Below are 64,346 nucleotides of genomic sequence, written 5' to 3' on the forward strand. Positions count from 1 at the left end.
ATTAATGAAAGCAAAACTTAAGCATTATATATATATATATATATAAGAGCAATAACATGATCTTGTTCTAAAAACCAAGATGCCTAAATGTACGACAAATACCTCCTTTTATGGGTCAAAATTGAAAACTATTGATTTGATGACTAATTTTGAGTGGGTGGCCACATGTTAACATGGTGACAATCATTATCTTCTTATCTGAACAAAACATCATTGCTACCATCAGAATTTGGACAAACTTGAATCATGAAAGTTCTAAAAAATTATCTCAATTTTCCAACAAAAAAATTAAGGTTATTTAAACTTCTAGAAGTCAAGATACGGGCTGAACACTAAATAATGTCTGGACTACAGGACAAATTCTGACTTCTCTGTTATTGCTAAGATTTGGACTTGAAAACTACTTTTTTGAATCTTGGACTCAATAAAAATTTTAAATCTATATCTTAGCTTTCCATCCATATATAGTAGACCTAAATCCAAGTTCTATAGATCCAGTTATAACCCAATGATTGAACAGTGTTTCAGTTTGGATTGAATCAACATCTCTTTTCTAAACTTAGCCCTTTTGTTGTCTTCTCAATTTTAGTAGTTAAACTCATCAATCAATCCTTTTATTTATGTGATAAGCCTGTATTTAAGATGAACATTTACCATAAATTAAAGATATCTTATAGTATTAAACATGGTATTATAAAACATATTTTAGTTAAGGAGTTATTAATACTTCAAGTGCAAAATGATGATATAAAACCTTGATAAAAATTCACTTTTAAGTATTAATCAATATACATACTAATCATATGTCCATATGCAATGTATTGTGGTGAAGAGTTAAACAACAAAGACCCTTTTTCGGGTATGTATGCCACTAGTTGACCCACCAAAAATTAGGGAGATGATGGATTTTTGGATCTATTTTAAATCTTTTTTTTCCACTAGGTATGTCAATCTATATATTTTAAATTAATTTTTTTTTAGAACCTACAATGAGGTGACAATAACCTATAATGAAATAAAATAAAGACTTCAAGTCTCAGACACTTAACAAGGGCAACCTATTATAAAAGCACTATCTATAAAGAAAATATATGAGCCTCAATAGAGAAGATGATCACAGGAATTAAAGTGCAATTAATAAAGAAAGAAATAAAGAGAAAGTAAATAAAAAATATATTTTGAATAACACCCTCTAGGGGAAAAATGAAGTTAAATAAATTGTTGAAAGTGAATATGCGGGGTTGACCATCAATTACAGTAGTATCTAACAATGTTTATATTTTTTATAAAGTTTGAATCTTAATTACTTAGGTAATTTTAATTTTATACATATATTGGTATCAAATAAAGATGTTTATTTGATAATAATGCAAGCTAAATTCTCCTTTTATTGATATGCACATAAATCTAGGTCTAATATCTAACTTCTAATTAATTGTTATGTTGAGGTCTCTCATTTTGAATTGAGTTATATCTCTTTGGTTATATGTGCATTCAAATTTGTAGATCAATCTTTTTTTTTTGTCGATAGTGACTTCTAATCATTTGGATGATTGATCATTTCTTTAACACTTGTTGGTCAAAATCACAAGTGCACGAATTGTAACAAGTAATAAAGTGATGCTTAGAGTGTTGTTACATGAGAATTTACAAAAATTACTAAGAACTACCAAAATCTCTTAAATTATGATCTATTTGAAAAATCGAATAAGATAGTTTACTACACAAAAAATAATAATTAAAAACAAAAAACCAATTAATTAAATGGTATTGAATTCAATTTTAATGGATCCTAGTATTTTTGACTCATCGTAACTATTTCTATGTGAATTTTTTAAATTGAATTATTTATTTTTATTGTTGATAATCAGGTTTAACTAATTTAATTATTAATTCTCTCGAGTATCAATGAAATATTTTAACAAGCAAACTTTATACATCTCTATGAAAATTCTGAACTTGTCAAGATTAATTAAATACCATAAAACTCTTAAAGATTACACATGTTCCATATATATCTCTATCTTATAGATGCCTTAGGGTATTTCAAACAATGGATGAAACAATTATCACTTCTCAATCCCAAATCGAATCCCAAATCATGCAAACGTTAAACAATTATCACTTCTCAATCCCAAATCATGCAAACGTTGGCCAAACATACACAAGTATTGAGCATAGAATAAAACACTTAACAACTATTGGATTAATTCAATTAAAGAAATTGTTCATATATTCACAACTAGGTTACATAAAAAATCTCAAAATAAAAGACTACTCCATAGCTAAATTAAAGAAAAACAAACAATACAATGAACATCACTTAAGGATGACAAGAGAAAAGTTGGATGTCTTGAAGTTTCTTGCTGCCTTTTTTTTTTCTATTCAGTTATATTCTTATCTCTTTTGATGTTGCCTCCTATGTTTTGTGGTGTGTTTAGAGTGTCAAAAATCATCCTTATCTACTTTCTAAAGAGAAATGTATAGTCTAACTTTATCCTTTAAAGGGAAGGAAGTCGATTTCCTTTTTTTATCCCCGATTCTTTCCCTTTTTGATATTGCAGGGCAAATTTGAAGCCGAAAATATGCAAATAAAGACTTCTTTATTTCTGGAACAATTGTATAAAATCAAATTTTCTTTCCAATAAAACTAATCTTGAAATTATTAGTCATCTGGAACTCGAGATATAGGCTAAAATCCAAGACAATATCTTGGTCACAGGAATTTCAGGTCTAATTCGGACTTTGTCTTTCAACTCATTTTCTAGGTTTTATAGTAGAAAAATTAAATTTTATGTTCTTCATATGAATTGTAGGCCTATGTCTTATAGTTTTATAATGGTAAAGAACGTATGAAACGGAGTTGTGTAACTCCCATTACAAGCCAAAAATCAATTAATACATAGCTTTAATTACATATTTGACCTACTCCAATAATTTAGTATTTGAAAAACACATTGAATCTCTAAGAAGTGAATAGTTCTCAAAGACATCTAAAATCCTTATCAACTTGTACGACACACATGAAATACTTTAAAATAAAGCAAGAATAATTGAAAATATACATATAATAAACTTTCTTATTAACATTATTTGTAGATTAAGAACTCTTCTAACTTTGTGTATTCTTATAATTCACTATCAATTTTACCTCTCCTCTTGTTTTACAGTGAATAATAATAAGTGTTCTTTACATTTGATACTTGTATTTTATTTTAGGTGTAAATAAATTAATTGGTAATTTATGTTAATATGTAGAGTTGAGTTTTTTCCAACAATTAAGCAATTGGTGGGTGTACTTGACAATTAGGTAAAGTACTTGGGAACCCAGGGGCCAAGCAATACAATTCTTGCTTTCGTCTATATTTTGAATCATTATAATTATACCCAGGTTGGAGACTAGTCTCTCGAGTTTCTTCCTTGTCCTTTTTTTTTAATTAATTGAAATAAATAGTACATAAAAGGCCTGCTCTTGTATGTCGTATGCTTGTTTAAGGCTTAGCTATTAGTAGGGGTAGGCTAAACCTTTACGGGTCACCGAAATTCCTAGATCAAGTTGAAAAAACCTTTCAGTGTTTTGAATCTAGGCCATTTACCTACTATTTTAATACAAATAATAATATTATTAATAATAATAAACTTACTCAAATTTAAATAGATGTGTTAGCTCCAAGAGCTTTGAACCTTCTTGAAAACTATATTAAAAGTCTTGAATCTAATTATAACCCAAACCCATTAGAGTTTAGTAAGGACACCTAACCCAAGTATTTTGGGTTTGTTCTCCTGCTACTCTCAAGCTAATTCGGTCAAACATCTCTTTATAAACTTTAAACAAATGAAAAAAAAAATGTGTAATTTTAAAAATTAAATAAATAGATTTTTAATTCATTTTAAGAGAGAGATTATAAGATTTTTAATTTTGAATCCTAATAAAAGCTTAACTCATCAGGTTTTTAATTTTTTAAAGGTTATTAAAAACTTATATGATTATTAATTTTAAAACTTATAAAATTAATTAAGATATATCTAAACTAGTACAAATATTTATATTAATAAAAAAAAACTAAATTTTGAGTTTAAACTTTAAGATCAGCATTAAGAAGAATTCTTTGAATACACTCACTCTATCGATGGAGAGGAGCGTGTTCTTCAAAATCATTGCTGTTGAAGAAAAAGACTGGTAGTTGAGAATTCTTGAAAGATTGAGGACCCAATCATGATAAATATTTATTTGAGGGCTTGATCAAAACTACCTATATAGTTGGAGAGCTTATTTGCACTTATTCCTTTGTCCGGACACGCGGGCGGTTGAGGACGATAGCTTTCTCATGAATGACCATCGATAGAGCTCATCCATGACGCTAGCCGATGTGCGCGTTGCAGCACAGTCAACGAGAAAATTGCCTGACGTTTTAAGTGTGACGCATTATTGGTCGCCTGCTGGATCTCCGTTATAATAAGCTCCGGATTTTCAATTTACGAAGCTTCGTACAGCTGCAAATCCTTTTAGAAGTTGTGCCAAAAATCCCGTAAAAAAGTTAAGAAGCTTCGTGTAGCTTCACTGGCAGTAAAGTTCCTCCTCCTCCTCCTCCTCCTCTTCTTTTTTTCAACTCAACTCCTTTTTAAACAGTTCCTTTGTATATTTCAACTTTTTTTTATTACTTTAATTGTCTCCTACCTGAGTTATTAAGTACAGCAATTCATATATAATATAATTTTAAACTTGAATTAAATAAAAAATTAAATCAATTTTTTTTTTTAATTTTATTATCAAGTTTTTTTTCTTTCTTGACCAACTAGATTAATTAAATTGACTATATTATATCAAAATAACATCCACATAATTAAATCTTAAATCTAAGTGCAGTAAAAAGTTGGGTTAAAATTTTTTTTATCAATTTTTTTAATTTTATTCTTATTTTTTTTATTATTATCTATAGTTCTCAATGTATTTAATTAAATATATGCATGAATTTTTTTATAATTAGAATTAGAAAAAAATTTTAAAAACTTACATATTTATCTTTTTGTCGAAAAAATTATCCGACTCTAATGATAATAATATTATTAATAATAATAAACTTATACAAATTTAAATAGATGTATTAGGTCCAAGAACTTTGAACCTTCTTAAAAACTATATTCAAAAGTCTTGAATCTAATTGTAACCCAAACACATTAGAGTTTAGTAAGGACGCCTAACCCAAGTATTTTGGGTTTTTTCTCCTACCACTCCCAAGCTAATTCGGTTTATAAACTTTAAACAAATAAAAAAAAAAGTGTAATTTTAAAAATTAAATAAATAGATTTTTAATTCATTTTAAAAGAGAGATTATAAGATTTTTAATTTTGAATCCTAATAAAAGCTTAACTGATCAGGTTTTTAATTTTAAAACTTATAAAATTAATTAAGATATATCTAAACTAGTACAAATATTTATATTAATAAAAAAAAACTAAATTTTGAGTTTAAACTTTAAGATCAGCATTAAGAAGAATTCTTTGAATACACTCACTCTATCGATGGAGAGGAGCGTGTTCTTCAAAATCATTGCTGTTGAAGAAAAAGACTGGTAGTTGAGAATTCTTGAAAGATTGAGGACCCAATCATGATAAATATTTATTTGAGGGCTTGATCAAAACTACCTATATAGTTGGAGAGCTTATTTGCACTTATTCCTTTGTCCGGACACGCGGGCGGTTGAGGACGATAGCTTTCTCATGAATGACCATCGATAGAGCTCATCCATGACGCTAGCCGATGTGCGCGTTGCAGCACAGTCAACGAGAAAATTGCCTGACGTTTTAAGTGTGACGCATTATTGGTCGCCTGCTGGATCTCCGTTATAATAAGCTCCGGATTTTCAATTTACGAAGCTTCGTACAGCTGCAAATCCTTTTAGAAGCTGTGCCAAATATCCCGTAAAAAAATTAAGAAACTTCGTGTAGCTTCAATGGCAGTAAAGTTGCTCTTCCTCCTCCTCCTCTTCTTCTTCTTCTTTTCAACTCAACTACTTTTTAAACCGTTCCTTTTTATATTTCAACTTTTTTTTATTAATTTCATCTTCTTACTCTTGTAATAGTCACCTACCTGAGTTACAGCAATTCATATATAATATAATTTTAAACTTGAATTAAATTAAAAATTAAATTAAAAGATTTTTTTAATCTTATTATCAAGTTTTTTTTTTCTTCATGATGAACCAAATTATTTTTAAATTAACTAAATTGACTATACCATATCAAAATAACATCCACTTAATTTAATCTTAAATCTAAATGTAGTATGAAGTTGGGTTAAAAAAATTATTAATTTTTTATTTTTTTGTTAAATTTTTTATTATTATCGATGGTTCATGCATGAATTTTTTATAATTAGAATTAGAAAAACATTTAAAAAGCTTATATATTTATTTTTTTATCGAAAAAATTATCCAACCCTGATAAAACAAGTAGTTTATTCTATTTAATACACCAAAAATGATGTAGAGTGTATATATATACCTTTAAAATGTTACCAGAGGAGAGGAGAGGAGTGAATGGCTAAAAGGCTGCCTAGGATGTCAAGTAAATTTTGTATTCTTTGGAAGAAATTACTGGAATTGGGAATGAAATTGGAGATAAAATTAAGGAAATAACTTGGAGGGTGCATGGCTTCTGGATGATGTGATCTTCCCGTGGCTTATATATATATATACCTAATTAATAGCTAGAGTATTGCTTACTTTTGTGGACTTATTAGATATCGTGGAAAACTCTACCACGTACCACCTAGCTGGGAAGGTATTTCAGAATGTGACTTTTCTGTGTGGACCTCATACAAGCCACTTTGACCATACAACAAGTACACAACAAAAGGGATTCAAGCTTTTCTGCTTCCTTCTATTCTTTTCTTTCTTTTATGCTTGGAGACTTCCTTTGCTTCTTCTTCTTCTTTATTTTTTTTTTATTTTTTTGTCTTAAATCATTTTAATATCGTTTTTATATATTATATTTTCAATGGTGTCCCTGACACCATTGAAAAATGACATACATCATGGTTCCACAACATGAAATTCCCTTTAACATACATTTTAGTCCCTAAGTTTCTCTTGAAATGTATCGTGGTTCTATATCTTATTTTTTCTACCAATAAGGTCTTTAATTGAAAATTTTATGGGCATCTTATTTCACAGCAAATATAATTTAGACCCATACATATATGTTTTTTTTTCAATTAAGTCCCTATATGTCAAATTGTAAATTTGTTAAAATTAGTCAAACAATTTAAATGTATTGATGAATAAGGAAAGAGTTAAAGTGAATTTAAACATAAGTACACATTAAAAAAAAACAAAACTATTGTTTCATAAAATATCAGTTCATATTATGATTTTTTTTTTCGAAAGGTGCTTAAATGCCCCCAACGATAACCAACTCTCTACTCAAGATAAACACTTGCTTTTATCTATAATTTTTAGTTTTTTCATCTTAAATCTCTTTGCTAAATTAATTTAAGTATCGGAAAGTTAGAGTTTCATAATTGATTTTTTAAAAATAATAATATTTTAAATTTCAGCTTTCTGAAGGTAGATAATCACAAGGATATATTTTCAGAATAAAGCAAAATAACCACCATTTTATAATTTAACATAGAAAAAATTACTATACCAACCAGAACTATTATCTAAAATCATGGGCCAGTCAAGAAAATTATTATAAATTATTAAATTTATTTAAATTTTTTTTTTTTAATTTACTAACATTATTAAATGATTTGCTAATATTTAGTGTAATAATTTTTCAAATAGATTTTCACTTCAAGGAGGGGAAAACGCTTTGGGACCCCAGGCGCACACCGAAGACTAAAGTGATATGGTTATAAAGCTTGTCGTATAGTATCACTTTCTAATTTCTTTTAAGTATTTTATTTTCATGCTAGATAATACTAGATAAATGAAGGTAAAGAAATTACACCAAAAAAAAAAGATTTAATAGGAAAAAAAATTCAAGAAGTACAAAATTATAAGAAAAAAATAATTTTAGAAACCTTTAAAAAAAAACAAATAGGAATAAGAGAATAAGAACAAAATATTTTAATTTCATAAATTATTCTAAATAAAAAAATTATAATAAAGAGAATAATAATGAAATTTTAAGGATAATAAACCTCAGTGGTTAATTTGATTTTTTTATACTAACACAAAAATTAAGTAAGAGAAAAAGAAAAAAAAATCACTCATGCTAAACTAGTAATAATTATGCCACACACACTTGTTATATGTGGGGTGGATGCCGAGACGCTTCAATTGACATCTTGAAAGTAAGGTTTTGATCATCATACAACACTCATATAGCATTGTATATATTGTCTAAACCTGATGGACATTGTTCACATACTTTCAGCTTTTATTTTTTTGGTTTATTTATAAAATTATTATATTGCCTTTGATAACAACTAATAACTATTGAATAAAAAAATTAAAAAATAAAAAAAACTCATAAATCAAATGCAAAGCTTTTTAAATTTAAAAGGCAATGAAGTAATTTAATTGTTTTAAAATAAAATAAATGATTTTGCCCATGAAAAATAAAATAATAAATAATAATTAATAGGTACCATAAAAAAAACCCTCTACCCCTGAAACAAAACTAAATGATTTTGCCCATGAAAAATAAGATAATAAAATAATAATTCAGTATGGAAATTCACTTTTGAAATGTGAGTATAAGCACCATAAAACGAGCAATTTAAGGTTTCGTTGTAAAACACCACGAGGGATAAAAGACACACGTGCTTTCAACATTCCATTTGAAGCCCCGCGTCCCAACATAACAAAAGCTCATTCGGTCCCCAGGTGTCAACTTCGCTACCCTTTGGTCATTGCGGCTTAAATTTTGAACGCGGCGTTGCTGACCTCTTACAGTCAGAGGCTCCACTTCCCATCGTGACATTCATGTACATATAAAACCCAATAGCCGCAGATTCTCTTCGTCAACAAACTTCCCCGAAAAAAAAATCCTCTCTTAAGCCGAACAAAGAGAGAGCACAATCATTACAATATATAGTTGAGAGTAACAAAAAATCAACAAATGGTGAAGTTCAATACAGAGAAGCCAGTTGCAGAGAGAAGTGACTCAAAATACAAGGGTGTTAGAAAAAGAAAATGGGGCCGGTGGGTGTCTGAAATCAGGCTACCGAATAGCCGGGAAAGAATTTGGTTAGGATCATATGATTCTGCTGAAAAAGCAGCACACGCTTTCGACGCAGCCCTTTTCTGCTTGCGCGGCAACACAATGAAGTTTAATTTTTCGGAGAACCCTCCAAACATAGCGGGTGGCGGCTCACTTTCTCCCTCTGAGATTCAAGAAGCTGCCGCGAGGTTTGCCAATTCGGAGCCTCAAAGAGGCCAATCCGGTAAGCTCGAGGCGGATCAATCCACATCTGTGTCCGAGTCTCGACCGGAATCACCATGTCTTTCGGCAGCATCAGATGGTACAGTCCGATCGGATGGTGGTGAATTGATACGGGACATGCCATTTTTTGATATGGTAATGAGTACAGGTTCGAGTAATCACCCCAAAGAGTATGGGATATTTCCGGGTTTTGACGATCTTCACAGTGGCTTTTTTGCGCCATCACTTTTACCCAATCTTGATCATGGAGAGGGGGTCAATCTCGATGGCGTTTTAGAAGAAGATTCGTTTCTCTGGAATTTCTAAAGAGACTTTTCTTTTGGTCAGAAATCATGGATAGTCCGAGTCCCCAGAATTACTGGCTAATTCTTTTTGACCCAGTTGGGTGTGATTGCTGGACCATCTTGAAACGGCCATCCTACATCGCCTTTATTGCTCTGAATGCAAGTCAGAGTTTCACGATAATGGTGTTCCGTTTGTAGATTTTGTAAGTTATTGTCTTGACAGTGAATATAAATAAAAGAAGAATTTTTTATTAAATCATTATTTGAATTAAATTATTTTTATTATTAAAAAAAATAATAAAAATTATGGATTATTGAACATATTAAATCTCTATGTTCAAAATATTCATATTTATGTTATGGGTATCAAATAGTAAAAAACTATATACTATAAATTTAAATGTTTTATAAACTTATGTGAACATCCGGCTGATCCCTTAGCCGGATTTTAAGGTTAAAATCTCAAAGGATGCCTTTTCAAATTTCAATTCTTTTAAGATTTAGTTTTTAATTTTTTTAAAAAATTTGTCTTTAACTATTAACCTTTTTCTAACATTTTTTTTTAAGATTATAATCGAATTCTTAAATTCAACCGTTTATATTTCAATACCTTAAATAAAACATGTGCCACAGCGACCAATCGACGAAAATATAAGCTTGCAAAGATGTTGTACATAGATAATCACTGATCAGTAAATTGATTAGCACTGGGCACAGATATGATTTTGTTTTTATATAGAAAAACACATTTTTGGGAGTTTATAAGAAACATGAATGTAGTTAAATTATATATATATAACTAAAAGATGCGGCTAAATTATTATTTTTTTACATCCAATTATAATTATATTGTGAATTATAATAGTAATTCATAACGATTTTTTTTCAACTTTCCTCCTAAGTATTTTTTTTTTCAACTTTCTTTTGTTTTTTTTTAATTTTTTAATTATTTTTTTTAATTTTAATTTTAAAATATTATATTGGTTAAAAATTTCACTTTGTAATTTTTTTTAAAAATACTATGGATTTTTATGGTATTTTCCCATATAGTTTTTCTATTTTATTTTTTTATTTTTCAAAATTATATTTGTTAGTTTTTTTATATCGAGCTAATTAAAATTTAGTTTTATAATTTTTTTCATACATATAATTGAAGGATGTGGGAAAATCATTGTTTCCCCGCACCCAATTATGCTGTGGATTACAATAATAATCCATGGTGAATTTCTTTTCTTTTTTTTCCTAATTTTTCTCTTTTTTTGTTGTTTTTTTTAAAATTACTTTTTTTCTGACTTTTCTCTGTTTTTTTATTATTTTTTCTCTTTTTTAAAAAAGTTAATTTTGTTGATTTTATTTTTTAAATATTGAACTGGTTAAAAATTTTACTTTGTACTTTTTTTCTTTAAAATACTGTGGATTTCTACGGTATTTTCCCATATATTTTTTCTATTTTATTTTTTATTTTTGAAAATTATATTTGTCATTTTTTTAAATTGAGTTGATTGAAAATTTAGTTTTGTAATTTTTTTTAAAATATTGTTGATTGCTACAATGTTTCTCTGTATGGCTTTTTTTTTTGTTTTTTATGATTTTCTTCAAAATTATCTTTTTTATTTTATTTTTTAATATTGAGCTCGTTAAAAATTATAGTTACAATATATGAGGAAACCATTGTAACTTTCCTTGCAAATTATTGTGGATTGTTATAGTGTTTTTTCCCACATGATTTTTTTTCTGTTTTGTTATGTTTTTTTCTAAAATTATCTTTGTCAATTTTATTTTTTAAATATTAAGCTAGTTAAGAATTGAAATTACAAGTTTTTCCTCACAAAACACCGTGGATTGATGCAATTTTTTCTCACATGGTTTTTTCTCAATTTCTTTTCTGTTTTTATTTTTTGTAATATTTTTTTTAAATTATCTTCATTGATTTTTTTTTTAATATTGAGTTTGTTAGAATTTAACTTTGTAATAAAACTTAATCATGTGGGAAAAGCACTATAGCTTTCTTCATAAAATATTATGAATTGTTACAATATCTTTCCATAAGGTTTTTTCTTATAATTTTTTTAAAATTATCTTTGTTAATTTTATTTTTATAATATTTAATTATTTGAGAATTACAATTACAAGTCATTACAACTAAAGCTAAATCGTGTGGGGAAGTACTGTAGCTTTCATTACAAAACACTATGAATTATTATAGTGTTTCCAACATGATTTTTTTGTGTTTTTTATTTTTTCTAAAATTATCTCTGTCGAATTTTTTTAATATTGAGTTGATTAACAATTTAGATTTATAATTTTTTTCTTTAAAACACCGTGAATTGTTGTAGTATTTTTCCATATGATTTTTTTTATATAATTTTTTTCAAAATTATCTTTGTCGATTTTTTTTAATATTGAGTTGATTACTATATGGGAAAAGTAATGTAGTTTTTCTTACAAAACACTGTGAATTACTATAGTATTTCTCTAAATTATTTATTTTATTTTATTTTATTGAGAAAAGTACTATATTTTTCTTCATAAAACATTGTCAATTGCTACAACGTTTTTCCTTATGGGTTTTTTCCCTTCTAAAATTATCTTTGTTAGTTTTTTTTTAATATTAAGTTGCTAGAGAATTTAATTTTGTAATTATATTTGCTTTTTATTAATAGAATAGCTAAATTTTTTTTTCTATTATGAAATATTTGCTCCATTATATCTTTAGTTTCTATTACTTATCTAGTGTTAATTTACAATTATAATACTATTAAATGTATTTATTTTATAAGCCCGCAGCAGTGTGCGAACATGTCATCTCGTAATAATAATAAAAAATCATTATATAGCATGTCATTTTTTATATTTGACTCTGTATCATATATTTAATCTTCTTAATTAGTTATATATTTAAATTAATACCATCTACATGGATAAAAGTTAAAAATGATCTTAGATATTATATGGAAATTTTAAAATAACTTTAAAGGTTATTTTTGATAACTTTTCCATTTGTATTTACCAAATAAACTAGTGCAATTATTATTATTATTATTAGTATTATTATTATTATATATTAAAAGAGTTTGATTTTTCAATGCGATAATGTACAATGGTAAACCACAAATGTTATCGGTAAAATATTTGTAGAAGTGACATAATATATTTCAATCGTTAATGTTATTGGTAATATTTGGTAATATTTGACTAATTATTTCAATCACTATTGTTATAGACACTATCCATAAAAAAATATTTCATCATTAATTTTGTTGTTATTAGATAATTTTATGGAAGTGATTATTGTAATTTATATTTAAATTATTTTTTCAAATAAATTTAATATAAATAAATTGCATTTACATTATGCATTTATAAGACTGATAATCATGTATGCTTAGCTACTAGATTAAATATCCAAGACAAATATAAAAAAGTGTATAAAAAACAGTTGAGATAAGATAAGATATTTATATTTTTCCAAGACAAATATAAAAAAGTGTATAAATGAGATAAGATAAGATATTTTTATTTTATTTCTTTTTACTTTTTTTACATGGAAAATAAACTCCCTGTTTAAGTTTTTAACTAGTTTTCAATATTTGTTTTTAATTTATCAATCAATATATTTTTTTAATCAATTGTGTTCAGGATATACATACATCAACTTTACATTCTTCAACTAACAATTTTATGATAAAAAAGAAGAAGCACCTATAACACTAACACCTCTTAATTTCTTTTGTATTAAAAACTAATTTGTTAGCAGGTAATTAAATCATAAAAGCATTGCTAGACTATTCACTTGACAATCAATAGTCTAGCCTGATTCCAAATTGATGGGCCCTTTTGTTTTTTTATCTTATTGTCAACGGCATAGCTATACTACTAGCTGGCTAGTTGGATGGGAATTTGAAAGGTTATAATAATCCCTGAGCGTCGAGTTATTACAGCTCCCAAGAGCATTTCTAAGTAGCATCATGGTTTGACCCTCAAAGAGCTCATCCATGACGCATTGCGCGAGCTGGGCATGCGCGTTAGACTTGGCTTACGCATTGCTTGGCGTTATAGCCATGACGCATGGATTTCTTGCCATATTACGTTCTCCGTGACTTGATCATTGCTCGACTAAAGAAGCAACAATGGAGCTTCCATCTTTGAATTTTGGCGTCCTGACAAGTCTCATTTCAGTAGTTTGGGACTTGAAAGCATGTGTATAGTAATAATTCCTCTAAAAAATTGAGGCTTCAACCACGAATATAAATCTATGCATTAACAATTTGATGAAACTACAAAGGAATTAAATTTATGTCACATTAACTTCATTTAATGGAATGTAGCAAATAATTTTTTTAATAATGTAAGTATTTAAGCCAACCTATATATATATATATATCTTAATTAATTTTATAAAGTTTAAAATTACCGACTATATAATCTGTGTAACGACTGTATAATCTTTGTGTAACTGAAGGTAGTAAGGATTTTTTATTTCTTGAAAAGAGTAATAATGTCCTCGATTGTAAAAACAATTGCGAAATCAATTAATAGATCGAAGAAGGGGGACGAGTTTCCACGTCACAAGGGACAAACAGTGGCCTGACCCCAAGCATAGAGCTGATAAGTACAGAAGAGGCGATGGATGTAAAGCTTTGTCCTTTAGTAACACCCTCTCTGGATTTTGAGTATTTTATTTTTATTTTAGATAATTTGAACCACGAGAAATAAAAGCCACACGTGCTTTCAAAGCCCCGCGTTAAGACGCTAACTTACTCATCCTCCACGTGTCAGACTCACTAATTTTTTCTGCTTTTGTTTTCAACGCGCCTCATCCTTTTTGACCCTTTACTGTCATACCTTACTGCCATCGGCCCTCAGCCATCAGCCATCAGGCGCACATATATAAACCAGAGAGCCGCAGATTCCCTCCACAACAAACACAACCACAAAAGCAGAGAGCACATCCTCTTCTAAGATCAACAAAGAGGAAAACAAATCACTACATGCATACAAACTAAAACCATAAATGGTGAAGCACAGCGTCGAGAAGTCAGTTGCAGAGAGAAGCGACTCAAAATTCAAGGGTGTTAGGAAAAGAAAATGGGGTAAGTGGGTGTCAGAAATCAGGCTACCGAATAGCCGGGATAGAATTTGGTTAGGGTCGTATGATTCTGCAGAAAAGGCCGCACGAGCCTTCGATGCGGCCCTCTTTTGCTTACGGGGTCGAGTTGCGAAATTTAATTTTCCAGAGAACCCTCCAAACATAGCGGGTGGCAGGTCACTTTCTCCAGCTGAGATTCAAGAAGCTGCAGCAAGGTTTGCCAATTCGGAGCCTCAGAGAAGCCGACCGGACCGGTTTGAAACAGATCAATCCGTATCTGTATCCGAATCCCGAGCAGAATCTCCCTGTCCTTCTGTTGCATCTGATGGGACTGTCCAGATGGAAGGTGGTGAATTGATGTGGGATGGGCCGTTTTTGGATATGTTAATGAATACGGGTTCGTGTAGTCACTCCACGGAATACGGGATATTTCAGGGCTTTGATGATCTTTACAATGATTTTTTCCCACCATCATTAATTCCTAATCTTGATTATGGAGAGGAGACCAATCTTGATGTCCTAGAACAAGATTCGTTTCTATGGAATTTCTAAAGAAACTTATTTTTTGGTCGGTAATTCTGGATTGTTTTAGTTCCTAGAAACACTGACAAAATTCTTTTTACTAGGTAAGGTTTACTTGAGGGAACATCTTTGAAAGGCATTCTTTTTTCCCTTTAGACTTAAACATCACAATTACGGTGTTAAGTTTGTAGATTTTGTATGTTATTTTCTTGAAATTTAATATCAATAAAAGAACTTTTTCTTGTTAAATTATCATTAATATCTTAAGATAGGCGGGTTCTAGGGCATGATGTTCATGTGGGAATTAAGTATTGAATGGGGCATGTCCTCTGGCCTTTCAGTGGATGTGGACCAAACAGAACAGATATTCCACGGCGAAGCGTTATCTTTTTATTCTTTCAACCACTTTCTCAAGAGAATGTGCATGAACATCTGAAGACACTAATTAGGCTATAGCTTGGTTTACAGTGCGATTATAGTTTTTTTTTAAATATTTTTTTTATTAAAATATATATTAATTTTTTTTTAAAATTATTTTTAATATAACATATTAAAATGATTTGAAAATACTAAAAATATATTAATTTAAAATAAATAAAAAATAAAAAAATTTAAATTTTTTTAAAATATTTTTAAAACATAAAAAAAATAAATTAGTGATATGTACTTAACCCACCACAAAAACAGAGCAAATTAAAGCTCCGCCACCTTAATATACCACAGACGAGGAGGGAGTAGGAGACCGAGTTCCTAAAGCTTAAAATCAGTCAGTAGATAAAGATACATATGCTCCCGTATCATGAAAGTATACACATACATACATAAATATATATTCTATGATTAAAACTCTTGAATCTTTCGAAGAATTGTATAGAAAAAGAAACACGAAACTAATACCACGCATTGGTGAAACCCTATTCACTTAAAGTCCAATATCTAGCATTTTCTATCAACCCCAAATGCAATATTCTCTTGTTTCCATACTCCTAGTCAAATTCCACAAGCAGTTGCAGTTAATAGCCACCTTACTGCACTTGCCACTTGAGAATAGCAGAACGTTTTCCCACTATTCCCGTACTTAAAGCACTCATTTTCAAGGAAGGAGGCTGTTGTGCCTTCATCGCTGCAAAGGAGAGTGAGTAAATTAAAGTCTACCATGATTTTCCTCTTTCTCCCCCTCAAACAACAGACATCATGCGAACCTCCAAGGGAATGGTCTGCTTTTATGTTTCCAACGGTGTGGTCAGCTAGCTTCAAAGCATTTAATAATCTTTGTTTGCTTGCTTCTCTCAGTGTTTCAGATACGGCATTCTTGTCCGTTGAAGATTCAAGATATTCAAGCCTACTGTATTCTATATATATTTCTTCCTAGTTGTTGTAATTTAGAATCAACTAGTATTGGTATGTTAGAAGTCATCCGTAATAATAAGAATCCATCTGTAAGGTTAATGGATAGATTAATTAATAAAATTCTTATGTAAATAAACTGATTTGCTATATATGTAGAGGCAAGCATTGTAACAGAAACAAGATTGAATCTAGTGAATTAAGAAAACACTGAATTTATCACGATATCTGACACGACTAAAAGATTGATGTCTTCTCCCAAGTGCAGGAGTATCGAAGTAATAAATAACCCGGCAAGACCGGGGTCGAACCACAGGGAGGTTAATTGTATAAATTATAAACAACAACAATAGCAATAATAATAATAATAATAAAAAAAGAAGGAGAAGAAGAAGAAGAAGATGAGAACTTTGAGATGAAATATTAATGTAACAATTAAACAATGATAATAACAAATGTCAAGGTTAGAGGATCCACTAATGGTAGGGCAAATAAGTATAGTATAAACTCTTATTATTCAATTTAAAACCACACACAAAGGAGATTCCAATAAGATTATAGATTGTTAACATGATTACATTAGTCATCTTATTCGATTAATGCTAATACTTATAAATCTCGTCAAGTATTCATTTCGATTAATGCTAATACTTGTAAATCTCGTCAAGCATTCATGATTATAACTTATGTTAACAACAAATCAAGTTCCTTTCATAGCTCAGGTGTCGGTTATACCATACAGTATGGGCTATGAAAGTGCCAAGCATTTGTTGTACCAAGTGTTATACAACATAAATCAAGATTAATCATTTAACAAACAAAGTATTAAAGAATAAACAAGATAACAAATACAAAACATGTTAGTATCAAACATTAAAGTCCATATTAAGTTTATACTATACTTATTTTTACACCATTGGTGTAACCTTTTTCACCTTGACATAATAAACTTAGCTACACATAATGAAAGAAAGAAAAATAAATAAACAAAATAAGAATATAAATAAGATAAAAGTTAACTAAGTAAATGAAAGGAAATGAAAGGCATAAACTTGATATTAATGAAAGCAAAGCATAAACATTACAAAAAATACAAAGAGAGAAAGCAAGAGCATGATCTTGATATGAAAACCAAGATGCCTAAATGCATGGCAAATGCCTCCTTTTATAGGCCAAAATTGGGAACTATTGATTTGATGACTAATTGATGAGTGGGTGACCAACTCTTGACTTGGTGACAATCCTTATCTTCTCTTGTTTGCCCAAAACGTCATTGATAACGTCCAAATTGAAGTCATTTAAAAACATGAAAGTTGTAGGAAATTATCTCAACTTTCTTGTGTAAACAATTCAGCTCATTTTGACTTCTAGAACTTTAGATATGACCAAAATACTAAACAATGCTCGGGCTGGAGGACAGATTCGGGCTTCTTTGTTGTTGCAACAATTTGGACTTGAAAATAACCTTTTTAGATCTTGAGCTCCTATGAAAGTTGTAGGCCTATGTCTTACCTTTCCATCCATATAAAGTAGACCTAAATCTGAGATCTATAGCTCTAGATATGATCCAATTACCGAACAGTGTTCCGGTTTGGACTGCACCGGCATCTCTTTTCGGAGTTTAGCCATCTCTTTGTCCTTTCAATTTTAGTTCTTAAATTCATTAATCAATCCTTACATTTATGTGATAGGCCTGCATTTAAAATAAACATTTACCATAAATTAAAGGTATCTTATATTATTAGATATGTTACTATAAAACATGCTTTAGTTAAGGAGTTATTGATACTTCAAGTGCAAAATGATGATATAAAACCTTAATAAAAATGCACTTTTAAGTACTAATCAGTATCAGAGATTAGTATCCCTTAAACACTACTGAATTCTTTCTTTCTCATCAATAACGGAATCTTCCTTTTTCATCTTCTTCATTTGTCTCTTAAAACCTTTGTATTCTTCATCCGCTATCAAACTTCTGTCCTTCTTGATCCCCTCCCATCCTTCTTGACCCCTTCCCATCCTTCTTGATACCATATTCTTGATATTGAATTCTATAATCTTTATGTGTTTCATACCTTCCTCTATTTCATAGTCTTTCTCCCTTCTTAAACAAAATTCATTTTCCTGGAGATGATTTCAGGTACCGCAAGATACGAGTATAACAACCTTTATATGTTCTTCGCTTGGAGAATGCATGAACTGGTTGATCACATTTAGAATGTAAGCCAAGTTAGGTCTGGTATGTGCAAGATACATTAACCTCCCCAACAGTCTCTAATATCTCTCTTTATTAGTATGGATTTGTTGTGAATGTATACTCAGTTTTAGATTTTCTTCTATAGGAGTACTAACTGGGCTATATGCTGTCATACCTGTTTCTTTCAATAAATCTAAAGCATACTTTCATTGAGATAGAAATATTTCTTCTTTCGATCTTAATACTTCAATACCAAGGAAGTATTTTAAATGGCCAAGAGACTTCATTTCAAATTCCTGAGCAAGATGATTCTCTAATGCTTCCTTTTTCTCAGGATTATTTTTAGTATATTATCAACATATATAATGAGAGTTGTGATTGCCCTTTTATTGCCTTTTATCAACATACTTTCGAATTGCTTTGCTTGTATCCAATAGATTTCATAAATTTGATGAACCTTCCAAACCATGCTCTAGGAGATTGCTTCAACACATATAGGGATTTTCTTAATCTGCATACCTGTGTGCTTTCTTGGGTTTGCAAAATACATCCAGGAGGTAATTCCATATATATATATATTTCTTCATCACAGAAATAGTCTTTCTCTCATTCTTGAAATCTTTTATCATGATGAATAACAAAACATAAGCCACACCTATTATTCACATGCAAACTGAAAACCCTGGATTCACACCCAATGTTATTTTTACTAAAGTTAACTACAATGTATGGTCGCAGATTATGGAGATACAAATTACAAGAAGAGAGAAACTTGAATATATTATGGGAAAAACACAAGCCCTCTCAAGATATAGATGCCTTTTATGCAAAATGGTATGCCAAAAATCAAAAGGTTAAGGGATGACTGTTAAGGTCTATGTCACCAGACATAATGAAGCAATACATCCGATTATGCATTGCATATGAAATCTGGAATGCTTTATCCAAAGCTTTTTATAATGGATAAGATGAATCACAACTTGACTCATTAAATCAGAAAGCCCTCTCCTTGAAATAGATGGAGTGCCCATTATCAATATACTATGGTGATCTTGTGGAAATCTTTCAAGAACTTGATCATCGTGATAAAATTGTAATGAAAGATCCTGATGATGTCATTACCTATAGAAACTTTGTTGAAAGATTACAGGTACATATTTTATTGAATGGATTGGATGCTGAATTTGAACAAATCCAAAGAGAGATTCTCAGAAAAGATCCAATATTAGATCTTGAAGAAGCTTATGCATACATATGTCATGATGTTGTTTGCAGAATCACTCTAAACAATGAAACTAATTATGTTGAATCATCTACGATGATAGCACGATGAGCCAAGCCTGAAACATATCGATGAATCAATACAAGACCTATTATTTAGACATCAGGACCTCAGAATAATAGTTATGAGATTGAAAAGGCCAAATCAAAATACATTTTCACTTATTATGGTGAAACTGGGCACACAAAGCTTAAATGCTATAAATTGATTATATACATTGTTCGGGCTTCCTTATTTAAAGCTTATATGCTAATTAGATACTGGGGTGAAGCCATTATAGCAGCAACATATCTCATCAACCGACTACCCTTAAGTACCTTATAGTTTCAGACTCCATTAAGCGTTCTTAATGAAGCCATAGAGTCACCTATTGTGCAGAATCTACCACCAAAACTCTTTCATTGTACAACATTTATTCATCTTCACAAACCATTAAGGAACAAGTTTGAACCTCGGGCACTCAAATGTGTCTTTTTTGGTTATGCTCAACATCAAAAAGGTTTTCGTTGTTATCATCCTCCAACCCATAAACTAAATGTCATTATTGATGTCATATTTCATGAAGATAAAATGTATTACTCTACTTTTGAAATGACGAGTAAAAAGGATACCAAACTAACTCACAAGCTTCTAAAGACAATTTGTATCACTTGGATGTTATGAGTGGAAAGTATTACATTGATATATAGTCACATGCTTCACGAGATATAAACAGTCAAGAGATATTACAACTAGAATCGCAATAAACTACTAAAGACCAGATAAAAGTAAGGCAATCAGAACCTCAGTCATCAACTTCCCCCATTCATAATATACCAACGGATCAATTGATCTCTGAGTTTGAATTTATACCTTAATCTCAGGTAAGTTCTAAAACTCAACTTAAAATTCTGCCTCATAAAACTACAAGAGAAAAACCTAGAATTGACTATTAACCGCTCCTTATTTCTAAACCACATTACCCTGTGAGTAATTTTGTGTCCTATTATAGGTTGTCAAAGGAAAATAAAGCTTTTGTAAATCAATTATCTGCTATATCTATTCTTAATAATGTGTAAGAAGCTCTAAAAGATTTTAAGTGGAAAGAAGCTATGAATGAAGAAATAAGGTCCCTGCAAAAGAATTCAACATGGGAAGTGGTTGGCTTACCCATAGAAAAGATACTAGTTAGATGCAAGTGGATGTTTAACATTAAACATAAAATAGTTAGTACCATTGAAAGATTTAAAGCAAGGCTGGTTGCCAAATGATATACTCAAACTTACGAGATTGATTATATAGAGACTTTTGCACCAGTGGCTAAGATCACTACTATACGAATCCTAATATCTCTAGCTGTGAATCTTGACTGGCCCCTATACCAATTTGATGTAAAAAATACGTTATTACATGGGGACCTCAAAGAAAAAGTATATATGGAATTACCTCTTGAATGTATTTTGCAAACCTAATGACGCACACATGTATGCAGATTAAAGAAATCCCTATGTGGGTTAAAGCAATCTCCTAGAGCATGGTTTGAAAGGTTTACTAAATTTATGAAATCTATTAGATATAAGCAAAGCAACTCAAATCATTCCTTTTTCTTAAAAGGTGATAAAGGGGCAATCACAACTCACATTGTATACGTTGATAATATGATAGTAACTGGAAATAATCCTGAGAAAAAAGAAGCATTACATAATCATTTTTCTCAGGAATTTGAAATGAAGTATCTTGGCCATTTAAAATACTTTCTTGGCATTGAAGTATCAAGATAAAAAAAGGAAATATTTCTATCTTAATGAAAGTATGCCTTGGATTTATTGAAAGAAATATGTATGACAACATGTAGCCCAGTCAGTACTCCTATAGTAGAAAATCTAAAACTGAGTATACATCCACAACAAATTCATACTAATAAAGAGATATATCACAGACTGGTGGGGAGTTAATGTATCTTGCATATACTAGACCTGACTTGGCTTACGTTCTAAGTATGATTAGTCAGTTCATGCACTCCTCAAGCGAAAAACATATGAAGGTTATTACTCATATATTGCGGTACCTGAAATCATCTTTGGGAAATGGAATTTTGTTTAAGAAAGGAGAACTTAAATATTGAAGGATACACTGATGCTGATTGGGCTGGATCAATAGAGGATCAACAATCTACATCCGGATATTTTACATTTGTGGGGGGGGGGATTCAGTCACTTGGCAAAGTAAGAAATGAGATGTGGTGGCTAGATCATCAGCTAAAGCCGAATAAAGGGGTATAGCCAAAGCAATTTGTGTTATTATGGATCGGGAATCTGATGTAGGAATTACTTGTTAAGCAGACAAATCCTATAAAATAATATTGTGATAGTAAGACAGTATATGATATCATCCATAACACCATCTAATATGATGGAACTAAACATGTTGAGGTGGATACATATTTTATCAAAGAAAAGTTAGAAGAAAAATTTATCAAAGTGCTTCATGTTCGATCTCAAGATCAACTTGCTGATGTGTTAACCAGGGTAATGCCTAACCAAAGTTTTAATAGTTGTCTCAATAAGTTGGGCATATGTGATATATGCATTAACTTGAGGGGGAGTGTTGAAGATTCAAGATATTCAAGCCTACTGTATTCTATATATATTTCTTCCCTATTGTTGTAATTTAGAATCAACTAGTATTAGTCTGTTAGAATTCATCTATAATAATAGGAATCTATCCATAACGTTAAATGGTAGATTAGTTAATAAAATTCTTATGTAAATATACTACTTCTGCTATCTATATAGAGGCAAGCATTGTAACAGAAACAAGATTGAATATAGTGAATAAAGAAAACACTTAATTTATCATTGTCAACCTCATTGTTTTGCTAACAAATAAAAAAAATCACAGTTGTTCAGAAAGAAAATAGAACATGCATTTCAGAAATCTAAGTTACTTCACACGTTAATCTAGACATCCACAATCATAACAGCAAAATGAGGCTATCAAACAATATAGAATCGATTAATCATCAATTGCATTTACTCCTAGCTGTTTAAAATCAGGGAAAAAATAAATGTCATTAATTTACTAAAATAGGCCTGTTTATTAAAGTTTTTATTTTGTAATAATTTTCTTCTGTATGCTTTAACAAGTCATTTGATTTTCTTGATAATATTGATCAAGGTGGGCTCTTTATAACTTTACTACCAGTATAGAAACTCGACAAATGAGATGATTAAAAAAAATTGAGAATTTGAAATACAACGCCCAACAAAAACATTGGAAAATGCTATACTATTATGGAAACAGAGTTGTTAGAGACATAAATTACCACATCTTACAATTGTACATGTTATGTAGCTCAAATCTATAATTGGCTTATTCACACTAGGATTAAAAAGAACTCATGGTATTAAATAATCATCATAATTCAAAAATTTAGGTTATGCACACTAGGGTTAATAAGAGCTCACAGTAATTATAACAATCTAAAAATTTAAGCTATTATTAAGTGATGTTTAAATATATAATTGATATTATTTTTAAATATATTATTTCAAGTAAAAGTTATTTTGACTTAAAACTTGCACAAAACTATTATCATTTTGTGCTTAATTTTATTAATTTAATTAATAAAAATGAAGAAGGTGAGCTTCAAGCTTGTAATCGTTTAATCATCAATGCTCTGACATTAAGTCATCCACCTTCTCATTCCTCTATGCTTTCTTCCAATTTCTCATTATCGTCATTACCATCTTGTATACTCACTCGTAATCCTCTCTCATTGTCATCCTTCTGTTACACCTATGATCATAATTTAATAGCTAACCCTAATTTCTCTTCACCATCTTCTCCACCCAACGTATACTTTTACCAGCCCTATCCCAATTATTTAAATGATTAAAATTACTAAAAAATAAAAAAAATAGAAAATAGAAAAAATAAAAAATACCATAAAATATAGCTAAATTGACCCAATTTTAACCCTATCTACATTTTCCATTTTATTCAAAAAATTCTCAAACATATATTTATACTTGAATTATTCTACACTAGTATAAATATATTTTTTTCTACATCATTCTTGAATTACAAATCTAGCCAAATTAAATCAAACCAAACCCTTTATCTCAATTTACTTATCTATTCAAACATCAATTAAGACCAAAAAATTCTCAAACTTCATTTTCATTTGTGATGGATATAAATATTTATACTAGTTTAGGATAATTCAAAAGACTTAAAATATAAACACATATTTAATAGTTACATGCATATACTTAGAAGATACATAGGATAACTAAAAAACACTTTGAATAAAAACTTCAAAATTAATTCCACTAGCACAATCTTCATATTAGGGGTGAGCAAAAAAACCAAGAAACCGAATAAACCAAGAAAACTAAGAAAACAATAACCAAAAAAACTGAACCGAAAAAAAACCGATTAATTTTTTCGTAAAAATTTCCGGTTTGGTTCGATTTTGGTTTTAGAAACCTGAAACCGAAAAAACCCCAACCGAACCGAACCGGTTTGATTTAAGGGGTACTACAAATACAAAAAAATCATATTATTTTTCTTAACCCTAACATCTATACTCCTACTCCAACCATCCTTCTCCTTGCTCTTGAGCCGCTCCCTCAACTCACAATTCACAATTCACAATTTCACATCTGTAATGAAATCAATCCATCTTCATCTACTTGACCACAACCAGCCACATCCTTCTCCTAGCATCTTCATTTTCAAACGCCAGTCAGCCATATCCCTCTCCCACCATCTTCATCTACTAGACCACACCAGCCACATCCCTCGCCCAACATCTTCATCTTCAAATCCTAGTCAGCCACATCCCTCTTTCACAACGGTCACACTCGATCTTGAATCGTAGGACACACACCATATTGGCTCACCGAAACTCCTGAGTCCAACTCCAGATCCAGTCAGGCAGTCACCTTCCTCTCTCACACCCGACCTTGAATCGTGTCACACCAAGTATGGTTTTTTTTTTCCTATCAATCTTTGTTTTTTTTTTGAAACATATGCTCTATGATTCTATTTATTTTTTAACAAATTTCTTTATAAGAAATTTATGACAGAGACAATGTGTTTTTTCTTTGCTGAGAAAGACAATATGTTAATGAATTCGTGTTTTATTAAGGTCATGACTAGCAATGAAAAAATAATGGAATCTAGATTAATATCAGAATGAGCGTTAATTTAATATATAAACTCTTGCATGTTAATTTAATATACAAAACGTAGATTGATTGTTTCAAATGCTAAAGCTAACAGCACATCACTGAAAGAAATGGGAATAAGTGGCACTAGTAGTGGTAAAACTTGATCATTACTAAAGAAACCTCTTTGTGCCGTTTTAGCTAGAGATTAGAGATTAAATTCCACTCATACTCTGAGGTGGAGTACTGGTAAAAGATTAGAAAAATTATCTCATTATGTCAATAGCCAAGCAATTAGAGAAGAAAATGATACTAAACAAATGATAAAAGCTTGCAATACCAATGCGGTGAATTGGTATTGAGCCTGATATTATTACATCAGGGAGAAAAATGGGAAAAGATAGTTTCCTGAGAGGCATTTGTTTTAAATATCATTGCTAATCCATTATTATGGTGTTTTGTGTGCTAAAAAAACAGAGAATAATGTTTATTATTTATGTTAAAAAAAAGGGGGTTCGGTTGGTTGTAATTTATCAATTTTGAAAACTGAATTTTTTTATTTTATGAATAGAGAATAATGTTTATATATATATATATATATGTGTGTGTGTGTGTGTGTGTGTGTGTGTGTGTGTGTGTGTGTGTGTATTATTCTATTATTGTCTATTGAAATTATAAAATACAATCTCAGCACTTAGCAACATAATTTTTTTTACAACATATCAACCAAAATAAAAGAACTTGTGAAAATAATATTTAAAAGTACAGTTGAACTTATGCATGTGATACTATTGTTAATCTATTATAAATTATTGTTTTTTAACATGTTTTTATTATGTAATAACAGATGGAAACAATTTAAATTCAAAATGCTTCTTCCATGAGCACTACACCAACATCAACTACTTCAACTTCAAAACCTAATGCAGAATCAACCAATGCAGGATCCATCACAGATACAAAAGGTAAACAACCTCAAGTCCTTACATCTAGGAAAAGAAATGCTGATGATAAAAAGAAGTCACAAATTTGGGATCGCTTTACAAAACTTGATGTTGATCCTAAAGCCTCTAGAGCTGAATGTAATTATTGTGGAAGAGACAGCACTGGCAAGATGACTAGGAATAGTCCTAGGATGGGTCAAATATTCTCCAAGTTCATCAAGTAGGGATCCTGATATCAAGCTCAAAAAGAAAACATTTCCCACGAGAAAGTAGAAAACCATATTGCAAGCTTTAATCTCCTCCTTGCTCTTTGAAATCGAACCGCCTAATTTAGCCATGCCAAGCATTGCAAAGGGAACAACATATATAAAGCCTTTGAGAATGGCACTTGGAAGATACCCTGTAATAATGGAGCTTAATCCTGGTCTATTGCAGAACAATAACAATATGTCAGAGAGTTATACAGAACTCTGAGAAAGAGTTCAAACATTCGATTAGTATTCTGTTAAGTGATTGCTTAAAGTTTATAATAGATGCGAAAACTAAATATTTCTTAAAGCATAAATGCCAAAAAAACAAAATTGGAATTGGAATTGGAATCCTCACATTAGCTCCATAGCCATGGCTGGGGGGAACCATTTCTTAAGTTTCTCTAGTTTAGCGATTCCTTGAACAGCTGTAACTGGGACTGCAAAGAAAATTGTGAGGAGAGATGCTGCAACAACGACCCCGATCTTGCAAAGTGGCAAAAACTTAAAGGGAATTTCCAGACTCCTCCATGATACATCCCTTGGTTCTGGAGCCATTTCCGTGATCCATATGAGTGGATGGTAGTGCTGTTGAGTTTGGGAAACTAATGCTGCACCACGTCGGGACTTGAATGTAACAAAGGCAATAGGCAACTCCTAGAAAAATGAAAACAGCTCAAGTTTTAATGGTTAACTAATAACCAAATGTGAGACATGAAGCATGTAAACTTTTCATGAATCGCATTTATGATACATCGTTGTTAAAGATGCAAAGTATAATGCAAGGCAAAAACAAGGCATGTATCTGCATGGCTGTTCCGAATACCATTATAAATTGAGCTTCTAGAAGTCCCCACAGTTAATACTTGACAGATGAAACATATTCCAACTTCAAACTTGATACAAGCATCCATGTAAATTTCTCTGAAGTTACCTTTCCTTTCAGCATACTTTCGTTCTGTAATTGACGAATCTTATGAACAATTTTTTGCTGCTTTTCCTCAAACTTGATGTTGATCCTAAAGTCTCTAGAGCTGAATGTAATTATTGTGGAAAACATTATTAATGGCACAAGTAATATGTGGAGTGATTTAAAAGTGTGCAAGAAGTTCCCTTTTGTGGTTGATAAGAAATAAAAGGTTTTGGTATTAGAACCTAAGATAAAGAAGGGTGAATTGGGAGAACAAAATGTGGGAAGTCTTAAGGCAATAGGTTATAATTATGATGAATGTAGACAAACACTAACAAAGATGGTTATAATTGATGAGTTCCCTTTTAATTTTGTAGAGGGTCGGGGATTTAAATTGTTTGCTAGGACTATGCAACCTAGATTTAACATTCCTTTTTGTTTTACAATTATGAGAGATTGTTTGAAACTTTATGTTGAAGAGAAGGATAGATTGAGGATAACTCTTAGGGGTCAACGATTATGTTTGACAACAAAAACATGGACATCAGTCCAAAATATTAACTATATGTGTTTAACAGCTCATTGGATTGATAATGACTGGAATTTGCATAAAAAAATTCTTAATTTTTGTCAAGTTTCCAATCATATGGGTGAGAAAATTGGCCAAGTTATTGAGAATGTTTGTTGGAGTGGGGGGTTGATAAAGTGTTGACTATTACATTAGACAATGCAAGCTTTGATAATGTGACCATTTCATATTTAAAGAATGTGATGAAAGATTGGCCAACTAATATATTGTCAAATGAGTACTTGCATGTTAGATGTTATGCACACATTGTAAACCTCATTGTGTGTGATGACTTGAAAGAGATTAATGATTCAGTTGTTAAGATTTGAAATGCCATTAGGTTTGTGAGATCTTTATCATCGAGGCATCTTGCATTTAAGAAGTGTGCTGAAAAGTTGAATATAGAGCGTAAGGAATCATTGTGTTTAGATGTTGCAACTCGATAGAATTCAATTTATTTTATGTTAAAAGCTACTGAAAAGTTTGAAAAGGTGTTTGTGAGGTTAGGTGGAAAAAAACTTAGGTATATGAGTTACTTTTTGGAGGTTAATTCAAAGGGGAATAAAAAAAACATAGGGCCATCTGGTTTGGAGGATTGGGAAAATGCAAGAACTTTGGTTAAGTTCTTAAAGATCTTTTATATGATTACATTGAGATTTTCTAGCTCATTGCATGTCACATCAAATTCTTTCTTCAATGAATTGATTTACATGCATACAAACTTGTTGTGTAAAAATCAAGATAGTATTTTAAGTGGAATGACGATGAATATGATGTTAAAGTTTGAGAAGTATTGAGGGTGTGAAGTAAATCAGAATTTTTTGTTATATGTGGCTGATATCTGAGATCCACGTTTAAAGTTGAAATATGTGAAATTTTGTTTTAGTGATTTGTATGATTATGACAAAGCACAATTGCTGACAAATAAGGTGGCGAGCTTGTATGAGTTTTATTTGAAAATTAATGAGATGGTGGATAATTGACACGACCAAAAGATTGTTGTCTTCTCCCAAGTGTAGGAGTATCGAAGTAATAAATAACCCAGCAAGACCGGGGTCGAACCACAGGGAGGTTAATTGTACAAATTATAAACAATAATAATAGTAGCAATAATAATACTAATACTACTACTACTAGTAGTAGTAGTAGTAATAATAAAGAAAGAGAAGAAGAAGAAGAAGAAGAAGAAGAAGATGAGAACTTTGAGATGAAATATTAATGTAACGATTAAACAGTGATAATAATAAATGTCAAGGTTAGAGGATCCACTAATGTTATGTCAAACAAGTATAGTATAAACTCTTATTATTCAATTGGAAACCACATATAAAGGAGGTTCCAATCAGATTATGGATTGTTAACATGATTATATTAGTCATCTTATTCAATTAATGCTAATACTTGTAAATCTCGTCAAGCATTCATGATTATAACTTATGTTAACAACAAATCAAGTTCCTTTCATAGCTCAGGTGTCGGTTATACCATACAGTATGGGCTATGAAAGTGCCAAGCATTTTTTGTACCAAGTGTTATATAACATAAATTAAGATTAGTCATTTAACAAGCAAAGTATTAAAAAGTGAACAAGATAACAAATATAAAACATGTTAGTATCAAACATTAAAGTCCATATTAAGTTTACACTATACTTATTCTTACACCATTAGTGTAACCTTTTCACCTTGACATAATAAACTTAGCTAGACATAATGAAAGAAACAAAAATAAGTAAAGCATAAATAAGATAAAAGTTAACTAAGTAAAGGAAAGGAAATGAAAGGCATAAACTTGATATTAATGAAAACAAAGCATAAAAAATACAAAGAGAGAAAGGAAGAGCATGATCTTGAAAGCAAAGCATAAATATTACAAAAAATACAAAGAGAGAAAGGAAGAGCATGATCTTGATCTGGACACCAAGATGCCTAAATGCATGGAAAATGCTTCCTTTTATAGGCCAAAATTGGGAACTATTGATTTGATGACTAATTGATGAGTGGGTGGCCAACTCTTGACTTGGTGACAATCCTTATCTTCTCTTGTCTGCCCAAACCGTAATTGATAACGTCAAAATTGGAGCCACTTGAAAACATCAAAGTTTTAGGCAATTGTCTCAGCTTTCTTGTGTAAAAACTTCAGCTCATTTGGACTTCTAGAACTCCAGATATGGCCAAAATACTAAACAGTGCTCGGGCTGGAAGACAGATTCGGGCTTCTTTGTTGTTGCTACAATTTGGAAACAGTGCTCGGGCTGGAGGATAGATTCGGGCTTCTTTGTTGTTGCTATAATTTGGACTTGAAAATGGCCTTTTTAGATCTTGGGCTCTATATGAAAGTTGTAGGCCTACGTCTTACCTTTCCATCCATATAAATTGGACCTAAATCTGAGATCTGTAGCTCCAGAATCCATATAAAGTAGACCTAAATCTGAGATCTATAGCTCCAGATATGACCCAATTACCAAACAGTGTTCCAATTTGGATTGCACCGACATCTCTTTTCTAATTTTGGTCATCTTTTTGCCCTTGCAATTTAAGTTCTTAAAGTCATCAATCAATCATTTCATTTATGTGATAGGCCTTCATTTAAAATGAACATTTACCACAAATTAAAGGTATCTTATATTATTAGATATATTATTATAAAATATGTTTTAGTTAAGGAGTTATTGATACTTCAAGTGCAAAATAATGATATAAAACCATGATAAAAATGCACTTTTAACTACTAATCACACCCACCAACCAGCTTATTACTAGTCCCTAGTAATCAAAGCGTTAAAATACAAAAACATTTTGCAAATTCCACAAAGCAAGGTATTCATCATTTAACTTCCATTAATCTATCCAGATAAACAAACTCTCGTTAAATTTATATACCTGCTCAATACCTCTTAACAAGATATTCATAAACCTTTCTTTTGTGCTCAATGTATCAACACATAATTATGAGGCTTTTCTTGGAAGAAAATAAAATTTTTGTTCTAATGTTTAAGGTTAACTTCCTTGGGTTGGGATTATTATTTTTGTCTTTTTTTTTCCTTCTTGTTTTTTTTTAAATATATATACATATAATTTAAAAACACTATGCATTTTAAACCCATGTAACGAGCTTTTGGCTAATGACTCCCAGACCAGTTGGTCTTAGGGCATTACGTGTTAAGACACCCCTACGAGCTTAGTAACTCGGGTTGCAGATACTGATATGTAGATAGTGCAATATTTGATTTCCTTAAGCTTTTCTCCTCAACCCATGTAACAAGTGTTGAGCTAATAGCTCCCAAGTCAGTTGACTTTAGGGTATTAGGTGTTAAAACACCCCTTCAGGCTTAATTGTTTAGGTTATGGAGGCTACGGAACCAAACTTATCTACATTTTTATTATTATCATTTTTTTTCTTTTTTTTTTAATTTTTTTTCTTTTTTTTTTAATTATATACAATCCCTTTCCCTTAGTTGTTACCTTTAACAAAAGAACATAAATAATGTAATAATCCAATATGCAACCCACAATCATATGTTAAAGTGTGTGTGTGTAAATTAAGGTTTAAGAAAACATGTTAAATAAGTATATGAGCAGAATTAAGTGATAATAATGCGAGAGTTTGTAAATCTGAATATTTCAGGAAGTATTATAATAGACCTTGTTAAGAATGGTTACTAAGATGCGTCTCAAGAGTCATAAAAGTTCTCCTTACTCTGCCATCATAGTAACAACAATTTTGCACATGCTTTAGGAAATATAATTTTTTTTTATCAACTAATACCCTCTCCCCCCAACCAAAACGAGACATTGTCCTTAATGTTCTAGGTAGAAAGATAGAGTATAGAAGATATCACCTGAAATAACGAACACTGACAAACCTGAAACACACTGAAACAAAAATAAGAAATAACAAAACACAATAATAAAACCAAAAGACACAAAAATTCACAAATGAAGGCTCAAATCCAATCTAAGCTTTTTAGGGCTTTCCTTAGTTGACCAATTTATACGACTCATGTAGGGATCAATTACAGGAATGAAGGATTGTGGTTGGTCAATTAATTGTTCAGCAGTAGCAGCAGAGATTATGATTTGTCGTGCAGAAGATGTTAGAAATTCCTGTTCCATAGCATAATCAAGAAAAGACAACAACTTATCATAATAACTATTAACATTTAACAAACCTATGGGTTTATGGTGAATATGCAGTTGAGCCCAAGAGGAAATATGAAAGATCTCTTCCAATGTGCCTTGACCACCTGGTAAAGCAATGAAGGCATTAGCATGGTTAAACATTGCATTCATTCGAGCTGACATTGTGGAGACCTGAAGTTCCTCTCCAATTGTTTTTCCAATGATGTCCCCTTGTGCTAAAGCTTCGGGGACGACCCCCAAAACTTGACTACCTCCTAAAAACGCAGCTATTGACACACCTCCCATTAACCCAAGACTGCCTCCCCCATACACTAAATGAATCTTTCTCTCAGCTAGCACTTGTCCAAGATGATTTGCTGATTCTAAAAACTCCTTTTCTTTCCCAGGACTAGATCCACCGAAAACACAAATACTTTTTATTTGATAACTTGAGGAACTTGCCATTTCTACACACTTCTGTATTTGTTGAATGTATGGGTTGAGTAGAAATGAAAGGAAGGAAGAGAGGGTTTTATAGATGAGAAATTAGAAAGGAAATCATGCCACCTATATGTAGGCCAGCTAGAGTCTCACTCTCTCTCTCTCTCTCTCTCTTTATTTATTTATTTATTTACTTTTGAAAAAACATGTGTATGTATAGGTAGTTGTGATTGTGGCTCACATCTTCCCTTGGTTTTACGTCCAAGAACGACTTAAACGCCCTCTATGGGTCGGGGATAGGCTTCCCATCCAGTTTTCTTAAAAACTGGCAAACAGGGTCTTTTTTAGTCAGATTCCCAAGACTAAGTCGATCATGTTCTTTATGAAATAGTGGCCATAAATCATGAATTGCACGATGCACATCTCCACTAGGATGCGTCTCAAGAGTCAATAGAAGATTATCTAAAGACTCCTTACTCAGGCCATCCTTAATGAATTGTATTTTATCTTCACTGTTTATAGATACCATTCTTAAAGAACGACATTGTGTATTACAAGTCCATCTAGCACATCGATGACAGACTTCTAGTCGTTTTGCACGACGTTTCTTTGCAAAAGTGCTTTTACCTGTTCCAGGCATGTGTGAAATGAAGGAATTAGAGGACTCACCTGATAATCGGACCTTTGCTTCAATCAACCAGCGAATATCTTCAGGAATTCCATGATTCATTAACAATCTCAATCTTGCACATCTAGCACGGTAAATTTTTGTAATCGCATTTTGAGGCAAAACGGGAAAATACTTTTTCAATTTTTCAAGATTAGTGTCCATTTTCAACTGAGAATTGGAAGAGAGATTCAAAGAATTGCACAAATATATACACAAATATCATTTATTGTGGGAAACTGAAAGAATCGACTTAACTCACGGAGTACCGTTGTCCGCCATTTGACCGGGGTGAGAGAAACTAGCAAAAATCACTAAAAAAAGAAACACAAAAATAATGTGAGAAAAACAAAATAATCAACATTTATCTACAAGATCATTCAAACCAGTTGATTCATTTTCACTAGGAAAATTATCAAAGTAAACTTTCAAACGATGTCCATTTTCCTTAAAATCATTGTCATTCATTGAATTCTCAATATCACAGGCCCCATAAGGATTGCTCCATCTTAGTCTTAGCTCTTTAGGGAATGCATAGAGTTGAGAATTATAAAACAAAACTTTTTGACCAGTATCAACTTTTTGACAATTTTCACAAGTTTTGCAGAATGCATGCGTGTCCTTGAACATGGTGGGCCAATAAAATTCATTTTGAAAGATTTTTGCAGCTGTCTTTTTTGACGAGAAATAACTTCCACATGCTTCATAATGACAAAGTTTAATGACACTACTTACCTCATTGTCGGGAATGAATCTTTGAAATATTTGATCAGGACAATATTTGAATAAGTTAGGGTCATCACAATAAAAATTCTTCACTTCGTTCAAAAACTTTTCTTTGTCTTGAGTACTCCAATCAGCTGGCAAATCTCCTAAAGCAAGAAAATTAATATTTTTATCATACCAAGGTATTGGACTAAGAGAAAGTAAGGATTCGTTAGGAAAGTAATCAGTGATTGGTGTGATGTCAGATGTCGAATCTGTTGTCACTGTTGACAAAAGATTCGAATCAATATTTTTGGTGCTTGTTTCATCTGTGATTTCTTCCTTAGAATAAATCAGTTGCAAATCTTCAGATTCATCTAACTCATTTTTACTTAAAGTAGATTCAAGTTGATCATAAACTAATTCATCAATATGATCTACTTCTTGTAAATCATTATCATCTCCAGGTTGCTTGCAAATGTTGAAAATATTCATCTCCAATGTCATGTTTCCAAATGATAGCTTCATCAGTCCATTCTACAATTAATCAATGCGTTAGAGGTTGCAAGAAACGGACGTCCTAAAATAACAGGAAATGAATTACATTCTTCAACAGGTTTTGTGTCCAAGATAATAAAATCCACAGGATAAATGAATTTATTGACTTGTACTAACACATCTTCAATTATTCCTCTAGGCACTTTTACAGATCTATTGGCAAGTAAAAGAGATATAGAAGTTGGTTTTAACTCACCTAGATTGGGACTTTGAAAAACTGAATATGGAAGTAAATTCACACTAGCACCGAGATCAAGTAAGGCTCTTTCAATTTTATGCTCTCCAATAAAGCAAGAAATTGTAGGACAACCAGGGTCTTTATATTTCAAAGCATTATTGTTCTGAAGAATAGCACTTACTTGTTCGGCTAGAAAGGCTTTCTTTTTCACATTCAGTTTCCTCTTCACAGTGCATAGATCTTTCAAAAATTTAGCATAGGAAGGAACCTGTTTAATAGCATCCAGCAAAGGTATATTGATCCTTACCTGTTTGAAAATTTCAAAAATTTCAGAGTTGTGATTGACTTTCCTTTGTTTGGTCATGGCTTGAGGAAATGGAAGTGCTGGCGGAGAATCAGTCTTTTCTTTGCAATTTTCAGATTCAACCCCTTCCTTACCCTCAGAGATTGACTCATCATCTTTCTCATAAGGTTCAAGAGAGGGTTTTTCAATAACCTTACCACTGCGTAGAGTAGTGACTGATTTGACTTGATCCATGTGTTGGCTTTTGGAACTACTTGCATTTGCATTGTATTGCCCCTTGGGATTTTATTGTGGTTGACATGGAAACTTACCTTTCTCTTAGAAACTGAGAGCAGATGTTAATTTTGCAAGAGTATCTTTAAAATCTCTCATGTTTTGAGCAAGCTGAGTATTGATTGTCTCTTGCTTTTCAATGAATGCATGCAATGTTTCCTCAAGATTTCTTCTAGGAGGTGGAGCATAAGGAGGTGCATATCCATAAGAATTTTGGAAATTATGGTGTGCTTGAAATGGTGGTTGTGAAGTTTGTGCATTGTTGTTCTCACTCTTCCAACTGAAATTTGGGTGATTTCTCCAACCAGGGTTGTATGTTTGGGAGTATGGGTTGTGGTTGGCCCTTTGGAAACTGTTTAAAGCATGGGCTTGTTCATGGAGACATTCCTTAAAAGAAGGCAAGGTTGGACAATTAGTGGTTGAGTGTTCATTTGTTTCACAAATTTGACACACAATGTTTTCAATAGATTTTAATTGACCACTCTTTTTCAATTCTAGTGCCTCGACTTTTCTAGCTAAAGATGCAAACTTGGCTTGAAGGTCATGATCTTCCCTAAGGTTGTACATACCTCCACTAGATGTATGAGGTTGAGTTTTACTCGGTGCCTCATAAGTACCCGCGGTGTCCTAATTTTGAGCATTTTCAGCTAAGAAGTCTAAGTACTCCATTGCTTCATTAGGGTCTTTATCTTCAAAAGTTCCATTGCACATCAATTCAACCATTTGCCTATCTTTAGGTGTTAACCCTTCATAGAAATGTGAAACCAATCTCCATGTTTCAAAACCATGATGAGGGCAAATATTAAGCAAGTCTCGATACCTATCCCAACATTGATAAAATGTTTCTCCTGGTTTTTGAGTGAAAGTGGTGATTTGTCTTTTGAAAGAGTTTGTTCTATGAGATGGGAAAAATTTCTTTAAAAATGTTGTTACATTTCATCCCAAGCACGAATGGATCCTGGTCTTAAATTTTGTAGCCATGTTTTAGCTTTATCTTTTAATGAAAAAGGAAAAAGCTTTAATCTGATGGTGTTCATGCTTCAATTTAAATTATTATATGTGTTGCAGACCTCCTCAAATTCCCTTAAATGCAAGTATGGATTTTCCAATTCTAAACCATGAAAAGAAGGTAAAAGTTGAATAATACCTGATTTAAAATTAAAATGAGATGCATCAGGAGGAAAAACTATGCATGATGGTGCACTTGTTCTTGTGGGATTCATGTGGTCTCTAAGTGTTCTAGCATGGTTATTTTCATTATTCTCATTATGAAGTGATTGATTATCTTCTTCAGCCATATTTTCTGAAAATAATGAGGATACCCCACAAAGTCTACCACTTGATGTGCGTGACCACACTCTCATGCACATGTAGGAATAGAATAAAAAAAAAACAAAAGAAGAAGGAAGAAAACAAAATAAAGACAAACAAAACAAAAGAAACAAAGTTATATACAAGAAAAGTGAAAAGAGAAAATAAAATAAATACTATAATTTATACAAAACTTACCTCCCCAGCAACGGCGCCAAAAACTTGACACGACGAAAAGATTGATGTCTTCTCCCAAGTGCAGGAGTGTCGAAATAATAAATAACCCAGCAAGACCAGGGTCGAACCACAGGGAGGTTAATTGTACAAATTATAAACAATAATTATAAACAACAACAATAATAATAGTAGCAATAATAATACTAATAATAATAGTAGTAGTAGTAGTAGTAGTAGTAGTAGTAGTAGTAGTAGTAATAATAACAACAACAATAATAATACTACTACTACTACTACTACTACTACTAGTAGTAGTAGTAGTAGTAGTAGTAGTAGTAGTAATAAAGAAAGAGAAGAATAAGAAGAAGATGATGAGAACTTTGAGATGGAATATTAATGTAACGATTAAACAGTGATAATAATAAATGTCAAGGTTAGAGGATCCACTAATGGTATGTCAAATAAGTATAGTATAAACTCTTATTATTCAATTAGAAACCACACACAAAGGAGGTTCCAATCAGATTATGGATTGTTAACATGATTACATTAGTCATCTTATTCAATTAATGCTAATACTTGTAAATCTCATCAAACATTGATGATTATAACTTATGTTAACAACAAATCAAGTCCTTTCATAGCTCAGGTGTCGGTTATACCATACAGTATAGGCTATGAAAGTGCCAAGCATTTGTTGTACCAAGTGTTATACAACATAAATCAAGATTAGTCATTTAACAAGCAAAGTATTAAAGAGTGAACAAGATAACAAATATAAAACATGTTAGTATCAAACATTAAAGTCCATATTAAATTTACACTATACTTATTCTTACACCATTAGTGTAACCTTTTCATCTTGACATAATAAACTTAGCTAGACATAATGAAAGAAAGAAAAATAAGTAAAGCATAAATAAGATAAAAGTTAATTAAGTAAAGGAAAGCAAATGAAAGGCATAAACTTGATATTAATAAAAGCAAAGCATAAACATTACAAAAAATACAAAGAGAGAAAGAAAGCAAAGCATAAATATTACAAAAAATACAAAGAGAGAAAGGAAGAGCATGATCTTAATCTGGACACCAAGATGCCTAAATACATGGCAAATGCCTCCTTTTATAGGCCAAAATTGGGAACTATTGATTTGATGACTAATTGATGAGTGGGTGGTCAACTCTTGACTTGGTGACAATCCTTATCTTCTCTTGTCTGCCCAAACCGTCATTGATAACGTCAAAATTGGAGCCACTTGAAAACATGAAAGTTGTAGGCAATTGTCTCAGATTTCTTGTGTAAAAAGGTCAGCTCATTTGGACTTCTAGAACTCCTGATATGGCCAAAATACTGAACAGTGCTCGGGCTGGAAGACAGATTCGGGCTTCTTTGTTGTTGCTACAATTTGAACAGTGCTCGGGCTGGAGGATAGATTCGGGCTTCTTTGTTGTTGCTATAATTTGGACTTGAAAATGGCCTTTTTAGATCTTGGGCTCTATATGAAAGTTGTAGGCCTACGTCTTACCTTTCCATCCATATAAATTGGACCTAAATCTGAGATCTGTAGCTCCAGATATCCATATAAAGTAGACCTAAATCTGAGATCTATAGCTCCAGATATGACCCAATTACTAAACAGTGTTCTAGTTTGGATTGCACCGACATCTCTTTTCTAATTTTGGTCATCTTTTTACCCTTGCAATTTAAGTTCTTAAAGTCATCAATCAATCCTTTCATTTATGTGATAGGCCTGCATTTAAAATGAACATTTACCACAAATTAAAGGTATCTTATATTATTAGATATATTATTATAAAACATGCTTTAGTTAAGGAGTTATTGATACTTCAAGTGCAAAATAATGATATAAAACCATGATAAAAATACACTTTTAAGTACTAATCAATAATAATAGACATAAGCAAGATGTTAATGCTATTGATGATGTGGAGGTAAATATTAACACTTTGGCTCGATTCAAAAGACATTTACTAGAGGTGGATAGTGTTGAAAATAAAAATGAGGTTGAGAGGTATTTGATTGAAAGTTGTGAGGATCCTAATGATGATAAGTTAGATATTTTGGGTTTGTGGAAAAATAATGCTTTGAAATATAAGACACTTTCAAAGGTTGCACAACATGTTCTAGCTATTCCTATATCCATAGTGGCTTATGAATCAGCATTTAGCACAGGTGATCGTGTACTTGATCAATTTCAAAGTTCTCTATCTCCAGCAACTGTTCAAGCATTCATTTGTTGTCAAAATTGGTTACATCATGGATAAATTCCAACTGATATTAGAAGCTTGATAAATGATCTTGAAACCTACGAAAACCTTGAGTCAGGTAATTTTTTTTAGAAACTTGCACCTTTTATTTTGTTATTTATTAATTAAATTGTTTGCAATCATCTAACATGTCTAATTTTTTATTTTATAGAATTTGGTGGAAAGTTACATTTAGTAACGGATGATACTTTAGATCTTGATTTCATATTCTAATTTATTTTATCATGTTATAATTTTAGATCTTGATTTCAAGTTTTGATGTCACTGGTATTACGGAATCAAAGTGCAATGTTCTTGTCATCTTGATGTGCTTTTTGATTAAGATGATATGCACAATGAAGATTTATATTTTTTGTGTGAATTATTTTATTTTTTATGGTAATGTTTTTTTTTTTAACCCTTTTGAAGGCAGTGCTTTGTAATTTTAATTTTAATTTGGTGTGTGTGTTATTTACACTTTGATGCATGAAGAGTCCAAACTCCAAAACATAAATATTAGAAAGGCTTGCAATATATTAAACATAATATTAACACTAATAATCTAATATAAATGAATATTTAGTGACAAAAAATATTAAATATATTATAGAATTTTGTAAGAAAATTACATAATATTTACATTAATTACAAGCCCATCAGAAAACCCATTAAAAAGCCCAAAAAATCCCAAAAAAATAATACAGGTTTTTTGGTTTTTCTATTAAAAAACCAAACTGAACCGAACCAAAACCGATCTATTTGAACCGGTTCCGGTTTGAATTTTCAAGTTTTTAAAAATTTTATTTTGGTTAATTTTTTAGATAAAAACTGAACCGAACCAAATTTGCTCACCCCTACTTTATATTTACCGATGAAATTTTCTGTCAATATTTGCACTATTATTCTGTTGGTAATTAGTTTACTAATGAAATTACCGATGAAAATACTTCGTCAATGAATCCTTTGTCATTAATTTTTTATCCGTCGGTAATAAAAAATTATTTTACCGATGGAAAAACATGCAAAAAAAAGATTATCCGCTTCATTCCATTGGTATTTCTTTCAATAGATTCGTATGTAATTTCATCGGTAATTATTTAAAAATATTTCAAAAAATCTATTTTATAAAACTATAAAATAATTAAATTAATATTAATCAACACTCAAAACACTTGAAAAAAAAAGACAAAGAAAATCAACTCAAAAAAATTTGCAAAAAATAAAAAATAAAAAATAACAAGAAAAAATAAATTCAACTAAAAAAATCATATAAAAAATAAAATTGCAATTGCTAAAAATTTAAAAATCCTATAAATAAATCAAATAACAATTGATCTCATGTGGAAAAAATAAATCCTACAACAACATTCATACACTTATTAAGAACAAAAAAAATAAAAAACAAAATAAAAAAGAAATATAGTGAAAACAAAAACACGAAAAAAGAAGAATTTTTTTTTTTATCTTAATATAGTTACAAGTGAAGTGAAGAAGAGGAAAAAAAATCATAAAGTATATTAATTAAAAAAATTAAGAAGAAAAAGAAGGAGAAAAATACATATTTGAGAATGGAGAAGAATAAAAAAAGGTGAGAAGAGAAGAGAAGATAACAAAATGGATATTGATATTTTTTAGATATGGGGAAGAAGAAGAAAAAAAGAGCCTTGTGTATTGTGAAATTGAGAATTCCAAACTTTTTATTGGGATGTTTTGTTAATGGTTTTACCGTGATGTAATCATATTATTCGATAGTTTCACCCATATTTACCTAATGTTTTGTCCATGTTTTATATGTAAAATGCCTTGATATTCTTTGTTTTATGTTTTGAAGGCACTTTTGGATGAAAAATGCAAAAAGGAGTAAATTGGAGATAATTGGCAGATTTGACGTTCAGTCAATGTTTTGTGCAGAGCGTGAGTTCTAGAGATCGAAATGAAGTGATTCTAGTGGAAATAAAAAGCTAACATCCATACCTTTCTGGAAATGCAATGCAAGAAAAATAAAAAGAGGAAGATCATGGAAATCACATCCTTCAAAGTCAAATCTCGCATTCTGCCATTGTTGACCTTTGTCTGTTCAAAATTCAATATCTGGAGCTATAGAAGTCCAATTTATGCAAACTTAATTTTGTTGGATTCCTGACTCAAAGGTATATAAACGCTCCAAATTTCATACAAAACAGATGTCAGATGAGGGAGATATGATTTTTCAAAGATGACAACTGAATTCTTCCAGCAATCAGGTTTCGTGAAGAAATGAGTCCAAATTACATTTCGAAGCTTCTAAACCATCATCCAAGTTTTTATATCAGCAATTTAGCTCCTCTAAGTCAGAGTTTGAAGATTTCATGCAAGGCTATTTCTCTTTTTTAGGGAAAATAGTTATAGAAGTACTTAAATGTCAATTGTCAACTTAAGGGAGGACTACTTTGTAAATTAGGAACTAGGGTTTCTTAGCATATAAAAAGAAAGAGAGAGAGGAGAGAAGGGGGGCAGCAGCCAGAAGTGAAGAAACACAAATTCTCTCCTCTACAAACCCAAAAAATCATGCTCTCTTCATTCTTTAAGAGTAGTTGTTCAATGGTTATGCAAGGCTAAGCTCTTTTCTTGGTTGCAAGGACACAACAAACCTTCGGATTTCAAGAACCGTGAGATTTATTCTTCCTTTTATTTTCAGTTTATATTATGAATAAGTATGGTTGTTTTCCTATGAATATTTTCTATGATTGTTGTTGATAATTGCTAGAGCGGAACTCTAAGTTATTATTGTGAACAATTTATTGCTAAGTTTGATATCAAAACCGGAGTTGTGATGTATGAACTTGTGAAGCAACTAAGCTTGATAATTGTGGCGGAACTACATTATTAAACTTAGGGAGAACACTCAAATATCTAGTTCTTAGGGCTGCCATTGAACTAAATCGATAGATAATTAAATAATAATATTTTTAAATATTCAGTCAGTGATTCTGTTGATAATATTTAATTTAATAAATTTTTTTCAGAAACCGCCAAATATAACCGACAACTTTTCAATCCATCGGTGATTCTGTTTATAATATTTAATTTAAATTTTTAATTTTATAAAAAAAATTTAGAAACTCGTCAAATAACACCAATGACTTTTTAATCCGTTGGTAATTTTGCCTTTAAAAAAAAAGTAATTAATAGTGTAATTAGGGAATGAACATTTTCAAAGTTCTCTAGAAAATACTGACATAAGTTTTCATTGATGATTTTGTTTATAATTGATATGATGAACATTGTTAACATTTTACCAACAGAATTATCAACGGATTAAATTCTATTAGTAATTTTGTTGGTAAAAAATGACAAGTTACATTTTTTTACTCTGTTTAAATTTTTTTCTGATTATAATTTTCTTGATATATGCTGAAAGTATATTTTGACCGGTAAAATCTGTATAGTAAGGATATATTTTTATTAGTAAAATCCATCCAAAATTTATCAAAAAAAATATTTTCTCAATATTCCTATTAATAATTACTAATTTTCTAGTAGTGCTCCACCACTCCTTCTTAATTTTGAAAGTGTCATAATTCTTGAAATTTAAAATGTGATGGAGGATCCTCTTGCGATGATTTTCAATATCTTTTTTCAATTTTAGCTCTTCAAGTTGCCACAATATTTAGCTATTTAGCTTTTCAAGTTGACACGATTCCCTCGATATCTTTATATATATATATATATATATATATATATATATATAAAGATCTCAATTCTCTTATTGGAAACTATTAAGGTCATTCGTCCATCCACTCTATTTAAGATATCTTACTCTTTATTCTTTCTAAAAGCTCTCTAATACAAACTAGTTTTGATATTATGTTAGAACTATTTAAAAGAAAAGAGTAAAAATAGAAACATGAAAAGCATAATAGAAACATGAAAGTATGATAAAAAACAAATCTCACTCGTATAAATATTATTCTTCTAAAAAAAGAAGTTCTAATAAACTTGAACTTAGACTTATAATTCTTCGACTATGTATATATATTACTTTAGAATAATTCAAAATACTTAAAAATTAAACATGCATATACTAAAGACAGAACTATCGAAAAAAAACTTCAAAATTACTTTCAATAGATTATTCCCAATTGAAACTCAGATTTTTCCCTTAACCCGGATCACCCACCAACCTCTTTAGCCATTCATCACAATGACAGGCAGCTTGACCCGAATTTGTTGACCCAGATTTGTTGGAAAATGGAGCTTCATAATTTTTTATTTGATTTTTTAAAAGTTATCTTAGTTTTATAACCTAGTTTAGGAGTTTAACATATTAGCTCAGGTTGATTTGAGTTTTTTTAATTGATTTTTTATTTTATTATTTAATATTAGAGTGGTTGGAAATTAAGTTTCATAATTGTTTTTATATGTTTTCTATTAAGTCATCATGATTTCATGATCCGAGTTGCGAGTTTAAAATGTTAATTCATATTAACTCGGTTAGTTTTTTATTTTTTTTATTTAATATTTTTTTTTAATTTCATCTTTCAATATCAAATTGATTAGATATTGATTTTTATAATTTATTTTGATTTTTTTTCTATAAAGAAAATTATCAAAGTTTCATAACTTGAATTGTTAATTCGATAGATTAATTTGAATTGATTTTATATATTATTATTTTAATGTTTGAAAAAAATATATTCAATGGGTTATATTTTGAATTTATAATTAATTTTTTATTTAAAAATATATTAAATATTTTTTTATGTTAAGAAATTAACTTCAAAAATGATAAATACATTGGTGCTTAGCATTCAAAAAGAAAAAGAAATTTAAAGGACCTGCCGTCAATAAAATTTGGTAACAAAGAAGAATATAATCGACCCAGTCAATGAGCACTTGCTTAGCTGATAACTATAAAAAAAGAGGCGCATGGACGGGCGCACCCACGTGTTAACTTTTCCACACGGTCATAATAATCTCGTCAACGTGTAAGCATCTTGTAGCTCTTCGTGCCCCCATCTCAATCAATATGACAGAACCTCTCCACGTGACAATCTTACAGGCATCCGCTCCCTCTTTACTCATTCCGTTTCCCACTTCCCGTGACGTTATTTATAAGCATCCACCGTCTCTCTTCTTTGCAAGATAAGAAAAGCCCTCTTGGAAGGAAAGGAAAAAAAATGGCGAGAGAGAGAAGGGAGAGAAGGGATCATAACCAGCGTTACAGGGGAGTGAGGATGAGAAAGTGGGGAAAATGGGTAGCAGAAATAAGGCAACCAAACAGTAGAAATAGAATATGGTTAGGTTCATATAATACCGCAGAGGAAGCAGCAAGAGCATATGATGCTGCTGTTTTATGTTTACGCGGGCCTTCGGCGACGTTTAATTTTCCATCGAATGTACCGGAAATTCCTGCAACGACAGAGATACTGCCTCCCGCGCAGATTAGGGAGGTTGCTTTGAGGCATGCAAGAAGGGGGAGTACTTTGGAAGCTGCAGAGAGGATTGTGGAATCTGGGTTGTTTGAAGGGCCGTCTGGGATTACTGGAGAGGTGTATTTGGGTGGCGAAGGCGATGGAGCGGAGAGTTTAGAGGGAGTTTCGAGTGGGGTATGTTATCAAACATCTGGTGTGTGGACAGTTTAAGTTTGTTCGCGGTGCTTCTTCTTCTTCTTCTTCTTTACTGTCCCGTGACTTGGGAGTGTCGATTGAGCTGATAGAATTAATTGACAGAGAGGAAAGTTTTGGTTGAAGGGATTGATTGGAAATTTGGGTTGCTAGAGTTGATATGTGTAGGGTCTCCCTTTTTCTTTGATGTAAACAAGTAAAAAAAGGAAAAAATGATTATACTAGTTTTTCTTTTTAATGAAATAACCATCTTTCTATGGCAAACGAAGAGGTTGCCTGCTGAGACTAGCTCGACACATGTCGCTTTTGATATCAGATTCTCATTTCATTTAATTATTATTATTATTTTTCTAAAGTTGATTAGGAGACAAGGAAAGGAGATGATTAGTGTTTCTTTAATGATGAAAAGAGCTTCTTAACGTAACAAAATGAATGCCTTTTTCTCTTAAAACAAAATCGCTCCACGTCTTGTTTTTGTAGGAGCTCGAATTATGAATAATGAAATCGACAAATGAACCTATGAAAAGAGATCAGGTCTGAGAAGAGGTCATGAGAAGCGATGAGAAGAAGATGATGTGATCCACCATGTCAAGGTGATTAATTATAAGGATTCATGATGTGATTATTCTGAAGAAAAACCTATAGTAGATTGTACTCGTAGAAATTATAAATTAGCAAATATGTGATTGTTAGAAAGGAAATGTATTAATAGGAATACAAGTTGTTTGCTTCCGATTTATTATGAATAATTTATATAGAGTTTCAAATTATAGTTCATGGAATTATGTTGAAAAAAAAGTAATTTATCTCCCGAAGAGGTTTATAATTTCTTAAATAAATTTAAAATATAATATGAATACATTAAAAAAACTAGACGTTAGGTTTATTGACAATACCAAATCCACCTTGAAATTCTTCAAACATCAATTTTTGACAGTTGATTATTGATAAAAGATAATAGGCTTGTTTGTTTTTTTTTTGGCTAAAAAATTGCTTATACTTTAGTATTTTAAAAATTAACTAAAAAAGTATCAAAATATTTTTCATTTCATGAGAGAATTTTTATAAATTTTAATTAAAAGATATTTAGGATTTATACAACCCCTATGCTTGATGACATCTTGAATATTTTTCTCATCGAATCTTGATGGTTGATCCTAATCTACACAAAAACTAGAATTATAAAAAAAAATTTAGTTGCAATAGCATATTCATCCTGATCAGAAAGTTGTCTTTTTTTTTCATGCATTTGAAATAGGTTCTCAAAATCATCTATGAATTTGTAATTATTTTTTTTACAATCCTTAAGGCTCTTTACCTCTGCTAACATACAAGTTAATTTTGAAATCTATCTCTGAATATTTTATATACCTAGTTCTTGAACACCTCTTTTAAATTTTATAATATGTCATTACATTTCTTCTATCACCAGTTCTTAAATATCTCTTTTAAATTTTGTAATATGTCAATGTATTTCTCCTATCACCAGTTCTTGAACACTTCTCTTTTGATGAAAAACTTATTCATCCTCTCTTGTTCAAAGATGTTATACTTTACGATTTCATTCAACTATGATTATTTCAGCACATAAAACTAAACATCAATAATTATTGAGCTCTAATATCAACTGATGTAGATGAAAATAACACAAGAAATAAAACAAGTACAAGTGCAAGAACAAGAATATATAATTATACTTCTTGTTGAAAATGAAAATTAAATGCACCAAACAATGTTATTTCAAAAGTATGGTGCAACTGTCATCTCCCTCATGCATGTATGATTTTTTTTCTTTGCAACTATTTTTAGCCCAACTTTAAATACAAGTTTCTCTTTCTCATATGAACATTAAATGACAACAAACACACCCACCTCTTCCTATGCACTTGTATTTCATTTTCATCTAAAGACCCATTTTATTATCTCCATATGATGGTAGAAAATACATGCCAAAGTAACCAACTTAACATGTTGTACAAAGTGCACAACAATGGTGGATGACCAATATTGACTCAATAAGATCAATAAACAAGATTATCCCATCTAAAAAAGTTTTAGGACCTTTCCTAAAGACATGGTGAGAGAGAATTCAAACTTGAGAGAGAGATAATGGGTAAGAGAGGTTTAAGTGCAAACCAATTTGAATAAGAGAAAGAAAAAGGAAAGGAAAGAAAAGAGATCATGCCCAAACACCAAAAAACCCAAATTATAAGGAAGAAAATAATGTGATTTTTTTTATCATCAAATTGATTTATTTAAAACCAAAGAGTTCTAAAGGGTAGAAAAAAGCAGGAAAAGGAAGTATTAACCATAGATAAAAGAGAAACCTTTATTTAGAGAGAAAAAACCACCATAATCATCTCCACCACTAGCTACCTAACAGCCATTATAAGCCTGTATAGCACCTCCACATTTTGTTGAAACCATCATTGAAGTAAGTCACAACTCTTTTTCTTCCTTTTTCTTTATTTAGGGTTTATGAAAAAATAGTGTATAATGTTACCTTTTATTTTAAACTACAGGAACAAGATTAAAAAAAAAGTGTTTTTAGACATAGTTAGGATAAATTTAGACATTGCATATATTTTTTTTTATCAAAAATACAAAAAATATGATGGTTAAGTATGTGAAAAATGCATAGATAAAAATTTAAGTTTGAGCTTTTTAGGGTTTTTGTGTGTTATTTTAGTTTTTCATGCCTTTTATTTTAAAAAAATTAGAATAAATGTGATGATTTTGATTAGAAGACAAATGCATGAAAGAAAAACCAAAACTTGTGCTTTTAGATTTGCTTGTAATGACTTGGAATGATAAAGTTAGGGTTTTGAAATATGCTTTGTTTTTAGATGATGATGCATGCAAAAGTTTCTAATTCAAGTGTTGCATGCTTCCTTGATTATGAAAACAAATCATGACATGTTTTTGCTTGTTTAGATGATGCATGAATGAATAATATGAGATTTTAGATTTTTTATTCTTATGATTTAATTGTCATCTAGAGTTTTATTTCCTATGCATGTAGTTATTTTCATCTTCATGTTCATGCTAAAAAATATGTTTCAAATTCTATGTATTTTGGCTAAACCTCTCACAAAAAAAAAATATATTTTTGCATTTAATTAGTATTCATACAAGTTTTGTAATTAACATGTTATTTCCATGTTCTCATTTTACTATGGAATCTCCCCATTTCTAAAAAAATAAAAATTAATTACTATATTGTTTGTTTTCATATAAGGTTTTTTTAACTTGTTTATAAAATTAATTATGATTTGGTCCATATTAAAAAGGTTTTTATGGGCCAGCATTCCAAAACCCTTTCAAAAATTTAAAATAAGTCTAATATAGTGTTTTATGATAGTCAAATTCGTTATTAAATTCTTTTTTTTTATTGAATGAAATCAAAGTTCTTTATGCAAAATTGACAAAATCTCATTTTTATAGATTAATGTTAAGAATTTTATAAAATCAATAAAATCACCTATTTTAAGGATTAACATCAAGGATTTCTTAAAATTGTTAAAGTCACCTACTTTAAGGATTAATGTCAAAATGTTTCTAAATCAACAAAATCATCTATGTTTAGGCATTAATGTAAAACATTCTTTGAAATAAACAAAATCATCTATTTTTAGGGATTAACATCAAATTTTTATTTTATCAATGAATCTCTTATTCTCAAGGATCGACGCCATTTTTCATTAAAATAGATCATGAATAAACTTTTAAATAAAGTTAGGCAATCAATATCATGAATAAGATAAATTTAGAAAAATACATACCAAAGGTAATCTTTTATTTGAAAGGATATGGTAAAGATGATGTTTTTTTTTTTAAGCATAACTAACACAGTGCCTAAATTTCTAGAACTAGTGTCGTTTTAGAATTTCTCGTTTCCTTTAATTACCAAGTATAACTCCATTTATTTGTGTTTTTCCCTTCAAACATTCATCAAGTCCTACAATGTTTTTTCATAGTATGACAATAATTATGAGGAATTTTATTATATCAAAGCATTGCTTCAAATGCTTCTAGTCAATTCTCTATTAAGATTGAACATTAATTAAAACTATTAAGATTTATACATATTGTGTTTTTTATACTATTATGTTTTTTTTTATGAAAGGAAATAAATATTCTCATAAGAAGATGTGTGAATGATACATAGAACTAATAAATAGGTGCTTGTAAAATAATAAGTACACTAAACCCAATAGAGATTACTCATATCTATAGAAAGCTAATGTGACAGTTGTGTAAGTAATTTTTAAATTAGAGATCATTAAATTATATTATAATGAGAATGTTATATTTTGATATTAACTATATTTTCCCTTAATCAAGGGTAAAAAATGGGCACATATTAGGTATAACATAAACTATATGAAAATATTTAAGTTATTAGGAGAGGATTCATCACTATAGGTGAACTAGAGAAAATTTTCTACATGTTTTTAAGTAGTATTGATTATAAAATCCTTATGCAAGACAAAATGAAACTTAAAAAGGGTTAAATTTTATTTGAAGAATCAATGATTATGATATTGAAAATAAACATGATTTCACAAAGCATATATACTCAATGCTTAAATATCTATATACAAACATTTGTGATAAATGAATAATAATTACATTAAGAAACTAACTATTGAAAGGTTAAGTTAAACTATATATAACTTTCTTAATATTTGAAGAATCATAACATTTTAGTAGATGTTGCACTTAATTTTTAAATATAAATCAATCAGTTTTTGAATTGAAAGTGAGTTAAATTATTTAGCTCATATGATCGTATTATGATTATGATTATGATTTATAGTTGGTATAATATATTAGAAACCTAATAGGTCACACAAATTAAGAGTTACTAGTATAAAATTAAATCAAGATAATTAATCAAGTATGATTTAATTATAAATAAGTTTTGAAAATTAAAGACTAAAATTTGATAATAAGGGATTACAATTCTTGACTTAGAAAAATCAAGTAGGGACTTGATTGCACAAATTTCTAATAATTATCTTTAAATAATATATGTGATATTTTTAAAAGGAAAAAATGATTTTTAAAAAAATTTAATATGGAATATAAGGTTTTTTTTTCTATAAATAGAATGCTATAACTCATATTTTTCTTAACATATAAACCTAAAACAAAACAAAACAAAAGAGTTGGCTTATATCAATCATTTTTTTCTAAAAAAGTTCAGAAGATTTTTAATATGATGATTCATATAGATTATTATTGGAGATCAATAATTGAATGACTTATTAGACTTATGACAACCTAACCTCAAAGACTTAGCCAAACCTTAGAAAGATGAATTGATTTTTAGGTAATCTTCGCTCACACCCTAAACAACCCTATATTGTCTAACGAGATTCATAAAACTAAAAAAGTTTAAAATTATTTTTTCACTATATTTATATGTTTTAGGAAACCCAATAGAGATATCATGAAATTGGTCGTCAATTTATAAAGACATATACTCATTATGTGTACAAAATCAATTATATTATCTTTGGTAGCAAAACCTAATTGTCATGCTAAATTTTCATTGCATTGACCATGGCTCTTTTCATCATTTTTATTATATCCTAGGCATATAACTTGAACAACCAATATTTTATTATCAACTTTAAATCTATCTTGTTGTTCTGGGATTCAAGAAACTATAATACTTAAGAGGATGATGAATTAGGTGTATCGCTAATATTAACAAACAATGCAAATTAATTCAATTAAACATAATAATCAATAATATAATTAAAGTATTTAAAGTAAAGAGATATGAAGAGAATTTGCTAAAAAAAATTTAATATGGTTTGATAGTCTACATCCACACCTTAAGTACTAAATCATACTTGAGCATTGCATTCTTTAACTTGTCCAAACTTTAAAGTACAATGACTATTTGATAATCCATACTTAGATTTTTACACTACTTGAAAATATTTTTTCTTCAAGATTTTTCTCTCACATAAAAATATTCCCTCTTAAATATTTTTTCCTTGGTAAAAATACCTCATCAAAATCAAAAGTTTTTCCCTAACTCTTAAAGGTTTACAAGTGTAATTTTTGTTATCATAAATTACTCTTTTAATAGAAAGGATATTACAATTGAAACTTCTAATATCTCAATATCTAACAATATAGCACATATAGGATTAAAAGTGCTTAAATATAGAAAAATAATAATATATACTATTGTGCTAGATTATGAAGGTTTTATTACATAAATTTTAAGTATAATTAAAGATTGATATTTTTGTTATGTTTTTACATGGAACAACTTGTATATGATATATGCTAAGAATTCCTTTTTAATTTTACAATCAGACAAGTTTATATATATATATATATAGAACTAATTGTTTATAACCATTATAGCTCCACCAGCAGCTAAAACAGTCAACCAATTTTGATTGGTCAAGCCAATCAGTTGATTAGTTCCTGCAGAGTTCCTAGGTGTTCATTATTGATGAATAAGTGATCGATCAATTTATTTATTCATACCAAATGGTCGATCGATTCATGCATAATTTTAGTTTTGAAAAATTAACCTAAATGAATTTTTAGAATTGTCTATTTTAGATTATATTATATTATTTTTCAATCATTTAATATATGCAAAGTGAAGTGCATGAGTTTATTTTAATTATGCTATCAAGTAAGATATAAAGATTTATAATAAGCATTTAAAATGAACTCTAAATCTAAGTCTTTATTTTTCTTCCTTCTTAGACTTGAATGATTTATTCTTGAAATCCTTCATACTTGTTGATACTTATCCTTAACAATGCATATTATGAGTCAATTTACAACTTCATTGTTATCATTAAAATATATAAAAATATAAATATTTGACCTAAAGGTCAACAACTTTATCTACATACCTTTAACTTAATCTTTTAACTATATTTTTAGAGTTATTCCTATTGCTTTCTTTACTAAGTAGTCTTTCATCAAAAAATAAATTTTCTAGTATCTCAAGGATAAAAGTATCGAAGATTATATGTAATGTCTTTTTATACAAGAGAAAAAATCTTGACTAGTGACCTATAGTATTTGAGAAATCCCTCACATGAACGCATTTAAAGTGACATTTTATTGCTTCAGTCACTTCTTCGACTTGTTCTAGTCATTAAAAGACACAATGTTTGGACAAGATTTATTCACAGTATTATACATTGATATTATTATGTTCCTGACTATAAAAAGTCATCATGTTTAGAGAAGAAAAAGGTTTGATAGGCTAAGAGACAACACAAAAAAGAAACTGTGAGAATATGTTTGATAGGTTAAGAGACAACACAAAAAGGAAACTGTGAGAATATAAAACAAATAACACAATTGAGTGATATAAAAAATAAAGCTTTTTACTTAAGAATTCATTTGGATACCTTAAACTTAATCTCTTAACTATGTTTGCATGGTTATTTCTATTGTTTTCTTTATTGGGTTGTTTTTCATTAAAAAAAAGGTTTTTTTTACTTGAAAGGATTTAAAAGATATTTTATTGCTATTGTCACTTCTTTAACTTTTTTCAGGCTACTAAAAGTCACCATGTTTGGATGAGTTTTATCTAAAGTATAAAACATTGGGAATAAAATGGAATAGAGAAATCTTAGTTATATAACTAACAATTGAGAGTTATATGGTTCACAAGAATAATAATTGTTCTTTGAAAGCAGATCTTTGTTAGCCCAATTTGTAGATCCCGATAAGTTATAACACTTTTTCAATCTATAGTGTTTTCTTCCCTTTCAGTATATATCCTTTGACATTAAGGAAGAAATACCCATTAAGATCTTATCCTTATTAATGTTAGAGGGGATAATTTAATGTCACTTTTATTTGTGATGTTTAGGAGGATTTATACATATGTTTTTAATAGAAAATATGAAATAAGGATTATATAAGGCTTCCTCTTAAGTAAGAGTCTATATTAAGATTTGATTTCACATTCTTGATCCCTTAAAAATAGATAGTTCCCTATGCCTGAACCCACCATACATTTTATAAAGTTTTCTTTCATTATTAATAGTTCATCCTCATATTTTGTTTGGCATTCTCCTAATTCCTTATAAATATAGTTGAGAATAAAAGGCTCTAATGTCATTATTCTACCTTTAGCCAATGTTATTGTTGTCTTTAGGTATGCTTTAGTGGGCTTTATAGACATGAAATAAATCAAACACCCAACACTAAATATCTTTATTAATATTTAAATTAAAGAAAAAAGCTCCTTACTTGTTAGATAGAAGCCTCCTATTATGGCCAGATCATACAAGTCAATATTTTTCACTGTATACTTAAATAAAGAAACATTACTAGATTTTGACACAGAGAGAGAGAAAGAGAGAAGCCAATAATTCTTTGTCAGGTTTGATGGTGAATTTGGATAGCTAAATGGCTTAAAAAGTATTTTGATATTTTCATTATTTATTAAAGTCTTATTGCTTCTTATTTAGATGCCTGATATATAATCTGCAACAACAATACTAGGCTATATTGAAATTGATTTCTTCTAAATATTTGACATTGTCATCTTCTAATGAAAGTCTTTTTTTTTTCAATGACTAACGTGAATGGGTGTTCTTCATAAGATGGTTGTGTTTTTCTTATAAAATAGGCCAAGCCATTCTCCTTTTATATTGTTCTACAACAATTTATGAATAAATTGAAATGGGATAAACTATCTATATGATTTTGAAAACTAGTAATAAACATAATATTTATGCAACAAAGCTTGAGGCTGCTATTTTGTGTCCTTAAGGAAGAAGAAAAAGGTTTAGGGTTTTTAATTTTTCTTTGTGAAAAAATATCTTGAGCTTTTAAAAGAAAAATTAAGGGTTTTGTATGCAAGATGAATAACTCAAGATAAACATTGCACATAAAAGCCAAAGCATGCATGATTTTTGAAAAGAAATAATTGATTGATATGTTAGACAAGCATAAAGAGTATGGTCAATATTTTGGGTAACGAGTGATTCTTTCCATGTCATTTATGATCCATTAATTTAATTAATTTCAACATTAAATGATATAGGATATCACTGTATTTTTTTAAAATAAAAAAATATAGATGTATTTTTTATACTGAAAATAAACATCCACTTATTGACTATATAAGAAAATTAATTATCCATAAAAGGTTGAAATTTATCGTGATTTAAGAAATCAATCATAGAAGATAAGAAACAATTGATCGAAGGGATTATATGTCATGATCATTAATGAGTGCTAGAAGACATGATTGATTCGAAAGATAATCAGCCATAAAAATAGCATTTCAAGTTATTATCCGGAAGATCAAGTCCTACTCTAAATAAGAGTCTATAATATATTATAGTTGTAAAGATTACAAATTAATAAGAAAACACGGTTGCTAGAAAAGAGACATACTAATACATATACAAATTGTATTAGGATTTTGTAAGCTCCTAGTTTTCCATGGATAATTTTTATAGAGTAACGAATTGTAGTTTATATAGGATTTAAACTATGTAATAATGTAAATAGACTATTTAATTATGGTAAAAGATTGTCATCTCTAGATGGACAACTCTTGTTTATAAATTAATAAGAATACATGATTGCTAGGAAAGAGACATACTAATAAATAAACAAATTGTATTAGGATCATATAGTTTTCATGGATAAGTTTTATAGAACAAGGAAGGAATCGTAATTCATATAGAATTTGAACTTTGTAACAATGTAAATAGACCATTTAATTATTGTAAAAGATGGTTATTTTTAGATGTTCAACTTTTATTTATGCATACACCATTTACTTCTTGCTTCTTTTAAATTCTGTTTTATTTGTAAAAATATATTTTTTCTTAGGAAATGAAATATTGGACATCCATACCTTTTTTTAAAGAATAAAATTTTGGACACTTATACTCCATTCGGTTTGTGACACTGGTACTGCTTTTTCTTCGGAATTAAGTTTCTAATTGTAGACTATTTTTTTTTTTTTTTTGTCTGGAGTTAAGTTTCTATTATAGTATTTCTTCTTTATTATTATTAGAAGAAAGAAACGCAAAACAGGTAGCAATTGATCAAGAAAATTATGCATCACATCAACAAATACCCGTGTGTGTATGGGTTGGTTTGGATCTTGGTCGTCATTAGGGCAACACCACATTTGTTGTAGCTGAAAATAGGCTCGGAAAGAACTGCAAGAGCATTAAGCATTTGGATACAATATCATAAAATGTAGGGAAGCTCTGCCAGAGGGTTGCTATTGAAATTTACGAAATTGTCGATCTTTGTACAGTCAATGACAGTTCTCGAGTTTGATAAACCTGGAGACAATGACTGACGACTTGAGTGCAGATATATGTAAATCTCGTCATGAAAACATGAAGCCGTAAAGAAACAGAGATATCATCAAACAGATTTCTGTTTCTGAGGACTTGTGTTCATGGTGTACAGAATCAGTTTTATCCTTGATAGCAAAACCCAATTGCAGTAATCAATTTTCATTCTTTTGACTATGACTCTCATTGTATCATATGCATACAGCTTGAACAGCCAGCCTGTTATTATCAACGCCGAAGCTATCTTCTACTCCAAATGTTGTTTTTGAGACGTTTATTGAACAACTCTCCTTTCCGATGCACGCCTGCAACACCAGAAAAACTCAGGAAGGGAAAAACAAATACCTAATGAATCATCATGTTGTTTGATTTGAAGTACCTTTTCAACTGCAGAAAAGCTACGACTGGCCTCAACGCTGCCTCTCTGGAATGAGCCGCAGCTGCTTCCCTGCGGGTCTCCAAAGCTGGCGTATTGGATATCTGAGATGATTCTTCGTCCACCGTTGCATGATAATTCTAATGTGGTTCCTTCATACGCATTTCCGCATATTGTTTCAGTTGCCGTAATCTGGAAAGAAACATCTGAAGGGTTTCCTCCGATTTCCTCGAACAAAATCAATGTGTTTGAGCCATTGTTGAGGAATGATCTTGGGACATGATACCTGATACAATGCCATCCTTTAAATACCTGGTCATAGGATAATAAGAGTAGTTATTGATAACACAGTACCATCGTTGAGTTGGATTGCCACAATTTGACAGGCATTTGTCCTCCTTATATTGTCCACGGTAATCACATTTGCCATCCAATCCGTTGGGATCGGCAGTCAATATTGGCCAGGAGCGACCTAGACTATTCCCATTCACCCAGGCATGACCCTTGCCCATACCTTGCAAGTCCACCACCACAGGTTCGGTTCCTGATGGAGCCTGGAAGGTGGTCTAGACGAAGATACAATTTAAAACAATGATCATTGACCAAAATTCCGTTGGAAACTCAGACATGAGTTGCTGACATAATTTTTCAAGACAATTAATTTTATATCAAATATCAACTGATCAAGAGGCATTTCGTTGGCATGAGGTGCTACTGAGGATTGAGAAGTATACCAGGTCATGGCTCTCCCCACTCGAAGATTACCTGAGACCCATTTAGCACGGCCTGAAGTTGGATTGTAGAATCGTCCCCCTTCACCATTCAATCCAACCTAAGGCCAAATAAATATAGATGATTAGGTCAATCATTATAAGCGTGCACAAAATCCATAGCTACTGGCAGCTTCCATATAATTTACCTTATAGCTCCACTCGTTTGATGACAAATCAGTGGTGGTGTTGCCGCTGTCGATCAACTCAACGGGACCTCCTGCGATGCCTTCAGGTCCCTCATCAAAAAATTGACCATAGTTCTGTGTGGAAAAATAAGACAGGGAATTGCGTGAGAATTGCTTCATTGAATTTAAAGATGCTAATGGAAATTGAAGCTTAACTTCATAAACTGTGGGAACTATAGTAATCATATGTACCGTACCTGCAATCCAACAGTGGCACTGAGCAAAGAAATAATGTTTGTCCCGGGCTTCAGCAAAGCAGGTTTCTCGAATGTGAAAGTGTAACCATGTTGGGAACCTGTTATATGTGGCCAAATCAGACGAGCATGAACGACAGTGCAATGATGATATCAATGTTGATGATTATCCTAAAGATTGATCTGAATGAAGCAAGATCTTACCAATCTCCTTCCCATTAACAAAAGCATGAAGAAATTGCCCTGAATACTTCACACGCAACGTCACATTTTTCGAGTCTGTCCCATTATTGTCAACGCTGTATTGCATAGATGAAGGTGGAGAATGACAACGACGGCGAAATATTTTCTAGGTGTCATCCCCACAGTAATTGAAGCGTAGCACAAGAAGAAATCAATTAATACCTAGTCATGTACCATAAGTAGTCACTTTCATCATATGCTGCCGCCTTTTGTTCAAGAAGCTGAGTCGCTTTAAAACCACCTTGTCCGTGGAGGGGGGCTTTAGTTGGCTCTGGTGCCCACTCCCAGGAGAGTTTTAGAGGTGTATCACTCTCATGTAATTTCTTTACAATCAAAGAGGTTTGGACGTTAACCTGTAAAAACAAGCATGTCTTAATGTCTAAGTACTTTTAGAAATGAAAAAACAATAATATCATAGGAAATGCTTTGGTTTTACCTTTGCAGTGTTGTAAGTTTCCTTGTTACAATCTTGAAGAATACTAACAGACCAAGCAGGCACAAAGTACTTTCCATCTTGTTGCAAGTCAACATCTAGATCATCCATTTTTGTGTTGCTCAGGAAACACAATCTCTCCCCATCAATGTTGCTGGTGTACGTAGTCAGCTGATGATGGACAACATGAACTTGAGCAAACTGGTGCTTATTTCGTACTCGTTATGTTGATATCTCATTTATTATTTCACTTACCTCAATCCACCCATCTGAATATTTTGTTGTTTTCACTGTGCTGTTAGTCAGAATCTTCTCCCCCAATTTGAGTGCTGTATGGAGGTTTTTGAGGTGTCCCCACTTGGGCTGGTTTAAATTTCCTGAAAGTTCAGATTGAAATTTTCTTATAGTGGTAAATCATGGTGTTCAACAGAGAAAGGATCAATTGATACGTTACGAGCACAAATCTTCTCACTTTTTTATGCCATGAAAAACGTCATTAGAGGTGATGAAAGAGCAGACAAGTAATTTTCTGAACGCATGCTTTCAATATTGATGCAGGCATGTAAATGGTTAAATAAATTCGGTGATTACCGTATTCATCAAGTGGTGCATCATAGTCGTAAGATGTTGCGATAAATGGGCCTCCTGACGTGCGTCCAAAGTTGGTTCCTCCATGATACTGAAAATAATACAAACAAAGAAAGAAACGAATAAAAGTAATCATTTGAAGAACACACATACTTGAAAAACTGTCAGAACAGATTATGTTGGGGAGAGTTCGACCATGTAGTAGTTCTGCAACACTCCATTGTACTGGAAAAAGCGTGCCACTGAAAATGCTAAATCTTCGGCAGTCCTGTGTGGATCTTTTTGGCCCCATTTCTTGTACCTACAAGGCAAGCGTGTGGCAGGATTCAGACTCAGTGTGATTAATCGGACGAGAGTAGGGAAGAAAGCTGTGCTTACCATCCAGTCCAGTTTTCAGTCCACATTTTCGGACTTTTTGGATTGTTTGGTGTAAATGTATGGCAGTAGAATCCATTGCACGTGTTAATCTATTAGGGCAACATAAAAGAAAAGAAAAAAAAAAGAGTGATCAAAGATACCTACAGGATAAATGAAACAGAAATACAAATTATCAATAGCCCGATACAAAAAAGACAGAAGCGAAGAAGAAAATGCAATAAATACCACGGATGATGGAGCATCGCTCTGCTGGCACATAATCCAGGGTACACCAATATTTTGGGCTGCAGCCATTTGAGCGCACCACTGAACGTATGATTTCCCTGCTTCCCCGTAAGGCCCCATGACATTTCCATATTCGTTCTCTATCTGATATATTCAAATATGTTTAGGAGTGAGATTAGAAGCAATTAATGCCACTAGTAATATGTGTGAAATTGTGGATTAAAAAAGATGGCTGCATGGCTGCAAACCTGTGCGAGAATTATAGGTCCTCCTTGCGATGCAAAAAGCTTCGCTTCTTTAGCCATGTTCACAATCTTGGTTGTAAAAGTCTGCATTTCATTCTGTACAAAGAAAAGTAAAGTTGAGATTGTAAAACAACCCATTCAAGTTTTTAAACTAGAATTTAAAGTATAATTTATATAATTTTTTAATACATAATAAAAGCACTTAAAACATGAAACTTATACATGTCCATATATTCATATTATATTGTATTTAATTTTTTTAAATAAAATAGAATTATAAAATAAAATAGAGATAATAAGATTCTAGTATTGTATCAAAAAATAAATTTAACCTATTAACTTAAATTTTTAAATAAGATATCAAAATATAATTTATATAATTATGTAATATAAATTATTTCTTGTTCATTATAATTGCCGAACAATACCAGGGAATGTAATGAGACGAAAACAATAATAAATTTTGGACTTTTATCTCAACATTTATAAAGCCCATTCTCTTGAGTTTGAGAAATTATTAGATAGGCCTGGCCATGGTCATGATGCATCACTATTTTTTTATAGTTTCCATAAGCGTGGTCCATGTCGTCGTGAGTAACATGATCTCCCATGGATAAGGAGGGTCTAACATGGTTCAACAGTGGGTTCATTAAGGCAAAAAAAGAAGTTGACAAATTCAAACCTTGAAAATCTCATTGTCTGTCCTGAATTTGATTTCTGGAATATTGTGTAGCCACACAGGGAAGCCCCTGGTAAAGTGGAGAACAAATAAATAATTTGGTAAATCCTGTAACAAGTCCACAATTGAAGACATTAAAGCTTAAGAGGCTGGTGGGGGGGTGAAGGTAAAAGTTTGTTACCCGTAGTTCCATTCAGCACAGGCATAAGGACCAATTCGGAGAATGCCATATAGCCCTGCTTCTTGCACTTTCTGGAAAAACTTTACAAAGTCTAGGTTGCCCGTGAAATTATACTGCCATGACAAAATCAAAGAATGGCACAATCGAGATTAGGTAAATGGTAGGCAAAGGCAGCCTCTCATCAGGCCGATCGAATATAAAAGCAGGCGAGTCTCCCACCTCACGACGGCGAGGCTCATGCGCGTTCCAGAAAATGTATGTTTCAATCGTATCAAGTCCTCCTTCCTTTGCTTTCTGAATCAAATCTGACCACATCTGTAGACAAGACTCAAGTAAGTGAGTATACATACCATATTTCAAGACTATGTAATGCTTTAATTAATTTTCTGCAACATTTTCTTTGTTCAATATATATATATATAAAATTACCTCGACAGTGCTACGAGGATAGTGAATCGATCCTGAGAGAATAATTTTTCTTTGGCCATTGATGATAACAGCACTAGAATCATATTCAACTGCTGCTGCTGCTGCTGCTAAGCAGGAACCTATCAAACCTAAACTAGCAATGAGAAGAATACCAATCCAGGAACCCGGCATGTTTGCTTATTCTCATAGAACTGAAAAATTCAGATATGTTTGCTTTGAGATATGTAGACATGTATATATAGGATTGTATCAAGTCCAACACAGGGAAAAACTGATCTCTAAATCTTATCTCTGTATAGGCAACCCCGTCATTATCCACATTTTTAAGTTATCTAATTTGGGATTTTGAAGGAACGACTTCTACGGATCTGGGATTTTTAGTTAGTCCAGAACTCATTTAGTTGCAGGAATGTCATTCCTTATAATATTGGCCAAATATAGTTTCCTTTGGAAGGGTACAATTGAATTTATGTTTTTTTTATATACTCACTTGTATACATGACCACACTACAATGTGGTTCGAACAAAAAATAATTTGAATGCGGGAAAAAGTAAAGCTATTTCACATTTTATTAAATATAATTCTTCCTATCCAACTTTTTGCTTAATCTTGATTTAAAATTAATCTATATAAAAGTTATCTTGACATGATCTAATCAATTTAATTAACTTGAAAAATCTAAAAATAACTCAGATAATTAATAAAAATCATTGATTGACTTTTAAAAAACATTCAAGATAACATTTTTTTTTTAATATTCAGATGATAACATATTAAATCAATTAGAGTATCACAGCTTAACTTGCTACCGGATCATAAACTCCACTGTACTCAATAACTTTGCTATTTTTTAAACTATTTTGTACTTTATAATATGATAATAAAAATAAAAACTCATAAAATTAAGCATCAATCAAATACAAGAATATTTGTTTGAGACTATAATAACCTCAAAAAAACAAATCAAAATAAATTATGAAAATCAATTGAAAATGAACTAGTTATTAAATGATAAAATTGAAAGGAAAAAAAAAACCAAAAAGGATTCAATTGAAAGAAAAAAAAATTAAAAGATGGAACTTCCCAAATGCTAAAATTTCACATACTTTAAAAACCTTACTAGAACCATCATGTGACCAAACTCCCCCATGTCTATAGGTTCTATGTTGTTGAAACCTAGCATATTGTTCATGATCAAAATCTTCAGCCTCCTTATTTGTATTTTCAGTTATAGATTCCTCTAATGGAGAATTAGGAGAGAAAAAAAAGAGATTAAAATTGCTTATTTTTCTAACATTATTATGATTTTAGTTGTGTATAAGAAGATATATTTTGACACTAATAAATTTGATCATTGTATTCCTAGTGTTTATGTTTTTTTTTTATTACAGGATTATGAGGATATTTTTCCTGATGAGGTTTCTAGTAGATGGCCACTTATTAAGGAAATTGAACATTAAATTAAGTCCATAAAAACATTTTCATATATGATAAAATAAAGCAAGGTAAGAAAAACATAGTAGCCGATGTATTATCGTAAAGATATGTACTTCTTTCAAGATTTATATAATGATGATGATGATAATTTCGGTATAGGTTATAGTTGTGTCAAGTTTAATCACAAGCCTAAATTTAGATTTTAAAAAAAGGGTTGATTTGACTACTGATTTTTTCATATTTAAATTCAAGGGATTCACATTAGTTAGTATCAAAGTAAGTCTCTCAAATCATTTATATCCCTTTATCTTTTAGTTTATGCTTTATTTCATCGTTATCGTCATCTAGAACCTAGTTGCATCAAAGCTTAAAAAAACCATAGTAATTGTGATGTAATTGTCTCAAATTAAAAAAAAAAAAGGAATAAAGATCAAAGAAATTGCACAAAGAGAAAAAAAAAAAAAGGGAATAAAGATCAAAGAAATTGCACAAAGAGGAGAAGTAGGGTTTAGGTCATAAAATTAAGGTTTTTCCACAAAATTTGGATTTGACAACTCAAATCTATTTTTTTTTAATTCCTGGGATATATTGTTGTCATATCTTGACTTTTAGGGAGGTTAAGTGTATTTTATTAGGTTACTTCAAAAAATAAAATAAAAAAGTTAATAACCGTTAGTTTTGCATTAATTTAATTTGCTTTCTTGATAGTTTCAGCTAGGTAAAACAAAATATTAATATCTTTGCTTAGATGGGTTAGTTTTTTTTTTATTTCATTAGTCCTCTTATTTTTATAATTTTTTTGTGTCTTTATATCAATCATATTTTTGCACAAATTCACTTTGATATTTGCAATTTCATACTCATAGTTTTTTATTGATAGTTTTTATTTTTTATTGTTTCTTATTATTTTGGATTGAGCTATTAAGTGGTTAATTTTTCTAATTTCTTGTGAATTAGTTCCTTAAAGAACTAAAATTGAGATTGGGTAGTAAAAGGCAAAAGGTGAGCTTATTATAGTTAATAGCCAAAATTCTATGTTAAACACGAGAGGAGTGATATTTATTAAGTGTAAACTTGTGAGGCATAGTGTAAGGACATATTTTCTCTTACTACTAACATGATTTTCAAATCTTAACGATGTCAATAAAAAGTGGATCATCACTACTAAGGGATAAGAATCATCTAAAATTGAGTTATTTGGTTATGTAATAATAATTTGAGTTGATGAAAATGAAGTTTGGAGTGGTTATAAGCCTTTAAGATTGGTCAATTCGTAGAGGCCTACAGGGTAGAAGGCTTATGAGACAAGCTATTTCACCTTCAAATCAATATATAAACAAAAATAAAGATGGAGAGGTTAAGGATTTTCATCATGAACATGATGCTATGTTTCGCCAACATTGAACCCTTGAACATGGATAAGTTCTACCATGTGATTATTTTGGCTATATAAGAACAAATAGGAAGGATGATTTTTGTGGTGTTAAGTATGTAATTGATAGAGACTTTGGTGATTAAAAGATTATGAATATTCAAATTAAGGAGAATGATGTGAAGAAACAAAGAAAAACATCTTCCATACTAGAAGCCACCTAAATAACAAGGCATGTAAAACATCTTTCATACTAGAAGCCACCTAAATAACAAGGCATGTAATATAGGTATTGATGGTGAGACACTTCTTAAAAAGTTAAATCTAAACAATATTAAGCACAAAAGGATTTATAGACTTCAATTATTGAATGAATGTGGTGAAATAAGAGTTACTAAATAAATTTTGATTTTTTTTTCAATTAGAAATTATAAAAATAAGATTTTGTTTGATGTGGTTTCTATGTATGCTATTCCTTTCATGTTAGGGTGTCCTTGGTAATTTGATAAACAAAATAATAAAAATTTAGAAAAATAACTAAAATTATAGTAAAAGTGTGAAATATATTTTTCTTTTGCAATTTTTGTTTCTTTTTAGGCAAGAAGATTTTTTTCTTTTTCTCTTTTTTTTTTCTTTTCCAGGGAGGTTCAAAATTGAGTTATAATAATTGTCCTCTCTTTATAATGCTTGTGAAATAAATTTACAAAAAGTTCTTTTCTTGGGCTTTGTTTAACAAGGCTGTAAAGAAAAGGTATTTACAAGAACCTAAGAAACTATTCTCTCATTGCTCATATTAACATCACATTTCCTTACATCCTCACAAATTGTTTTTAAATTTCAACTTTACTTTTCTTTTTCTTCAGTCTCAATTGATCTTCATAAACTTGTCTAAGTAACAATAGTACAGGTTTGAAAGTTTTTCCATCATTTTTAAGAAATTATATGTTTTTAAACCCATCATGCATAGTTTTTTTATCAAATTACCAAGAACACTCTAACAATAAATGAGTAGCATACATAAAAACCATATCACACAAAACTTTATTCTTATAATTTCTAATCGAAAAAAATTCAAAACTTAACAGAAAAGGAGAAAAATCTTCTTGCCTAAACATATAATTTATCAAATTATATGTTTTCTCTTAATTTCAGTTATTTTCCTAAATTTTTGTTATTTTGTGTTATTAGTTTTTATTATTTTTGTATATATTTGATTTTTGGACAATCAAGATAAAAAAGAGACAAAAATCATAGTAACAATAAAGAAAATAAAATAAAATAATGTGCAATTAGGGATAAAATTGAAAGAAATTAAAAAAAAAATATTAAACCAGGAACTAAACTAGAGAAAGTAAAGGAATGAGAAGAATGTAAAAAAATTGCAATTAGGAATTAAATCAAAAACATTATGAGAAAAAGGTGTGATTGGCCAAGAAAATATAAAATATAAATCCAACAACTAAAATAGAAAAACAAAAAACTTGGAGGATCTATTTTGAAAAATTGAAACTTCTCCCTTAAGTTAAATGATGTCATTGCATGCAAATAAAAAAAGATATGCACTAAACAATGTTATTTTGGTACGACCTTCTATTATTATTATTTTTTTCTACAACACCATCTATTTTCTACTGACACGACTAAAAGATTGATGTCTTCTCCCAAGTGCAGGAGTGTCGAAGTAATAAATAACCCGACAAGACCGGGGTCGAACCACAGGGAGATTA

General features: G+C 30.5%; 5 protein-coding genes across 7 annotated transcripts; 3 read left to right on the forward strand and 2 right to left on the reverse strand.

Moving 5' to 3' along the window:
- The first annotated feature begins 8,791 nt into the window (after positions 1 to 8,791).
- LOC105136342 (ethylene-responsive transcription factor ERF017-like) lies at positions 8,792 to 9,939 on the forward strand. The gene has a single exon (XM_011041641.1). The coding sequence runs from the start codon at positions 9,073 to 9,075 to the stop codon at positions 9,700 to 9,702; it is 630 nt and encodes a 209-aa protein (XP_011039943.1). The 5' UTR covers positions 8,792 to 9,072; the 3' UTR covers positions 9,703 to 9,939.
- A 4,607-nt stretch (positions 9,940 to 14,546) lies between these two features.
- LOC105136343 (ethylene-responsive transcription factor ERF017-like) lies at positions 14,547 to 15,540 on the forward strand. Its single transcript, XM_011041642.1, has 2 exons — positions 14,547 to 14,630; positions 14,678 to 15,540. Exon 2 carries the CDS (start codon positions 14,695 to 14,697, stop codon positions 15,319 to 15,321), a length of 627 nt encoding a protein of 208 aa, XP_011039944.1. The 5' UTR covers positions 14,547 to 14,630; positions 14,678 to 14,694; the 3' UTR covers positions 15,322 to 15,540.
- Positions 15,541 to 26,134: 10,594 nt separating this feature from the next.
- Positions 26,135 to 27,063, reverse strand: LOC105136371 (CSC1-like protein At3g54510). The gene is made up of 3 exons (XM_011041678.1): positions 26,821 to 27,063; positions 26,315 to 26,640; positions 26,135 to 26,190 (listed from the first exon to the last, which is right to left on the reverse strand). The coding sequence occupies exons 1-3, from the start codon at positions 27,018 to 27,020 to the stop codon at positions 26,135 to 26,137; spliced, it is 582 nt and encodes a 193-aa protein (XP_011039980.1). The 5' UTR covers positions 27,021 to 27,063.
- A 16,694-nt stretch (positions 27,064 to 43,757) lies between these two features.
- Positions 43,758 to 44,834, forward strand: LOC105136344 (ethylene-responsive transcription factor ERF016-like). Its single transcript, XM_011041644.1, has one exon. The coding sequence runs from the start codon at positions 44,103 to 44,105 to the stop codon at positions 44,565 to 44,567; it is 465 nt and encodes a 154-aa protein (XP_011039946.1). The 5' UTR covers positions 43,758 to 44,102; the 3' UTR covers positions 44,568 to 44,834.
- Positions 44,835 to 54,777: 9,943 nt separating this feature from the next.
- LOC105136345 (beta-galactosidase-like) lies at positions 54,778 to 60,349 on the reverse strand. Of its 3 annotated transcripts, none has more exons than XM_011041647.1 (20): positions 59,810 to 60,349; positions 59,600 to 59,695; positions 59,381 to 59,493; positions 59,203 to 59,269; positions 58,524 to 58,616; positions 58,276 to 58,419; positions 58,051 to 58,139; positions 57,868 to 57,973; positions 57,676 to 57,763; positions 57,340 to 57,461; positions 57,088 to 57,255; positions 56,814 to 57,004; positions 56,613 to 56,707; positions 56,412 to 56,509; positions 56,176 to 56,289; positions 55,986 to 56,088; positions 55,611 to 55,824; positions 55,260 to 55,542; positions 55,039 to 55,185; positions 54,778 to 55,000 (listed from the first exon to the last, which is right to left on the reverse strand). In XM_011041647.1, the coding sequence occupies exons 1-19, from the start codon at positions 59,978 to 59,980 to the stop codon at positions 55,072 to 55,074; spliced, it is 2,469 nt and encodes an 822-aa protein (XP_011039949.1). In that variant the 5' UTR covers positions 59,981 to 60,349; the 3' UTR covers positions 54,778 to 55,000; positions 55,039 to 55,071. The 3 variants fall into 3 exon arrangements, with proteins under 3 accessions (XP_011039949.1, XP_011039948.1, XP_011039947.1); XM_011041646.1 differs by having other exon boundaries at positions 54,778 to 54,995; positions 55,034 to 55,185; XM_011041645.1 differs by having other exon boundaries at positions 54,778 to 55,185.
- Positions 60,350 to 64,346: the final 3,997 nt, after the last annotated feature.

The sequence above is a fragment of the Populus euphratica genome, unplaced genomic scaffold (genome assembly GCF_000495115.2).
Source record: "Populus euphratica unplaced genomic scaffold, PopEup_1.0 scaffold53.1, whole genome shotgun sequence".
NCBI classification, from domain to species: Eukaryota; Viridiplantae; Streptophyta; class Magnoliopsida; order Malpighiales; family Salicaceae; genus Populus; species Populus euphratica.

Bases quoted from the DNA above. Each gene is read 5' to 3' on its own strand.
- LOC105136342 (XM_011041641.1), top strand. From the start codon at position 9,073: ATGGTGAAGTTCAATACAGAGAAGCCAGTTGCAGAGAGAAGTGACTCA.
- LOC105136343 (XM_011041642.1), top strand. From the start codon at position 14,695: ATGGTGAAGCACAGCGTCGAGAAGTCAGTTGCAGAGAGAAGCGACTCA.
- LOC105136371 (XM_011041678.1), bottom strand. From the start codon at position 27,020: ATGGCTCCAGAACCAAGGGATGTATCATGGAGGAGTCTGGAAATTCCC. The intron at 26,641-26,820 runs GTGAGGATTCCA...GTTCTGCAATAG, and splicing joins GCCATGGCTATGGAGCTAAT to ACCAGGATTAAGCTCCATTA. The intron at 26,191-26,314 runs GTAAAGCGATCC...ATTCTGCATTAG, and splicing joins TAGGATCAACATCAAGTTTT to GTTTTGAAGTTGAAGTAGTT.
- LOC105136344 (XM_011041644.1), top strand. From the start codon at position 44,103: ATGGCGAGAGAGAGAAGGGAGAGAAGGGATCATAACCAGCGTTACAGG.
- LOC105136345 (XM_011041647.1), bottom strand. From the start codon at position 59,980: ATGCCGGGTTCCTGGATTGGTATTCTTCTCATTGCTAGTTTAGGTTTG. The intron at 58,140-58,275 runs GTATTTATTGCA...TTGCCCTAATAG, and splicing joins GCGATGCTCCATCATCCGTG to ATTAACACGTGCAATGGATT. The intron at 57,005-57,087 runs GTAAAACCAAAG...TTGTTTTTACAG, and splicing joins AAACTTACAACACTGCAAAG to GTTAACGTCCAAACCTCTTT.